This window comes from Pholcus phalangioides, unplaced genomic scaffold, assembly GCF_987345545.1.
Source record: "Pholcus phalangioides strain wild (caught in Gottingen) unplaced genomic scaffold, Ppha-v1.0 ptg000014l_1, whole genome shotgun sequence".
Classification (NCBI taxonomy): domain Eukaryota; kingdom Metazoa; phylum Arthropoda; class Arachnida; order Araneae; family Pholcidae; genus Pholcus; species Pholcus phalangioides.
In genome coordinates, this window is record NW_028301607.1 from 24441168 (window position 1) to 24513256 (window position 72089).

Sequence of the window (72089 nt, forward strand, 5' to 3'; positions counted from 1 at the left end):
AAAATCCTTGTTACGGCTCTTAATAATGTCTTAATCTTTGTAATGTCTTAATCCGTTCATGGTATTGATGTTGATTCATGTACGTGTGGAGTTGACTTTGCAATGGCCTTCCTTTAATGAAAGAAAATGCATGACGAAAAAAAAGTCCTTTCTTTCGGTTCTCGATGAATTTCTTTCAATTTCCGATCAGTTTCTTTCAGTTCTCGATCAATTCCTCTCAATTTTCAATCAGGTTCTTTCAGTTTGGCGTCATTCAAGTATTGCGTCAGCATCGAGGAGGGGAGGGGGTTTCGGATTTGCTGACTTTTGATGACGGGGGGGGGGGTTGAATGTTGTTTACGTCATCAATCACCCTTTTTGAAGATATGGCATATTCTAAGCTGCTAACGAAATTTTGCTGACGGGGGGGGGGGGGGGGGGTCAGTGCTTTGCTGACTTTTGCTGACAAGGGGGTGAGGGGGTCAAAAATGCCTAAAAAGGCTACAGTTTACGTAATACTTGAATGCCCCTTTCCGATCAGTTTCTTTCAGTTCTCAATCAGTTTCTTTCAGTTCTCAATCAGTTCCTTTCAGTTCTCAATCAGTTCCTTTCAGTTCTCAATCAGTTCCTTTCAGTTCTCAATCAGTTCCTTTCAGTTCTCAATCAGTTCCTTTCAGTTCTCAATCAGTTCCTTTCAGTTCCTTTCAGTTCTCAATCAGTTCCTTTCAGTTCTCAATCAGTTCCTTTCAGTTCTCAATCAGTTCCTTTCAGTTCTCAATCAGTTCCTTTCAGTTCTCAATCAGTTCCTTTCAGTTCTCAATCAGTTCCTTTCAGTTCTCAATCAGTTCCTTTCAGTTCTCAATCAGTTTCTTTCAGTTTCTCTCAGTTCTCGATCAGTTTCTTTCAGTTCCCAGCCAGTTCCTTTCAGTTCTCAATCAGTTTCTTTCAGTTTCCGATCCGTTTTTTTCAGTTCTCGGTTAATTTCTTTCAGTTCTCAATCAGTTTCTTTCAGTTTCCGATCAGTTTTTTTCAGTTCTCGGTCAATTTCTTTCAGTTCTCGGTCAGTTTCTTTCCGTTCTCGGTCAGTTTCTATCAGTTCTTGATCAGCTTCTTTCAATTGACCAGTTTCAAATTTCTTTTTTTTCCGAGAGACTTCCTCGAAGTGATGTATGAAACGTACTGAACTTAAAAATATATATCGTAATTCGTGTGATATACATTAGATAGTTTCATTCTAACGCCTCACAATAACTGAATAACAAAAGTGCAGGGTTTTAGCTTTTGAAGGGAAAAAAAGTCCCGTTTTATATGGAACAGAATAAAAAAATGGAATGTGACTAAAAAATTTGCAACCAATTATTTGGAAAAATAAAACCGGGTTGTCCTGTTTTACCGATACCCATCCAAACGGGATGACCAAAACATTTGACCAAACGGGATGTATGGTCACCATCCTTGCAAACTAGACTCTTCGATTATAATTATCATTCGTTATTGTTATCAGTAATACCGAGTCCCGATGTGATCAGATTGAGCGGCGTGGACTGTGTTTGACTTTTAAAAAATCACAAAGTCAACGATAAAATGTTAGTTTTTAAACAAAAACTAAACCACTCCTTAACGATTCCTAAAAGTGCTCTTTGAGCTGTAGAAAGCGTGGTTATTTATTATTATTTTTTTATAAAGCTAAAAATAACAGTTCTTAGAGATTTGAAACACTTTAATGCGATTTACACATTAAATAGGAGACGGAAAAAATAAAAATTACACTCGAAAATTGTTTTAAGTTAAATTTTTGTTATCTTGATAAGATTATATGAAACAAATCGGATTAATCGTAGAAGAGTTCTCTTTTTGCCGTTTAAATTCAAGACAAGCTAAAAGGTTTTTTTTTTTTTAATTATGAAGAAACGAGATTTTTTTTTACTCATGATATTTGCGGGAGAAGAGGGATTTTACACACTCCCAGAAGCTTTTATCGATCTTATTAGAGTATTTTCGAAACGTGTAGGTGGTGGAAGAAGTAAATATACACTCACGATAAGTAAAATCCAAATACTGAGAAGGACTTGAGTAAGATGAGTGGAAAAAATATATATTACTATCTATATATAAGATTTACCGATGACGCGCAATAATGTTACTGTTCGTAACCTCGAACTTTTCCAAGTGCTCATGTATTAAACAGTGTTCGAAATTATTGGTGGTCCGTTGGTCCGCGACCACTGATAAAATCAATCGGACCACCAAAGAAAACATTATGGTAGTCCATGGGCCTAGTAGCCGTAACTTTCTTTCCTTTCCACCCGCTTCCCTCCTCCCGCCCGTGGCGGTGATACATTGATTTAGGAAGAATTCTGTTATGAGAGAAATGGCTGTTCTGTGATTAAATCTGTGACGTCCTGCATATTGTTTCATTCTCTGCTCAATTAATGCAGCACATACATACTATATTATAGTATGCGTGCCAAGTGGTGCCTCAATCATTTAGCATCGATTTGATTAAGTTTTTTCTGACATCGACATGCCATCCTAATGCTTAATTATCTCGTAAATAAAACATAGCGTATATGTATATATTTTTTTTCAATTCAGATTGAATTTTGAACTGAATCTTGTCCGAAAAATGAAATTCGTACTTCACTCATTTCAGATATTCTTCATATGATGGACCATTACTTTCCCGATATCTGCGTGCAGTGGCGTAGGCAAGGGTGGGAGTGGAAATGAGAACCAAGTTCAGGGTGTTTTTGAGATGTAGACACCTAAACCCTTCACCCTGGGAATAAAAAAACGATGAAAAATTCCCCCTCCCCTTCAATAAGAAAATCCTGCGTAGGCATCTGTTTTGTGTATAAGACGAGCATCTTGCCACTGTGCCACCCAGGCGCTGTCCCTCATATTCACTGATCCATGAGACCAGTGGCTTGTATTTTTCAATTCTAACGCTGATTATTATAATAAAAACAGGTTTGAAAAATCATGATGACTTTTATTCCTTTTTACCTTTAAACTGCTCCCATCGTTTTTAGATTGATATACATTATATATTTGATCGAATTATATGATATAATTATATTTAAATACAAAATGCATGCATGTACGGGGTGATTATAAAAAAACTATCCCGACATATGGGCCCCTAACTATCATACCATTCACAGAAACTGAATGAAATTTTGGTATAAGGTATTTTGAGGTATGCGCTCAAGAATGATATGGAAAACAACAGTGTCACTCTAACAGTTACGGTTACAGTGAAAAAATTTCGAAAATATCAAATGGCAACACCAAGTTTTTGTATTGGAATGCGATCTCCATACTGAAAAATACTAAATAGCGTTGGAATGGCACCTGTAGCACGAAAATCCTCGGAGCTAGGCAAGGAAAAAGTAAAAAGGACTTTGCCGTGCACCAGAGCATTAATGTTCGTTTCATTCGTCACACCGTTTCTTCGGCTGAGATCCCATCCTGATTAGTCCTCCACAAGGTCATGTGGAAAACACAATAAAATGCTTTATTTTATGCTGCTTCTCTGTCCTTATTGGCTGTCCTCACTTTTAGCCTATCTACCGCCGGTGATTTTCATACTACTACAGTTGCCGTTCGAACGCTATTTAGGGTTTTTCACAATGGAGATCACATTCCAATACAAAAAACTTGGTGTTGCCATTTGATATTTTCGAAATTTTCTCACTGTAACCGTAACTGTTAGAGTGACACTATTTTTTTTCCAAATCATTCTTGAGCGCATACATCAAAATACCTTATGCCAAAATTTCATTCAGTTTCTGTGAATGGTATGATAGTTAGGGGCCCATATGTCGGGATAGTTTTTTTATAATCACCCTGTATTTATAAATGTATATAATTACAAATGTGTGTTCACTTATTATTATTATTTGTATAGTTTGATGTATGTTTTTTAACACATTTAGCATCTACTCATTCCTTTTACTTACAGCTTGATCATAAAAATTGTCTACGGTCGACTGTAACGGCTCCGTCCTCTTGACGACTAATAATATATAATACATTGTAATTTATGGCATACCTTGAACTGGAATAAAATTGAAATTTAAGGAAAAAAAATCGTTGGTTTTTTTGGATTTCTAGCTCTTTCTGGAAACATCACCAGATTCCCACACGCGTCCGACATTTCAAATGATTTTCGCAACGCTTAATTCCACATTCTGTTCTGAAATATAAAGGTTTTTGTTGGGGGGGGTGGGGGGAAAAACCATTAAAAACGTTGATGGAAAATCCAATTAACAAAATCGCATTCGAAAAAACCGGTGAATTTTAAATCCGCTTAATTGCAAAAAATAATAATAATTTACAAAGAAAAAACCATTTCATTCGCATAAACGTCTTCACGAGATCAAAGGAAAATGAGAAAAGAGGTAATATATAGTATTTAATTAAACATTGAAGATTCTGCACTTAAATCTCAATTTATTCGTAGATTAATATGGTTTTATAAATTCTATTATTTTCGATATAAAGATACTTATCCGAGGAGATGATGTCACTCTCTCCGCCATCCATGCAAAGGTTTTCTAACAGCTGGCTGATGGGAAGATATATTTTGGAAAGAGAGAAAAAATTCAACAGCCTTTGCGGGGAATCGATCGAACCCATGTCTTTTCACTTTCCGGGTGAACGTTCTAGACCACGAGAATACAGAGGCAACGAATCTCTCAATCTTTCCTTGGAGCACGTGTGCACTAAACGTGGAACTCAAAGGACGTGGGTTCAATTCCCGCAGGGGCAGTTCAATTTTCTCCCTTTCCAAAATATATCTTCGCATCAGCCAGCTGTTAAAAAACCTTTGTATGGATAGCGGAGAGTAATATCATCCTCGGATAATCTGGTGGTATTGTCAGAAATTGTGAGCTTCATCCTGAGTTAGGCCTGACCGTTGGGGACGGGCTCAACTAATTTACGGCCCGGTGCGAAAACAGCTGCTTTGCGGCCCTCCGAAATTATTTTTCCCGATCCTTGAGGTGGCAGAAATAAGACTCAGCCCCCCCCCCCCAAGTTCCGATGCCTATGTTATTCTTTGTCATAGGCATCGAACCCATTCTGCTGCAAAATGTGGGCGCCATCTCCACTACATCTGTACACAGCACATTACAATGGAAGCGCTGTCAGGGCTAGACGACGGATTATCTTAACTAAATACTCCTTCAGCTGTGACAAGCATGCATTTTGCCACAACTCTCAACCGAGTAGTTTTAAATAAGTACGTCATTAGAGTGAGAATTCAGCGCTCTTTCTAATCCAGTGCCCCTGAGCAAATAGGGCACGTGCCCGCAAATTTACAGGGCACAGAATTTGGCTGCTTTTTGCATTACAAGAAAATCCTTCTCAACGCCTCTGCCTCAAAGAAAACTGTACAAGAGCCGCCCAAAAACAGTATTTGCCCAGGGCACGAACTTATGAGATGCAGGCCGTGGGTTCGGGAGGGGGGGTTGTCAAAATCATAGATCTCGGGGGAAGATCTGCCCAGTCTTGGACGGAATTTTAAGATATTGCTTTAATAAGAACTCAAAATGTAACTCAATGTAATGAACGTATTTTTCTCAGTGTAAACAAAGTATTTTTAATTCGTTTTGCGGCCCCTAAAATGTGGCGGCCCGGTGCGGCTGCACCCTTTGCACCTGCCTAAGTCCGGCCCTGCTGACCGTCCATGTACGGTCTCGTTCAGTGCACACGAGCTCCAAGGAAAGATTGAGATATTCGTTGCCTCTGTCTATCGCAATCAGCCAGCTGTTAAAAAACCTTTTATAAAGGTTCTTGTCATCATTTTCCGGATGCACGTAAGCAGCTATTGTTATATGCATTTCACTGCTTTCCGGGTCTTGAACACATTTGACAATCCAAGAGTCGCTTTACATACAAGTTGATTGAAAATCATGATCATCATTAAATTTTATCCGGACGAGGAAAGGGTTAAGAGTAGGGTTACCAGACGTCCTCTTTTTTTATGTCATTTCAAACGTCCTCCTATGTTTTAGAAAATTTACCCTTTTGTCCTCCTTTTTAGGTTTCCGGAAACATTTTTCTTTTAATTTTGATCTTCATGTATCTCTTCATTGACATGAGTGTTTGTGCGTGTTTTTTTTTTTTTTCGACCACATGTTTACACGCTTCGACAAATCGCCGTCGAAATTCCCAGAATACAAGAACCCAAGTTGCCTGCCTCTGAACAGGGCTGGGTCCGTGTTGTATTGTTTTTACGAAGCGGTGGAACCGTATGCTGAATTATATTCATCAGGTATATTGTAGGAAAATAACATACTTTATTGTAACGAAAATTGAGGATTGGCAGAAAGAAAAATTAATATGAGAACCAATTTCTTGTGTATTGGCAAAAATAAATAAATGAAGAGACGAAATAATTTGCGGATTGGCAAAAAAGTATATAAATAAATAAAAATGAGAAAAAATAAACAGAAGTAATTCGTGGACCCCAGCAATAAATAAATAAGAAAATTATGCGTTCTTTGTGTTCGAGAAGTTCTGCCAAATGTCTTCCATATTGTAAGAGAAAGTGGCAGATGCCTGAATTTTCTTGTTTGTGTAATTGCTGTGTACTGCCAGCTCTCTTTGGGGAGCCTTTTCTGAGTAGGCCGACATCCTGACCAGAAAAAAAATCATGATCATCATCAAAATCTTTCACTGACATAAATCATGCCTCGTTTTCAACCCTCTCGTACGAAGCGTGTAAAGGAGGTAAGTACTAATCTACGCAATCTATAAAAATCTTCCATCTCTCTTCCACGCAAAGACGCCATAAACTTCTACCTATGCATCGTATAGTATTTTGGATGAATTTTCTTGGAATAAATTGGACTTTATTTCGTGACAATTTGTAAACTTGAAGCAGAAAAATCTCAAAAACATGAAAAAATTAATTCTAAAACCCTGAATGAAAAACATTAATGAAATTTTTTTTCTTTTAGAATTCCCTGAAATATCTATATTTCTGTGAGGATTTACTGTTCCTTTCATCCCACAAAACTCGTTAATCTCTTCAAAAGATGCTGGATAATCACATTCACATCAAAATTATTGACTACAATAACTCTTTCTTCAATGTTTTATATATTCCTTCTTCTTAAAAGAAGCTTTTATAAAATAAATTTCTAATCCCCATTGCCCCAGAAATATACAAGAACTTCCTATCATTTCTTTCTCCTCTGAGATCCTATTGTTCTCCATAAGGAGCGATTATTGATAAATCGATACCGTTTCATGCTCAGATTGATAAATCCTATCTTCATGTCACATTAATCTTCTCACTTTTTTTCCTTTCCACGTTATTAAGTATGCATTCAATTCACTTTTTGGAGCGGTAAAATTATGGAAATTAGTTTTAGGAAGCTTATAACCGTGAAATATCTGGCATTTGGAATCTATTAAAAACGCTATTTATGTGGAGTAATCGTTCATCTAATTCACGGCAACGCCAGAATATATTGAATAACATTGCCAAAGAGATTAAAACGTATTATTCAATCGGAAACGTTCAAGAGTAAGTTATGGTATTTAAATGTTTTGAAGCTAATCATATGTAAGTCGGAGGGTTTTCGAATAATACAGAAATACCATTTCAATACTTCCGTATAATTTCTATAAAATTATTATCATGAAAGGGTCATATGTGAACGCATTACGCTATGGCTGAAGTTTTGAAGTTTGTAGCAATAAGTAATATATGACAACATATCCTTCCATTCCTGTGTTCATTGCTTGGAACGTTCTGTTGAATGAATTAACGAATTAATATAGCGAATAAACGGAAGTTTGATCATTTTTGTCGCACCACGGTCATTTTCTGCACGCGAGGGCTAATTAGACCGGGGCCTACAATTTATTACCGATTCCGAACGGCAGGCTTGTTTCTTTTTACTCGTCGAGGGGGTTGGTGTGCTAACCTCTCGATGGGGGGACTCCCTGCGGTAGCAATTCTTTCTGCGGTCACGTCGCCGTTTCTGTTGTACCCCTGTGTCAGGAAAGTTTTCTGACAAGGACGAACTGGGTATATCGAACTCGCGATACCTCTAAACACCCTTTGGTACTTTAGGCGAGTATCTTATCGACCCCCCCCCCCGGGCTACCGTGCCCCTAAACGGAAATTATTCGCCATATATTAGGGGCCGTTAAAATATTACATAACCAAATTTTTTGCCATTTTTGACCCCCTCCCTTGTCAGTTTTTGCGCACCGAGTACGATGGCATAAGAATATTTCATATTTTCATAAATCGTGGTTGATGACGTAAGCATTATCCAAACCCCCCTCCCCCTTGTCATTAAAAGTCAGTAAATCGGAAAAAGTCATCATCACCCATCGATGATGACGTAATACTTGAACGGCCCCTTAGTATATATTTGGAATATATACATCGTATCCGAATATATTCGTCCTCCGTTCTACGAATTGTGAATTGTTTTCGCACAGGGTCTACAGTACGGGTGGCAGTGGCAAGTAATGGGTCCAAAGGTGTGTCATCCTCAAAAAATTAGGAAAAAAATTAAGTTCATTCTTCTCGCCCAGAAACATAACAACAAAAAATTAGCAGTATAATGCAATTATTAAAGACATAAAAAATTATGAAAAATGACAACAACTAGCTACTTATCACCTCTCGCGCTTCTCTCTTGGCGATATCTATAGAAACTTTTCCCTCTTTCCTCAGAACCGGCATGTTATTCTTTCCTGCAGCTGTTTTTCTTCAGAGAAACGCCCTCTTTTTCTCTCGTTATTTATCTTTTTTTCTTTCTATCACTGTCTGCGCTGTTTGAATGACGTCACTCATCGTAGGGTTGCGGGATTTTAAAATTTGAAACTTGCCGCTCTGTAAACGAGGTGCGGGATACGTATTCATTCCTAACTTGCAGCCACCGTGTTGGTGGCACAGCTCTTTTCATTGAAGATTACTGCTGCTTAATACTACGTGCACCTCGAACACATTCCTCTACAGAATTTCTAACGAAAGTGTAATGATTGAATAACGGTACGGTTATATAGACCTATTGCTCTCTGTGGCGAGACAACTTGACGGGAAGAACGACTCGCATTCGCGCCTCGAAGTTGGGAACCACAGAAAAACACCTTCAGCCGACCACCATTGTGGCGACTTTGGGTTTTCATTGAAGACTGCAACATAAAAGTGGATAGCTTGAAATTTCATTTAAAAAAAAAAGTTTCTACTGGTTTAATATTGGAAAATAATTCTACTTGATCTAATCTTTGAATAGTCGAAATAATCAATTATTATGATTATTAGTCATTATATAGAGTATTATTACTCAGCTTGTTTGGAATTTTTCGCGAATGAGATATAATGGCTCATAGAAAAATAAATGGCAACGTCCTGCGCTAAAGTCTGGACAAAGTAACAACATGAAGAAGCTTGGAAACATGATCTTCATTAACCCTTTATTTGGCCGGGTTTCTTTCAACCAACATGAGTATCTCTTCCAGTAAAGAAGTCGTATACTTTGAGCTCGTTTCGGCATTGAGGCTTCTCAGCAACTCCTGAACATTCGATTTTTTACTAGTGATTTGTTCATGAGAAGTTTCTATAATTACTAGCAGAATGGCTCAAAGGTACACGTCTCCTATTTCTTGACAAACCACGCAAAAACGATTTTTAACCCTTTCGTTTCGGAGGGAAATGCCATTGTGGAGACATACATTTTTAAACTATTCAAATCTATGTAAATCATATAAATACAGTTTGTTCCCTGAAGAGAAACATTCCGTATTTTTTAAATATTGATAATAATTTTTTTTTGTCACGTAATAGCATTCAGGGTATACCCCTCATTTGCTTAATATAACCCCTCAAAAACTTTCTCCTGTGGATATTTCAATACTTGTCAATTAAAGGATCGATACAAAGCTAAATTCAACCAAAAAGTAACCACCCTAATCTTAAAAAAAACTCAATTAAACTAAGATTATTTCTCATATAAGTGGTTGTTTTACCTAATTTTTCCCGCAGCAAATAGTTTGCATGTGTTGCCATTTCTTTCGTCCAGATCAATGAAAAAAAAACCCAATGAAAATTTACGAATATTCTCGTTATTTCCGAATCATTGTTTAAGTTACGTTAGAAATTTGCAACTGGAAAAAAAAAACAAATCAAAAGAATGGTTCAGTCAATTTCAGTCACAGCGTTCTACGGCGGATGTACTACTACTACTTAACCGAACATGCACCTCGTACACATTCCTCTACGGAATTTCTAACGAATCGGCACATGCCGGAATGTGTGTTTTGAATGTATGTGTGGCCCTAACGTATTTATGTTGTCGAGTTGCGCTTGTTTCGTGTTCATACTGCCATCTGGCTTCCATTTTCTGAAGTAAAGATGGAAATGCTTGGATTTCCCCCCCCCCCAAACCGAGCACAACTCAGGTCTATCGCCATAGGCAATTTACTACCTAGTGAGTTGTGTCGGAAGCGTAAGTGTGTGTATCTAACAGTCTGAGTGCGTATCTAGTGTTGTGTATGATTTTTCAGTGCTGCCATCTATATCTCAGAAGTGAAGTGAGTGATGTGTAGTGACTGAATATTTGTACTGTTTGTAGGACTGTTGCTCTCTGTGGCGAGACTTTTTAACGGGGAGATCGGCTCGCGTTTGCGCTTCGAAGTTGGGAACCACAGAAAACCAACTTTAGCCAACCACCACTTTTGCGACGGCGGGGCTCGAACCCAGATCACCACAGCGGCTGTGCCTCGAAGCTGCAAAACCGCAGAAAACCAACTTCAGCCGCCCACCACTGTGCTGTCAATCCGTAGTACTATGGCAGTACTACGGATGTACTGCCATGTTTTGAGCGCCGTTGAAAAAAAAACTTTGAATGTTTCCCTTATTTTTATGTCATCATCATCAACAACCATTTTCAATCCACTGCTGGATGTCGAGCATATTTCCATTTTAAACTCTAGCCTATTTCCGTTTAATTCTTTCCATGATATCATATACCTTTGTGTGGCTTCTTATCCAAGAGATTCGTTTTCTGGCTCTTCCGAATTACAGTTTTTGCACAAAGTACTCCATTAGATCCTGATCCGTCTGTTTATTTCATTAATGATTCCGTTTTCCATGATAACTTCTTGTCTCAGGTATACATAGTTTTCTACTTCTTCTATCTCTGTGTTGTTGAGCAAGATCGAGTTCTTATTTTTTTATGTATCACGGATTATACAGTATTATGTGTAATAGTATCGAAAATACAAATTTTTAAAATCGTGTCACTCATTTTATTTGTGCTCAAACCTTGTGCTTTAGATTTTCATTGGCTTTTTTTCATACTTTTTAACGCGTGGAAGAATTCTTATAAAAAAAAGGTATGGTGAGAATTCTCTCTAGCTTCAGCAGATGTCGCAGGACAAAAGGTGATTCAGACATCACCTTCAAAAAAAATGTTTTTGTTTTCCTTGTATCCGAACGAATTTTGCCTTTTTTTTTTTTTTTTTGGAAGACAAATTGCATCGTAACATGGGAAAGCAACTCTTAACTTTTTTTTTTTCCTTTTCCTGAATATTCTGAGCGGCTTTGAAAAAGTTTCTCAATATTTTTCTTTTGTAGGAAAATATTTCTTTTCTTCAGAAGATTCACAGACGCCAAAAAAAAAAAATGACGTTGACCCGCAATTGCTATAAAAAAATATTTCACTAAAAATATGAAAGAATAGAAGAAATCTTTTTTTGACACATAAGATCTAAAATTTCATTGTTTATGAGAAAAGATAACGTCAGATTTCTAAACTCTCTAAAGATAATGAACATCTTTTTAATAAAAAATATATATATTGGATTTATATGGTATTAAAATACTCTTTTGTGTGTATAGAATAAAAATACTGTTTTAATGTAGTTTAATCTTACTGTTTTTTTGAAGTAAAAACGGCTTAAAATCAAATCTTCCAAAATTGTTTTTTGAAAACATAAGCGCCACACGCTTCAAAATCGTTTTCGAAAACGAAAGCTCTTAAAATTATTCACACGAAAAAGGGTAAGTATTACAAACTTCTGGCATTGTTTTTGGAAATGAATTATTTTTTAATGTTTTTGAAAACATTTGAAAATTATTTTTGAAAACATTTGAAAATTATTTTTGAAAACATTTGAAAATTATTTTTGAAAACATTTGAAAATTATTTTTGAAAACATTTGAAAATTATTTTTGAAAACATTTGAAAATTATTTTTGAAAACATTTGAAAATTATTTTTGAAAACATTTGAAAATTATTTTTGAAAACATTTGAAAATTATTTTTGAAAACATTTGAAAATTATTTTTGAAAACATTTGAAAATTATTTTTGAAAACATTTGAAAATTATTTTTGAAAACATTTGAAAATTATTTTTGAAAATGAAAACCTCAAAAATTATGTTTTTGAAAATGAAAGCACCACACAAGCTTTCGAAATTTCGTTTTCGGACATAAGAGCCGCAAGCGTCTTAACTTTTGTTTTTTGAACACCAGAGCCGCACGCCTCTAAATCAGTGATTCCCAACGTCCCGCCCCCCCCCTTTGGGGGCAATGGAATGTTCCAGGGGGGCGGTAGAAGTTATGGGTATAGCATTAGATCCTATGGATTAGATTTTGTTGGAGGCGATGGGAGAAAAACATTTCTGAAGAAGGGGGCGATGGGACAGAAAAGGTTGGGAAACTATGATTTAGAGCAGCGGTTCTCAACCTTTTCTGACTCGTGGAGCTCTATTCAGTCAATTATTTCTCTGGCGGAGCCCTGTTTAACTCGAAGAGCCCTTTTTAGTGTATCATTTATATGGCGGTACCCTTTAGGCCTCTTTTTTTTGTTTGTTTATCGAATTTATTGATTTATTTTATTATTCTCGAGTAGCCGCGGAGCCCCTGGGAAGTGCACACGGAGCACCGGTTGAGAACTGCTGCTGCTTAGAATACTTTAAGACATTCATTTTTAAAAATATTGTTGGTACTTTGAAAATCGGAAGTGCCTTATGTGCTGATGACTAAGCTCATGTATAAAAAACTAAATTCTTCATTCAGCTTTGTTCCTTATAAACTGACCTGAAAGATCAACTTCCAGTTCAGTAATAACAAAGGACCTCCACACAAGCAGACGACAGGTAAGATCGTAAAAAATGAATTTTCCCACTCTACTTTATTGTAATGTGCTGCCATCTAATGTCAAATTTAAAAGTGACTCATGTGGTGATTATGAAGTTTAAAATAAAAAACTATATTCTTTATTCCGCTCAGTTCCTTATAAGCAAAGCCCATAAACTGAACTGGAAATTCAAACTGAAAGTTCGGTTATTTTATCTGAGCATAAGGAGACGTTCAAAATAAAGAGCCTCTTAATGAGCAGACGACTGAGAAGAAGTCGGTTCCCTAGGAGCTAAGCTCACAAACGGAACTGGAAGTTCGAACTGCCAGTTCAGTAATTTTTTCAGGACACAAGGAGACGCCCAAAACAAGTAACCTGGAGAGAAGCAGACGACAGGGATTCCGAGGCTTGCATCAAGCTTATATTACTGGAGGGAGCTTCCAGCCGCCGCGACTGCAGCGACATCAAATGCGAGGCGTGACTCGGCGAAAACAAAGTTCCCGCCTGGCAATTTGCACATAGAAATGTACAGTTCAGTCTCTAAATATTAGGTTTTAAAGATTAAAAAAAAAAGATGGAGAACTCATCTAAAGGTGAAAAAAGATTAAGTTATTTATTTCATTAATACTGGAATCATTTCTTTCATCAATTCTTGAATTTTCATTCATTATTTCTTGAATTTTCATTCATTATTTCTTGAATTTTCATTCATTATTTCTTGAATTTTCATTCATTATTTCTTGAATTTTCATTCATTATTTCTTGAATTGTTTCCTTTATTAATTATTATTTCTTTTATTACTTCTGGAGTAATTGCTTTCATCAATTCTGGATTTTTTTCTTTCATTAACGCTGAAATTATTTCTTTAATTAATGCTGGAATTATTTCTTTCATAGATTCTGAAATTATATCTCATAAATTCTGGAATTGTCTCTTTCATTAAATTTGGAATTATCTCTTTCATTAAATTTGGAATTATCTCTTTTTCATTAATTTTGGAATTATCTCTTTTTCATTAATTTTGGAATTATCTCTTTCCTTCATTCTGGAATTATCTTTCATTAATTTTGGAATTATCTCTTTCCTTCATTCTGGAATTATCTTTCATAAATTTTATTATTCATTAATTCTTTCATCAATTTTGGAATTATCACTTTTATCAATGCTGAAATTATCTCTTACATTAACTCTGGAATATTTTCTTTCATTACTGCTGAAATTATCTCTTTCATTAATTTTGGAATTATCTCATCGATGCTGAAATTATTTTTTCATTTATTTTTTTTAAAAAAATAAATGCTGAATTTATTCTTTCATGTTCTCAGCACTGCCAAGGCGGAGACCGCTGATGTCATACTCTCTCCAGTAATATAAGCTCGATGGAGGCTTGATTTATATACTGTTGGTGCTCCCATCTAATCTCGAAATTTCAGGCAACTCGTGCGATGATGAAAAGAGAGAGAGAGAGAGAAAGAGGGAGGAAGAGGGAGGGAGGGAGAGAGAGAGAGAGAGAGTTCTTTTTGTTATTTTTTGGCATAAAAATTTTTTATGAGACGAAAATTTCGGTAACACAAAATTCGTACATTTGCAACAATCGATTTTATGTAGAAAAAATAATTATTTCTTTCCACAAAAACATTCGGACAATACGGATGAAAGGTGAAAATACGGATTATGTGGTCTTTAGATAGGGTCACTAGATTCAAAACTGAAAAAGGAGGACGCCTGGTGTGAACTTAGGCAGTGCCGTCTTAACGCATGCTTCCCTCACCCCGCCGTGCTTCAAGAGAAGAGATGCCTCAGAAAAACGAGACGTAGTTGAATTTTTCAGGTAGGGCCTCGAAAAAATCCCTTCGCTCGGGGGGCCCATGATGCTCTTAAGGCGATCCTGCCTGTCAGCCACACCCTTGTGAGGGTCATGGAATTTCAGTACTTGATTCCTTTACTTCCATTAATTTACATTAATTAAACAAAAATAGCAATAAAAAAGTTCGAAAAATGATCAAAGTTATCGAATTGCAACGTATATTTGATAAAGAGATGATGAAGCGCTTTTAAAGTATGACAAAATTTATGCCTGTTCAATACGGTTCGAGCCACGATACGGCAGGTGGACCACGCTAATTATTTTTAATAATTTATGAATTTTGTAAAATTAATTTAAATGCCATTCCCTCTCAATGGACCGTGTTCGATTACGATCTAGATCAGCGGTTCTCAACCTTTTTTTGACTCGCGGAGCCCTTTTCAGTACATAATTTTTACATCGTAGATCTATTTGACTCGAGGAGCCTTTTCTGTAGATATTTTATGGTGGAACTCCGTAGGCCTCTTTTTTTATTTATCTGTCAAATTTACATATTTATTTTCCTTGAGTCGCCGCGGAGCCCCCTGGGAAGTGCACACGTAGCCCAAGGGCCCCGCGGAGCACCGGTTGAGAACCGCTGATTTAGAGCATAGTTTCCCACCTTTTTTGTCCCATCGACCCCTTCTTCAGAAATGTTTTTCTCCCATCGCCTCTAACACAATCTAACCCATAGGATTCTATATTAAACCCGTAGCTTCTAGCGCCCCCCCCCCTCTAGAACATTCCATCGCCCCCCAGGGGGCGTTAACATTCACGTTGGGAATCACTGCTCTAAATCAACGTTTCCAAAATTATCAACACTGCAAGGATTTTTAAATTATGTTTTATAAACATAACAGCTTGAAGCTTCTAAAAACATGTCTTTTTTTAAACATAAATTTAAAAAAAAATTTTATTAGAAAAAAACGAATGTGTGTGTGTGTTATTGTGTAAGTTTAGTTTTTTTATAGAAACGTTCAGCTTTTAGAGAAACCATATAACTTCTACATAAAAGTAGAAGCACTTAAAGACGAAATGTTTTACTCTCCTATTTTTAACGTTCATTCATAATATTCATGTATTGAGCAAAAATTAATTTCTTATAAAAAATTCTGGTAGCAAACACTGAAACCTTGAAAGCTGCAAATTATCTAACGAATTATTATGTTGCCTATAGAATATCTGCTGAAGTAGATACTTTAGATAAAAATAACCTCTAGTGGTTTTTTTTCATTGAAAATATGTCAGCAAATGAAAGGGTCAGAACAACGGAAGGATTTAAAACAGAATATTTATTGTTTTATTTGCTTGAAACTTATGCAAAATTGCATTTATCGAATTATAATCGTTCATGATTGAACTATAATTCGGAGATTCGAATATAGTTCATGTAAAAATTTCGCAATAAATTGGGAAAATTTCACCGTTTCCTAAACTGAAAGTAATTTTCTTATTTGGACGTTTCTATTTTGGAGAATCTCTCGCGACACCCCCCCCCCCAGTTATTTCACACTACTCCCCTGAGGTAGTGACGACCCACACTTTGGGAACCACTGCTATACATGATAATGCGCACATGTAGTGTATCATTATATTAGATTCCGACTACAGTCGAATCCGATTATAACGAACTCCAAGAGACCGGAGAAATCACTTCGTTATAACGAAATTTCGTTGTAAAGGACATCCAGGTTTTTTGCGTTGTTCCTATGTAGACTTTTCTGGGGGATCAGATAAATGTTTGTTCAAACGATATTTTCGCTATAACGGTATTCGTTAAAACGGGATTCGACCGTATATATTCAACACGCACACAGTAGACTCATTTGAAATTTTTTCTTATTTATGAAATTTACCAATGACACTTGGTTTTCATGCATAATCGCCCGTAAAAATGGTAATGTTTTTCAGTGTTTATCAAATTTACCAACGACGCTCTGGTATATTATGCATATTAGCCGGGTAAAAGTGATAAATTTATCAAACGTACCAAGACGATTGGTAAGTATTCATAAAAACCAGTTATTATGTATAACCCCCGATTTATCATCGCATTTACCGTAGCATATGTAATCCATTTATATGCATTTCACGAATGCATTAATTGATTGATATGCCACTCACAGAAAACTCACCCGGTCAGACCGACATGTGGAATACGATGATGATGATGATCCGAAGTTCAACATCTCACCGACATCGAACTCAAATTACTCCGAGTGATGTACGAAACTGAACTGAAAGCTAAAAGTTTGGTGCTTATAATTGCCCCTCAGCTAAAATTATGTCGAATGTGCCATTTCTTGGCTGGGAATTTCGACAATCGCCATCTTAATTCGGTTACCAGATTACTCGAGTACGGATGATAGCTCACGATAACTGCATTAGCGCCTCCCGAAGCTGTGTCTCTCGTAACTCGTCAACCATTAATAAGAGATGGATTGTACGAGAAACGTTTCGGCTTCGGAGACTTTCTATCTCTCTCAAATTACGGCGATAATCATTTCATTAACTGTCCTAACGAATCCGTCGCTCGCAAACACAAAACTTCGGTAAGTTGTTTAGTACATACATGTAAGCGTTCGTTGCCTTTGTCCAGCGGAGGATGAGAAAAAAAAACAGTTTGAGATTAATCGAAAGAATTTACTATCGCGCTTGGTTCGTGAAACGCGATCCTCATCAGTGTAATGCTTCAATATGATATTCGGGACAGTGAAGCTAGACAAAAATTCAATTATGCCTCCATCTATAATCCAACGATAATGTTTATATCACTTTCTGACGTTATTTTGCAACGTTTCATCGAGAATTTTTTGATAATTATTTCCAACTTTCTTTTTTCGAACCGAGCGCAACTCTGGTCTATAGCTATGGGCAACTTATTGTCTAGTAAGTTGTGTTTGGAAGTGTAAGTACCTAGTTGATTTTTTTAAAGTTTTATAAAATAACTTTCATAAACCTTTTAGAGTGAAATCCCATCCTTTTAGATTAGTCACTTCTGAAATATAAAATTTCATTTTTTTTTTCAGTTTGGGACCGTTCAAGTATTACGTCATCATCGACGGGGGGGGGGGGAGAAGTGGGATTCCGATTTGCTGACTTTTGATGACAGGGGGGGTTTGTATAATGCTTACGTCATCAACCACCCTTTATGAAAATATGAGTTAGGATTCAGAGGGGCAGAGCTGATGACGAAATTTTGCTGACACGGGGGGGGGGGGGGGGGGTCAGCGTTTTGCTGACTTTTGCTGACAGGGGGGGAGGGGGGTCAAAAATGACTAAAAATTTTCTTACTTGAACGGCCCTTTTACAGACTGAATATCGAGTAAAATATACTAGTAGGCCTTTTACAAGAATGACAGAACAAGACGGACACGAGATCATAAACAACAAATCCAATCCGTAATGATAGGATTTATTCTTTCTTCTGTGTAAATGAATCGATTCAGCGATCTCTTCTCTATACAATTCGATAGGAAAACTCTACGACGGTGTGTATGTTCTAATAGGATCTATTGATGGTTACATAGGCTCTCTCTTATTGTAAATATAATCCGCGTTCATTAATAATGATATACGTACTGGAATTAGAGGGAGAATACCGAAAAATTGTTCAATAAAAGAATCATGTTTTCTCGTGGGAATTTTGCTTGTTTCAAAATTCGGGTTCGTTATCTCGGAATTGATTCGTTCGCATTTTTCTGGTTTCATTACCAATTTTTTTTATAAATTTTTATTCGGCAAATTTTGTTATCTGTTCTGAAGTTACCGACCGAAATTAATAAAGGTTCTCAATGAAATATTCTGCTATGATTCAGCAACTGTTGTTCGGCTTTCTATGAGACTACCCCCTATAATCAAAACTCTTTTTTCTTTTCTTTTTTTTTGGTGGTCCGTAAATTACTTTTCCTGTGCATTTTTACCGCCCTCAAATTATTTCCTCTATTCGTGTATTTTTTGCCGTTCCACAAATTATTTATCATTTTCTCCTATTCATTCACTTCTCTGTGTTTGCCGTTCCTCAAGTTATTTCTCCTATATATTTTTGCCAACCTCAAACAATTTCTCACAGGCAAATTTGCCTCAAAATATTTTTCACATGCATTTTTTGTGGCTCTCAAATTACTTCTTCTCTATTTGAGTAATTTTTGTCGTGTTTCACAAATTTTTTTGCCGTTCCGCAAATCAATTCTCCTATGCATTTTTGCCACAGCTCAACTTGTTTTTCTTATGTATTTTTTTTTTTGTTAACCCCAAAATTATTTCGCTCAGACATTTTTACCGGCCCTCAAATTATTTCGCCTATTTTTGCATTTTTTTTTGCCGTTCCGCAGATTATTTATTATTTTTTCCCTATTTATCCCCTTTTTAGTTACTCATATTATTTCTCCTATGCACTTTGTGTGTGTCGGCACTCAAATTATTTCTCCAACACTTTTTCGCCGGTTCTCAGATTAATTATTTCAGCTATGCATTTTTTCCGGCTCTCAAAATGTTTCCTGTGTTTCCTGCTCTCCTGTGTTTTTTGCCGTTTTTGACTGAGAAAAAAAATGTCTTCTGTCGTCTCCTGGAGGACCTATTGTTGAATTCAAAGAGGACTACTACTATTACTACTTGACCGTACAGGCACCTCGTACATAAATGTTGAAGGAGACTGCAACTTCTCTACTCGGTGTTTCACACTACTGTGCGTATTCTAGGAAAAGATCATGTTCGAGCCTCCATGATACATCGGTTAGTTCACTTTCCCGGATAGCAAGAGGACCGGGGTTTGATTCCTATTGGAGACTATCATACAAAGTTTATTGCATATATAGTTTCAAATCTCTTCAAGTATCGAATTGCCCCTAAAGTGTTGAACCGGAGTTGTGAACGAGTAATAATCACAATAAATACGATCATGGAGTATACGTGGAGTCATTGGATTGAGACAAAAAAAAATCTCTCTTCACAATATTTCGTAGCCCCCATCACAAACATTAAAAATACGGTACTAAAGCGTTTGCCCATGTTTACCCTTTTCTCATCTAATTGTATGAAATAAATTCCTTCCATTACGCGATCGCTATATTAGATGGTATTACTTTTACCCGTACACAAAATTCCCATTTCCATGATGAAACGTGCTTAACTGGAGGGGGGAGGGGGGGGGGGAGGAAATAAAAACAAACAACATACAAACAACCTAAGGCGCAGATTTTGGAGAAATTCGGGTAAGTAGAGCCGTGTTTGTCGGAACAAATGGGAATTAAAAAGTAAACACAAGCAAAACCGGGGAAATTCGTAATTAAAAGTGTTAGGTTCCTTTGGAGGAAAATATCTCGCAGGCACAAGATTGTCTCGCGCTTAAGTATTTACCTACCGGAGGGGGGGGGGGAATTCTCTCATATCGTAAATTCCAGGATGTTTTTATTCCAAACATTTCTGGTCTTTGGAATGCGCAATTATTCACTCGTTATAATTTTTTTTATACCTAACGAAGGGAGAAAAAATTACTACCCACCATAAATGAAGTATAAGACAGAGAGCAGTATATCTATTACACACTGAGCAACGTGTTCTGTTAACATGTTGAGCGGTTGCATATTCAGGGTGATATGTAAGTAGGGGGGGGGCTGTATTCTCCTCAGTCCCTGCATCGCCTGTGGGAGACACTAGAACAGTTTCAACCGCGGACCGGTGCCAGTCCGTAGGAATTTCTTGCCGGTCCACGAAACGAGTCATGTACATTACATAATTTTTAGATTTAATAAATAAAATACAGAGAGTCTCTATACATGTTGATTTTGATTTCCAATTTGCAGTCGTCAGCAAGTTCGCGAATTATTTCTCCTATTTAAGTATTTTTTGCAGGTCCGTAAATTATTTCTGCTATTTATGTATTTTTTTTCCTGGTCTTCGAATTATTTAGTCTACGTATGCATTTTTGTCGGCCCTCAAATTGCATTTCCCGTAATGCATTTCTTGGCTGGTCCACAAATTATTTATCCTATTTTTGTAGTTTTTTCCGGTCCACAATTTTTTTCTTCCATTTATGCATTTTTTGCTGGTCCGCAAATACTTCCTGCTATTTATTTATTTATTAGCTGGTCCTTAAATTATTTCTCATTATCTATGTAGTTTTTGCCATATTATAATATGGCAAAAACTGCATTAGGAGATTATATTATATTCTCCTAATATTCTCATATCCTATATTCCTGAACAGCCTAATAACCACCAATGGTTCCGCGGAATAGCCTCATAACCATCGAGGGATCCGCGGAACAGGGGATCGAATTTTCATCAATTCAGAATTCCAACCTGAATGGGATCCACCTATGGTTCAGAATTTGCAACCTGAAACCATAGTATATCAATCGATTTTTCTTGGTAACCTATTTATCATTCAATATTCCGTTCACGCTTACTTTATGGTCTGCCACTCTAGGGAAGTGTGATTATGTGTGTGTAACCAATATTTTGTGTGTGCTCCCATTATTTCTTTACAAAAAAAAAGTTATTGGAATTTTAACATGCAGTTGCATTACTCCCACACAAATTAAATTTTTCTTCAATTAAACATCCTTCCTTTAAGACATCTATACTTTTTCCGATCCGCGGAAGGTGGGGAGGCCCCCCCCCCCTCCGCACTCCCGTATCTCCGCCCATGGTTCTGAGAATTTTTTATTTTAACTATAAGTATGGATCACAAAAAGTATAGATGTGTCTTAAAAGAAGGATGTTTAATTGAAGAAAAATTTCATTTGTGCGAGTGATGCAATTGCATGTTAAAATTCCAATAACTTTTTTTTTTGTAAAGAAATAATGGTAGCAATATTGGTTACAGTCAAAGATAGAGCCTACTGATCTAATGTATATGCGTACATATGAACTGACATTATCATCATGGTGTCTCTCCCCCCCCTCCCCGACTCTCATGTCAATCTCCGCCTGTGCTCTGAACTCGTCAAGAAACATCCGATGGACACAATTTTTTATACTCGATGCCTTTAGTTCATAAAACTATTCTCAAAAAACATTTTAGCTTTCTCATTCCCAAATGTTATACTGGCCTTCCAAATTATCTCCTACATATATATATATATATACAATCTCCCCCATTTTCAATTTTCAGAAAGTAGAAAAACCCCTAAACACTCGCTGCAAATGTTCATTATTAAAATTACTTTTGATTTCATCCTCAGATTCACAATCACTCCTCTATATTCGGTCTTCCCCCTCCCCCTTTTTTAATTGTTAATTAAAAATACCCTTCCTGTCAACTCTGCTCTGTCAATCCAATTCATACGTAATCTTATGTTGATTCACAGATTTTTTTATAATCACTAAAGCACCCCCCCCCCCCTGCTCATTGCATTATTATACAACGGCCGGGGGGGGGGGGTTTATACTGTATATACAGCGTGCATAGCAAACATGGGGTATGACAGTTTACTGGCGAAACGTTGATGCTAGAAGTATACTTCCAATTAGAAAAAGTTTCCAAATTACGTGTAGTACTCAGATATGTCATTCATATTCCAAGAAGTTTTGTGGAAATACAAAAAATTTTATTTTAATAACTAGTTATTAAAATAAAAATTAAAGACTTTTTATAAAGTCCCCCTCAGTAGCACGACGATATCGTTAGGATATCTTACCGATACCGGCACGACGTCGAAACATCGAATGAGTATCAAACGTTGGAAAATCGGTCGGTGTCCGATATCACACGATATAATTAAAATGTATTCACTCAATAAACTCCAAAATATCTTCATTTTTTTCCTCTAAAATAGTTTTACTCTCATTTATAGAACATTTCGTTTCGAAGGAGAATATCTTGTACGATAATTAGTCTCTTTTGAAATAATACAAATTTTTCTCTCCGGATAAGTCGAACTACGTCGACAAATATATGGCATTTCTACGTCGAACGATATCGGTAACGACGTCGAACGGTATCGAAGTATCTACGCCGTTCTATATTGGTGTTCTACTGATCCCCCGTGGGCCCAAAACCCAATTAGAAAGTTGTTGACCTGTCTCTCCTGATGTCAACAAAAAAATTCCACGTTTCTAAGGGCAATATCCACTGAGATATTCCAATTCAAAAAAGCGGAAGAAAGGTGGGGGGAAAAAACAGCATTAAATGCTGATAAAACGATTTTTCTACATTTAACGCTGTTCCTTTTTCTTTTGTAATCTGCCGCGTTTCTTCCATAAAATATAGTAGATTCACATTGGTCAGGGTTTGTGCTGCTATCTATTGATGATTTAAGGAACGATTATAGTTCAGTATATCATCAGAAGATGACAGTAGCTGTCCAGTAAGCAGAGAAATACCCTCTATTCTACCCCCCCCCCCCCCATATAGAATATGGTTAGCTCTGTTTTACACATGGTAAGACTTAGTGCTGCCATCTATTGATTCAATAATGAGGGATTCCAGTTCATTCACTCACCAGAAGATGGCAGTAGCTATCCAGTAAGAGGAGTTGATCGTGGATTCCGAAATTAAATGTCCCGATAAACAAACCGAAGTTTAGGCCGTGCCCAGGAATCTCGCTGCTGCTGCTGCTTCTCACCACCATCTTTATTTGCGTAGTTTTAATATAAAAGACAAATAGACCAAATAGGTAATTAAAATTTTTAAATCTAATTATGATTTATTATATCTTTTAATTCAATAAAAAAAATTAAATCGCCATTTTCCAGGTGGTTTATTTTGTGTACATCATAATTTTTTTTGCAAACACTTGGATTTCACTGGAGCATTTTTGTATTAGTTATGACGAGGGGGGGGGGGGGACCTGGACTGGGAAATACACTGAGGGGCCCCAACTAGCTGGGCAAGGTCATTGGAGGAGGCCTTTCTCTGACCAAAAAGGCTCCTGGGCCAGTCTGTGTGTTGAGGGTTATGACCATATGTGTAGAAACGAAGCCAGACATTGACATAGGGAGCCCAGGGCAAAGTGGAGTTTATTGGGACCCCTGTGACTGAAGTAAAAGATAATAATCTTTAATAAGTTCATACCTTTCGAACTGTTATACCGTTTTCTAGGCTTCTTTGAAGCAGACGTTTTGTCCACTACTGGGAGTCCACCACCACATGGGAGCCCAAACCTAGGGGCTGATGCCATTTGAGCCTCCTCTCCCACCCCAATAATTTCTGAATAAACAAAGCAATGCACCTTCATTCTCATGCGTACACGCTTGAGTCTGGTATATACAGGATGACCAGTAATTTTCAGCGCCCCCCTTCCCCAAATGTTTTCTTCAAGCCAGTGACTCTGTCTGAGTAAATGACATGTTGATGGGACGTGGTGACTTCTGATTAGGTGGGTGGGGATTAAAGTCTTCAAATTTAAATGGAGGGGGGGTCGGAGTTTAGAAGAGTTCTGTGAAGCAAATTTTTCTTCTGTTTTCCATTCAAATTTGAATATTCCAATCCCCACCCACCCAATCAGAAGCCACTGCGTCACACTGAGCCGTCGCAACAACAGGTTGATTCTTCCATATCTCCAGCAAAAGCGCAAGGGGATAACGGTCATCCAAGAAGGTTTTTTCATCTCCTTGCTTTTTTATAAACTGCGGCCATGAAAGCCTGCCTTCTTTTTTAAGTCAAATATGTTTGTGGTTTGTCAGAGAATGAGTGTGGTTTAAATTTTGGAAGCCCCAAAATCATGAGCCCATAGGCGATTTACGGTTTTGCCACCCAGTTTAGTTACCCTTGTGTCGAGATCTGACATAGGGGAAGTAAAAACCTTTTCTGTGACTCACCTGTTTTTTTCTCTATTTTTTTTTTATTTTCATCCTCTTTTCTTCACTGCCTAATAATAATCCAAGTTAGGATATATGCTGGAATAATCCGAAGGGCATCCATGTGCATGCTTTATACCCATGGAATTGAATGGACGGTACATTGGTACTACCCAATTCAAAATAAAATCCTGAAAATTGGAATTTACCGGCAAAATAAATTCCTCAGGGTTTGAAGTCGTTGCAAAGCCTTGGCTGAACATAAGCAGTTTAACACTGTATAAATAATGGAGAAAAAAACCTGCATTTAAACACGATTGCGAGCAGCAGCAATGCTGTTGTGATGAAAGCAAAGTGACACAAAATTCAACAATGCAACAGTGCATTAAACATTTCCTCCAATCCAGGGGCGTCTTGAGCTTAACTGCCACCCTGGTGCAAAGCCTCATGCGCTGGCCATTTTAGACTTGCAGGAGGCTGACAGTGCTTTACCATTGAGGAATCGTGTTAAAGCTACAGAGAGGAAAAATCCCACACAATAGTTCACTAAACAGGGCCGTCTTAAGAACATCATGTGCATAGGCGGAGATAGACTTGGAAGTCCGGTGGGGGCAAGATGTTTGGACAAGTTTTTGGGCACTCGGGAACTGTGGAAAAACTTAATTTTATTTTAATATCTCTATACAACCCCTTGAAACACATGAATGACAATCTGAGTACTACACGTTATTTGGAAACTTTCTAATTAGAAGTATACTTCTAGGATCAATGGTTCACCAGTAAAAATGTCATACACCTTCCTCCATTTGCTAAGCACCTTGTAGAGCATTGGTTCTCAACATTTGGAAGCACGCAGCCTGGTTAATTTATTTTTTGTGAGTGGAAGGTCCTGTCATCATAGGTGTATGTAAAATTTTCTCAGGGTTTACTTTTTTTCCTGCAAAATAACACTATGATCTTGGCTCAAGGGTGGTTAGAACCCTAAACCCCCCCCCCTTTGCGTACATCAATGCCATTCATACATATGCTTAATGGAAAATAAATGAGGAAAAAATGAGTGAATCATCACTCACGACCTGATTTGACTGGTGGTAGGGCCCAGTGGTTGAGAAACACTGCTGTAGAGGAGCTCGTGAAAAGTCTGGGCTTTCTGCCTGCTAAAGATCCTAGCCTTGGGGCTCTTTAGCAGGCAGCCAGACCACCCTGTGCCTGAGTGGCGCAGTGTAAGATACTTGTCTTCCACTATGTAAGTCACTGTCAAGGTCATAGGCGTACGCAGAATTTTCTCAAGGGGGAAGTTTTTAAATTCTTTTTTCTTCTGAAGGGGAGGGGGTTTATAATTTTCCCCTGCAAAATAACGCTAATCTCTCGGCTTGAGGGGGTAGAACTCAAAATTCCCCCCCCCCTTTTGCATACGCTAATAGTCAAGGTCCACAGGTTCAATTCTAGGCAAAGAACATCAGAAACAAGTTCTTTACCTACAAAGTCTGGGCCTACCACTGATAGATGGCACCTTTATTTCCCACCCAACTCCACTGGTTGGAAATTGCTGTATTGCGATACACAGAGTTGGTGTGCAGTAGCCTTGGGGCCCTGCTGCATAATCTGGCGAGGGGACGTTTTTAACTCCATAATGACTGTTCAGGATGCAAGCAAAGAAAGAGAATCTCACCAAGGGGTTGGTGTGCTAACCCCTCAGAGGCAGTGCTGTCTTAATACGTAGGCCCACCCATGCACAGTCGGGAAGCTTCAAGAACAGAGGGGCCTCAGAAGAACAAAGAGTAATTGCATTTTTCAAGAATTTACCCGGTAGGGCCTCAGAAAAATCCCTTAGCCCATGATGTTCTCATGACAGCCCTGCTCAGAGGGGGGCCGTTCAAGTATTACGGCAGCAAATTTTTTTGTCATTTTTGACCCCCCCTACTCCCGTCAGAAAATCTCATCAGCTCTGCCCCCCACCTCATAATGTATATTGGTGAAATCAGAGGCATGTGCGGGGGGGGGGGAGACCCCAAATGATCAAAAAAAAATTTTTAATTAAAATTTCAGAAGAAAAACCTTTGTGTTGTTATGATCAATTTCTGTTAATTTCAATGCTATTTGAAGGCTAAAAACTCAGAATGTCTTTTTAAGAAATTCATTGCGACTCGCCCTCCAAACCATGTATGGTAAACCCTTGGCCCGCAGACCAAATGTGGCCTGTACCTCTCAAACCCAATTTTGGTGAAGATGAACGAAGCGCCACATTTACAGAAGTCGCCTGTGGCAAGATTCCAGACCATTTAAGCAGCCCATGGCCAATGCCATCTTAACACACAGCCCGGGGACCTCAAGAAAAGAGGCCTCAGAAAAACAAGAAGTAGTTGAATTTTTCAAGAATTTTCCAGGCGGGCCTCAGAAAAATCACTTGGCCTGAGGGCCCATGATGTTCTTAGGGCAGTATTTACCGACATGGGTTAAACTATAGTCACAATTTTTTGATAAGGGATCAACACGGATTGGTTAAATTCAGGTTTTTAACAATCTATCTCTTATCCAAAAATTGTGACTACAATTTAAACCATGTCTGTGAATACAGCACATTTTCAGATTACTTAATTGACCTGAGACACAGTTTCAGAACACTTAAGCGATCCATGGCACATTTAGAGATCCCTTGTGTGACATGTGGTACAGTTTTATAGCACTGGTGCAGACGCAGTGCAGTTCTACATTACTCAAGTTACCTGCAACATATCTCCAGATTATTTGAGTGATACACGACATAATCACGGATATCACACTTTAAAGATCATTAAAGTGGCTCTGTAAGGAACTTATCAATAGAGGGAATGTTAGTTCAGGTGCCCACAAACTAGTGAAAGGTTTTCTTGTTTTTGGCATGCCAAGTATGATGTTATTAAGAATGTTTCATATTTTTATAAAGGGTGTGCTTGATGACTTAAGCATCATCCAAACCCCTCCCACCCCCTTGTCATCAAAATTCAGCAAATCAGAAACCCCTTCCTTCCCCCCCATCAATGCTTATGTAATACTTGAATTATTTTAATTGATTTCTTCTCAGCATATTTCTTTGTGTATAGCGCTGGTGTGTTTATCATGCTACAGGTATCATTCCAAGTCTATTTAAGCATGGGTTTTTTTCTGTGTTGACAACTTTGCAATGCATAAAAGTTAGTGTTGCCATTCGAATTTTGTGAACTTTCAGTTTTTTTTCCTCATTTTTGAGCACATACTCTGAAACACCACACCTATATCTCGAATTTCATTTGTATTCTTTGATTTTTACAGTTGCTAGGAGCTCATGTATTAGGGACCATTCAAGTATTACGTAAGCAGATTTTCAGCCATTTTTGACTCTTCCCCCCCCCCTCCCCGTCAGCAAAATTCCGTCAGCAGCTTAGAATATTTCATACCTTCAAAAAGGGGTGGTTGATGACGTAAGCAATCTTCAAACCCCTCTCCCCCCCCCCCGCCTTTTCATCAAAAGTCAGCCGAAACACCCCCCCCCCTCGATGCTGACGTAATACTTGAATGACCCCTTAGCAAAGTTATTTTATGACCACCGTGTACAATGGAAGAATCGCCCTCGACAATGTAGCCTATGCCTTCAAATTCTGTATATAAAAAAGACATCAGGCAACACTAGCACTTTGCTTTTGTCACCACCTCAGCATTCGGAAAATTCATATAAATATTGAACATTGCTCACCAGCTTGAAACTAAAAAAAAATCATATAAAATGTGCTAATTCTACCTAATCCACCGATTTTTCACTTAAAATAATTTCTTTTACAACAAATGTTAATTTTAATTAAAGATGGCGAATTAACTTCAAATATATGGTTGATTATCTATTTCTTGTCGATAAATAACAACCACTATTTGCAGGGTTTTTTTTTTATTTTAGCTTAGGAATCTCAGCATGTCTATGGTGACTAGGTCTCGAGACAGTGGAAGGTAAGTTTGATGGAAGAAAATTCTGATCTGTTTTTATGCTATCATAAATTTACAAAAACGGAGACGAAAAGAAAATCTCTTATACCAATGGTTATAGTTCTCAAAGAGCAATAAAATGTCAGTTATCGTAATAGATGTATGCATTTTTTTTTTCATTTATAGGGGTTTACTGCAAAAAAAAAAACCCACTAAAATCTCATCTCCCCTTCCATCCTTGCATACAACACCAGTGATTGTAACATCCATTCGTCACTGATGCAGGCGAGAAATTTCACGTGCATTGCTATGTAGCTAGTAGGTGCTGCTGGAACTTTGTTATACACTGCATGAGAGATTCAAGCTTGTGCAATTCCTGCAGGACAGTCCAGACAAAATCATGATCATGTGCGCGCGCCCCCGACCCTCTCCCACAAGAGTGTGGCTGACTGGGCTCTAGCCTTGTTGCCTGGGACGATAATAAATTTTTATTTTTTCATGCTGTGAATTCCTTACAGAAGGGGCCTGTGAAAGTCTGGTCTGGGGCCCACCAGCCTAGGGACCCTGCTCCATGATGTGGGGGGGGGGGGACACATCACAGCAGAGCCAAGACGCTCAGCCAGGCTGCAAGGAAGACACCAACAGTATGCTGGAGAATCATCTTCAGACTCGGACACACTTCACTGTGTTGCACATGTCCACTTTCCAAGCTGGGGCTCAAGCAAGCCAACAGGTTCTAAGTGGTGTACAGTTTAAAAAAAATGAGCCCCTATAAATATGTGCCCCTACACATTTGTAAATACAAATGCCACAACAAACAAAATGCCCAATGTGGTGGCTGAAAAAAGATTCCCATTAGAAATATGGATCTTGAATATATATTTAAACTCAGGCCCGTCATTTAGGGGGGGGGGACATGGGGGCCGTTGCCCCCCCCCCCGGCTTTTGAAAATACACTAAAAATGGTATATATATATAAATATATATATACATACATTGAGTACTCATCTCTTTGTTGCCGACAGGCCTATATATTCTCTTGCCAAGTGCATACCCAGGATCTGAACTAGAGTGGGGGGGGGGGGGGGGGGGCAACTCACATATACTAAATTGATACGTCTGCTGTGTACCAATTACTACACTTTAATTTCTCTTCTGGCTGCAGCTGCCCCCCTCTGTCCCTCGCTGGGTATACCCATGTCTCTTGCTCATACATATTTTCACTTTGACAGATCTGTGTCAAAATTGGCAAAAAAAGAACTGGTGTCACCTCTAAGCAGGGGAAAATGTTATTTTATCCCGCCTGCTGCACTGGCTAGTTTAAAAATTCACAGTCCAAAAAATCCAAAACTAACCATAATGAGTATAGCATTGTTGTAACTTCGCTAGTTGGAAATAATGTTATATTCGATAACACCACCTTGAGTGCTTTGAGACATGTTTCGTGAAATCATAACATTCTATCACACGCTTTAGGTGCTTGCCAATGGTTTAGTTTTTTTTATTGATGAAACTAACTTTATGAGCTGCGAGTGACATTTCTATGGAAAACATGAAAACTGTATCTATGTTAATTTTTCTCTTACTCTAGCAACACATCGTCGTCATCAAGTATGGGAGATATATCACCACTCGTCGAAGAAGCAGTGGCATCTAGTAGCCAGGAGCGATTGGGTACTACCAGGGTCAACAGCAATTTCCAAGCAGTTCGTCTCAGACCAGGTAGGTGAAAATATTTATTTTTGCCAGAATTAGTATGGAATTGGATTGAAGTGACCTTCGTTGGGAAATTAACTCCTGTGAATTTCAGGAACAAAAGATGATGATATGTCTTAATACCTTTCAATTACACTACGCAATACAAATTTCTTCTTGGTTAGCAGACCGCATTTCCCAATGGTTTACGAGTAAAAAAAGACTGAATAAAGAGATTTTATGCTTTAAACTTTCGTTTTGTGATGAGGGAATCCATGAATTGAATTGTCATTGGGTGACTGGAATTGTGAAATTGGCAAAAAAGAACTTTTGCACTGATAATAGTTTTCAAAACTGTAAATAAGTTTTAGAATACAAGTCACATATATATGTGGACGTTTAACAGAAAACAAAATTTGTGTTGAAGTAAGATTTTAAATTTAAAAAATAATGAAAATTTTTTTCTGTCTGTGTTCCCATATACAATTCATCGTCATTTTTTAGCTCCCAAAAGTAATTGCCATGATGTTTTCAATGTGCTCTTCCTTTTCAGGGTGTTGTCTTGAAGTGGCAGAAAACTCAGAGGGGTGATATTAGGCATCAAGAGAAACAAAAATTGCCACAGAACATGGTATTACAAACTACATTTAGTCAGTGTGAAAATCACAAAAATAGACAGCAGACATCACCGGCATACCCTGTAATTGGTACTTTGTCGCTTTCAATTGTGCAATCCCCGTTCGCTGCTGCAACTCTGAATACCTCTTATAATCATTTCTCCTCCTCTACTTTCCTACATTAAACTGTGCTGCACAGGCTGTATTGTAATCATGCTATGAAGTAAATGTTTTTTTCTTCCTAATTTTGGCCTTTTTACCCCACTTGACGTCACACCCTTCATAAGTATTTTTTCAATTTTCACTGACTGAATCTGGTTTGCAATGCCATGTTCTATGGCAATTTTTGTTTCTCTTGATGCCTAATATCACTCCCTCTTAGTTTTTCGCCACTTCAAGCCAACACCCTATATAGATGCTCCAAGTCCAGTGTCATCTTAACGCATACGCCCACCCGGACACGGCATGGGGTTCAGGGTTATCTTAAGAGCATTATGAGCCCCCTGGGCCAACAGATTTTTCTGTGGCTCTACCAGATAAATTTTTGATAATTTCAACCAGATCTCATTTTGGTGTGACCCTTTTTCTCTGAGGCCCCAGGCCACGCTTGGGTGGGCCCATACCTTAAGACGGCACTGATAGGGGGGCTGCAAGAGATGACGGGGCCTCACAAAAATGAGATCTGGATAAAATTTTCTATAATTTACCGGGGGGGGGGTCTGAGAAAAACCATTTGGCTTGGGGCCTCATGATACTCTTAAGACAGCCCTGCCCAAGTCAAGAATTCTTTGGTGAAAATGCTCTTTTGGCAGGGACACCGGAAGTCAAAAATGATTGGTGTTGCTCAAAGTATGAGTCACCTCTGTACAGGCCAGGCCATGATATTTACATATATTTTCCCCTGACCATACGTCCTTTTTTTGAAGTAGTGTCCCGTTTTTTTGTTTCGAATCTATTTGATTTCAGCGATAACCCGTTCTTCAACCTACTTTCGCAGTAGTGGTAAGATTTTTACCACAGTAAAATGTAACAAACCTATGCATGAGGGGGTATAGAGGTACCATGTCTGCCCCAAGAAGACCAGTGCCGTCTTAACACATGGGCCCACCGGGGCACCTCACAAAAATGAGACCCATTTAAAATTTTCGAGAATTTGCCAGGTGGGATCTCAGAAAAATTACTTGGCTGGGGGGCCATGACGCTCTAAAGACAGCCCTGCCCAAGAGAATCAAAAATTAAAATTATTTTTTTTCAATAAATTAAAATATTGAAAGAAAATACCTTTATATATGCTATATTTTTCAATTTCTGTTAATTTAAAATGTCTCTGGGACAGAGGCCCTGTGCCCAGAGCCGTCTTAAGAGCATCATGGGCCCCTGGATCAAGTGATTTTTCTGAGGCCCTACCAAACAAATTTTCGAAAATTTCAACCATATCTCATTTTTGTGAGGCTCTTTTTCTCCTGAGGCCCCCAGGCCGCACCCGGGTGAACCCATGCCTTAACTGCCTGTGCCCCTTCATAATATTCACATAAAACTGTGAAATTCTATTACAAACCGATAAAGCGGTGGAAAATGGGTTTTAATCATCAATCAAGAAGACCAGTGTCATCATTAATTTAATTCCATCATTAAATTAATTAAATCCATTGGCTAACAGAGCCGTCTTAAGAGCATCATAGGGCCCCCGGGCCAAGTGGTTTTTCTGAGGACCTACCAGGTAAATTACAGAAAATTTCAACCAAATCTAATTTTTGTGAGGCTCCTGGGCCGTGCCCGGGTAGGCCCATGCGTTAAGACGGCACTGCATGCTAATGCGTATTCTGAAATCGAATAATTCTATCATATGTATTTTAGTTTTTTTGGATTGGATTTTTGAGGATTAAGTTGGATTCGCGTTTCAAGTTCTCCGATAATTTAAATTGACAACCATCACCACACAGTAATGTTGCTGGTCATTTGAGTATAGTGTTTCATTTGAGTATATTGGGGGAAGCTTACATTGAAAACAGAAAATACAAAATGCAGGGGTTCTCGAACTGTGTGCCACGGCACCCTGCAAAGGTTTTTCGAAGAGACTCTTTGTTAAACTGCTCTGTGGGGAGCCGCGGATAAGCGTGAGACCAAGGTTGAGAGGTGCTTGGCTAGTCAGTGAATATCTGTTGTTTAAATTTTGTTGGCTGGGCTATGCCCTCATATCCCGTAGGCTGGGATTTCTGGCGGGTCCAAGTAGGCAAGTAGGAGGTGGATTTAAGGACGGAAGCACAAGGCGCACACCCTGGGCCGCATAAAACCCAAACATTACACTTTTTTTCTAATTTAAGGGATCCAGTATTTACTTTTGTCACATCTGCCCTCCCCCCAAGCAAAACTTTTCACAGGCTCTTCTGTACTTAATTTACAGCTTGAAAAACCCCAAAAAATTATGGTAATTGTTCCAGGTCCTTTCCCATGTCAGCCCTTCCCTTGTGGGGTCAAATGCCGAACTTGGAAATTGGTTAATGATGTCTGCACAACAACTTTACCGAATTTAAGAGAAGAGTTTAACTACTCCAAATTATTGGCAACATTCCCAGTTTATACGACAGCGGATGGTTTTTCTACAGTTAATTACACACAAAAAATGCCATTTAGATAAAAGCAAACTTACGTGGGGTAGAATCTAGTTCATCAATATGTCACTATGAAATCCTTTGAACTTTGAAAAAAAACAGATCTTAAACATTTTTTTTAGGAGCGTTTCAGTATTCCACAATAGTAGAGCAAATTTGTGATTATTACTATCTGACATAGTTCAATCTTACATGAACGGCAAGGAATGGTTCAATTCTCTACATGTAGCTGGTCATCCGACAGATGAGCGGGAAAAAAATTACACACCATAGGAAGTCTAGCAGTTTAACAGAAAGGTTTTTTCCCCCCTTCATATGGTAGGTATACTACATATCTATTCAAGGAACAGCCAGGCTGCACACTAATTGTATGCTATCAGCGGCTCTCTTTTCGCTGAGTAGTAAAAAGGCCGACAGCTAAAATATTGTTAATTGAACGCGTGTGTTGAATGGGTCTGCAAAACGATTTTTTCTTCTCCCTATAGAAATATTTGGTTCCGAGGAAAAAAAGAAGCTATATCCTTTTGCAACTGTTATTTCCCCGTGGGGCCCACGGGCATAGATGCCGGCTTTGATTTTGAACAACACAACGCAAATCACACGGGTATATGAATACAAGAAATGTGGGAAGAAAATGACAACGACATTTGGTTAATGGTGTCCTTTTTTAAGCAAAATTCTGTTTTGTCAACCCTAGGGGATAATGAGCAAGCAAGACGTCTGGAAAAGTGTGCAGACTTCTTAAACATGAATTCATTGGTAACTTATGACCCGAAATAGGGCCAGGCATCACCTTAAAATGCTGATTCTGGTTCTATGAATTCATGGGTTTTGCGTGGGTGAGGGGGGGGGGATAAGGTGGCTTTTACCGTTGGCAGTATGGAAAGTAATGAAGTAATGAAAAAAAAACATGCAAATTAAAATAAATATTGTCATTTAGCTAAAATACTTTTTTCAATTACTTAAAAAAATGTCCTTCACTTTTCCATTGTACAACATAATGTATAATTTGTGTATGTGTGTATGTCCAGAAAAGAGATGCACTAGACATTTTTGTCTCAATTTTCATGGCGCATGCAAGTGTGTGATCTCGTTTATCGAATCATTTTTTCTTTCATGCACAAGAATCATTGTTGAGATTTGCCTCCCGTAAATATAGAATGCTGAAATGATTATTCACATGCGTTCTGAAAGTAGTAGCGGAGGGGGTTTCCTGGTGTTTTCGACGATAACTTCATGGTCATTGGCGTACGCGGGCGGGGGGGGGGGTTCTAACCCTCTTGAGCCAAAATTGTAGTGTTATTTTTCAGGAAAAAACTTAAACCCCGCCCCCCCCCCCAGAAGGGAAAAAAAATCTGAATCCCCTCTCGAGAAAATTTTGCGTACGCCTATGTTCATGGTGATAATCAAAACGTTTTGTATCTTTTCTTTTTATTTGCTGTCATTTATGTATTTTTTTCTTCACAAATTCTCCCTCACACTGTCAGAAGTCATGAAAAATAGAAAAACAAACGTCGAACCATTTCTCCTTCGTCTCTGAATCTCAATACATATACAGCATCTCATTTTACTAGGATGTTTTTTTAAATACATGTTTCTGTGTCTGTGTATATTTGTTTATTAATACTTATGTTGAGCTTTGAATTTTAATTTTGGTAATAGCTCTGGAATAAATGATTCTGTGGAATGATTTTTTTTTCTTTTGTGGTATAAACTTCAGATAACAAAGCTATGTCATTATTACATTTATTATTTTTTGTTTATTCTCTCAGCGACTTTTTTTTTTTTAACTACATTGATGAGACTATTGATTGATGTTTTTATCCCTTTACACGGCATAATAGCTTCCTTATGATTTTCAGCAGTAAATGTGTATAAATTAATGAAAAAGTAATGGGTATAGAGCATGGGCGGTGATACGGGATGGCAATGCCCCCCCCCCCACCCACCCAGCGTTAAAGGTGGAGTCGACTATATATATAATATGTATATATATATATATATATAATCTAATGTATATATTTATATAGGAATTGACATCATTATGACTGTACCCCCCCCCCCCAGACTTCCAAGTCTATCTCCGCCTATGGTATAGAGCAGTGTGCGTTGCTGTTTCCAGGGGCATCGCAAACCTTTATGTGAGGTGTCACGTCGAGCTTGAGATATTGATTTGTGCGCCTATTTATGCTTTGAAGAAGTTACGGGAAATATCTATTAATCTATCCTGAAGAACCGCTGATGAATCATGAATTAGGCAAGGGAGCAGTGGTCAACAAAAGTTTGTGAACCATTGGAATAGATTGGGAAAGTGTTCCTCTGAGAAGGATTAACTTTACAAAATATTTGGGCTTGTCAATGCTAAAATAAGAAGGCGAGATATCTTGTTAATGCCACTCAAAGGATTGAGATCCATCTGAAATCAGCGATGAAATGTACTGTCTCAAGTCTATTGCTGTGACTACCGTTGTGGTATTCAGATTCTATGACGCTCATTTTATTATCATGCTTAATGAATATACAGGGTGTATGAGAAAGTCCCTTGGACCTGAAATGACTTGCAAACAGAAAAAGCTACAGCTATGCAACTCCTCACATGGAAAGGGTATTTCTTCAAAAAATTTAATTTTAGAAAAAAAGCTCTTTCAGTGCAATATTTGAGCTATGTTCAAATGGTGATTGGTATTGCTGAGCAATACCATTCAAATGATTGGTATTGCTTTAGCAACACAAGCAAATATGTTCCAGCGTTTCTGTCTTTTGGGTAAGCACCCATAATTTCTTTGATTGTCAAGATGAGCGGGAGATATATGATGTGTCATATGTACTGTAATTACAGTAAAGAATGTGTAATACGAATAACTTCCCAAAAATGTCAAATACTCATAAAGAAGCTTGAGATATATCTGTTCACATGCTTAATGGCTAACATGCCATCTTAATGTCTAACATGCTTAATGGTGATTGGCTGATGAGGTCATTTCCGCTTTCATCTGGTGCACATCTGGGCTCTCTACGCCGCTAAAGTAAAATGGGACCCAAGTTGAATGCACCTTCATTGTCTCCTTTTGATTTATGTTGTGGTGCTTGAATATTTCAATAGCTTACATATTAAAGTGCACTGCTATGCTCACCTTCATAGAGAAGCTATTGAAATATTTAAACACTACGACATAAATCGAAAGGAGGAGACAATGCAAAATTTGGGGGGGGGGGGGTCATTTATACATGGGTTCTAAATTTTGTGGTTTTTTTGGTGATTCCTAACAATAGGAAGAGTTCTAATTAAATTGAGCAAAATTACAGATCTCAACGATTTTTATTTATTTTTCCAGTTGGCACCACACAGAGAATCACAAGAGAGCAGCGCCTGCAGGATATCTTGACTGCTGTTTTGGAAGAGCGAATCAACCGGGGTAAGAATTACTACTTCATGCGGTATGTATGTGAATCCATGAAGGATTTTTCGGACGAAGATGAAGCCGAAGACTTGAGATATCAGGTTCACAAAGCATTACATGAAGCCAAAGTGCGCCGGAAGAACAGGAAAATGAAACAGCAGCAACAACAACAGCTGCAAAACAACTCATAAGTTATCTCTATCTGAACTTATATATAATCACGCCCCATTGATATTGGTGGTTTCCCTTTGTCATTTGTCTCTTGGGTTTGCAGTGTTGGATTTGTCTTGTTTCTCGTCGAGGCTTTAATAACGAGGTATTCGTGCAATATGTGAAGGGAAAATGTTTAGCTATGCTTAATTTTAAAAAAATGTGTTAATCAGCAGTACTATTCAACTTCTGATTGTGAGGATCTGGGTTTGAATTCTATTGACGGCACAGTGGAAGTAGACTGAAAGTAATTTTCTACAGTTTTCCAACTTTGAAGCATGAATGCGAGCTGGTCTCCTATTTATGAAAAAGTCTCTTCGCAGACCTTTAACATGATACTTACATAACTTGCAAATTCAAGCATTTACCATCTTAAGTTCAAAATATTAACACAGATTGCAGCCCCAGCAAGACATGAAACAAGCACAATGCTAACAACATAAATACATTAGGGCCATGTATACACATACACTCACATAACATGTTTGGACATGTACCGATTCATTAGAAATTCCACAGAGGAATGTTTACGGTTAAGTAGTAGTAATACTATTCACTGCTATGGTGGTCGAGTGGTCATAGTGACGGACTCGAATTGCGAAGACCCGGGTTCAAACCCCACCGTCGCCAGAGTGGTGGTCAGCTGAAGTTGGTTTTCTGTAGTTCCCAACTTCAAGGCATGAATGCGAGCCGATCTCCCATTAAAAAGTCTCGCCACAGAGAGCGACAGACCTACAAACAGCACAAATGTAATTCAATCATAACACATCACTCACTTCCCTTCTGAAATATATATGGCAGCACTGAAAAAATCAAACACAACACTACATATGCACTCAGACTGTTAGGTACACACACAGTTACACCTCCGGCACAACTCACTAGGTAGTAAATCGCCCATAAATGGTGATAGACCTGAGTTGTGCGCGTTTGAACAAAAGAAAAAAAAAGTAATACTATTCCCAACCCAAATCATAGAAATACGCAGAATTTTCTCGAGTAGGGGGTTACATTTTCTCATGCCAAATAACATTATAATCTCGGCTTGAGGGGGGAGGATTAGAACCCCCAAAAACACCCCCCAAGACCCAAATGCTTAATTTTAAATATTTGTGATTTTCAACTTTATAGTCACCTCGGAGCAAGGCCGTAACGAGAAGGGGGAGAAGAGCTGGTGTGCCCTTTTTTTTCAAATGTAAGAAAATGAATGATATATATATAGAGGGTTCATAGCAAACGGGGATATGACATTTTACTGGCGAACTCTTAATCTTAAGTGTATATTGCCAATTAGAAAAAAGTTTCTGAATAGCATGATGTGCTCAGATATGTCATTCACGATTCAAGGGGTTGTATAGTTATCAAAATAAGAAAATTAACTTTTTATACAGTCCTCGTGTGCCCCAAAACTGAATTAGAAAGTTTTTGCCCTGTCTCTCCTAATGCCAAAAAAATTCCATGGTTTCTGAATGCAATATTCATTGAGATATTCAAGTTCAAAAATCAGAGGAAATTTGGGAAATAACAGCTCTAAATGCAGAAAAACTGTTTTACCCGCATTTAGAGTTTTTTTTTTCCAAATTTCCTTCATTTTTCCAATTTGAATATCTCAGGAGATATTCAATCATGAGAGACGAGACAACAACTTTGGGTTTTGGGTCACACGGAAACTTAATTTTTTTACGTCAATAACTATACAACTCCTTGAAACATGAATAAGATATTTGAATACTACAGACTATTCGGAAACTTTTTTCTAATTAAAAGTATACCTTTAGTATCAGCGGTTCGCTAGTAAAATGTCGTATGTCGTACCCTCTGTTTTGCTATGCACCCTGTATGTATATATACTCAAGGGCGTAGCCAGGGGGGGGGGGACTTGGGGGTCTGGTCCCCCCCCCCCCCCGAAATGTGAGAAAATGACCGAAAAAAGGGAAAAAGATGGCCAAATCCATTGTTCTGTCACTTTGGTCCCCCCCCCGAAATGAAAGTGGTCCCCCCCCCTAACGAAATTTCTGGCTACGCCCCTGTATATACTGTATATACTCGTGTATAAGCCGGCCCAAAAAAATCCATGCATTTCAGAGAAAAAAATTCTTATATTTTCGTGCAAAATGAATAGCTTACGGAAATTTACAATGGAAAAGGATTCAAACTTTTTAATCTGTTTCTTCTGAGTCTCCAAGCTCATCGTAATCCATCAGATCATCATAGGGGTGTGGCATCTTTGTTTTTATCTTCATCTGGGCTGTCTCATCGTCATTGTGACTTTCAAAGAGGATATCTTCAGTTCCATCCATCGCATTGCTGATGCAACACTTATATATACTCAAGGGCGTAGCCAGGGGGGGGGGACTTGGGGGTCTGGTTCCCCCCCCCCCCCCCGAAATGTGAGAAAATGACCGAAAAAAGGGAAAAAGATGGCCAAATCCATTGTTCTGTCACTTTGGTCCCCCCCCCGAAATGAAAGTGGTCCCCCCCCCGAACGAAATTTCTGGCTACGCCCCTGTATATACTGTATATACTCGTGTATAAGCCGGCCCAAAAAAATCCATGCATTTCAGAGAAAAAAATTCTTATATTTTCGTGCAAAATGAATAGCTTACGGAAATTTACAATGGAAAAGGATTCAAACTTTTTAATCTGTTTCTTCTGAGTCTCCAAGCTCATCATAATCCATCAGATCATCATAGGGGTGTGGCATCTTTGTTTTTATCTTCATCTGGGCTGTCTCATCGCCATTGTGACTTTCAAAGAGGATATCTTCAGTTCCATCCATCGCATTGCTGATGCAACACTTTTTGAAGGATTGGATGATAATTTTAGTGGAAACAGAATTCCACGCCTCATGTATTGGCACACTATGCCAATGTCAGGTTTCGTTAAGGCACTACATTTGTGGTTTCTTTATCATCGGAACTCATCCATTCAATCCACAAATCCCTCAAATAGTCTTTGAAAGGCTTGTTGATGCTCACATCTAAAGGCTATATAATCTATGTTAGCCCACCTGGTATCAAAGCCAATGATGTTTTCGATTTCTTTGCCTCTGCTTTGACATTATCGGTTCTGTCGGGTTTGAACATATCCCATACCAATAATGCTGGTTTCTCGAACACTGTGACAAAAATGACTACTGATTGTGGGGTCAATATTTTCTCATCAGAAACTGACCCGGGTATAAGCCCCACTTCCCCCCCCCCCCATTTGAGGAACGAATTTTCCAGAAAAAAACTCAGCTTGTACACAAGTATATACGGTATGTATATATATTACTGCCAAAGCTGAAAGTGTGGCCAATTCACAACAAGACCAGCCACTTTGTGAATTGACCAAGAGTCTTGGCCAAAGTCTGAATTGTAGAAATGATTCAGACTTTGGCCGGCCATTTTGAAAAGTGACTGGAGATCCCTGGCCAAAGCTTAATGTGCTGATGTAAGGTGGCGCAGCAGGTGCCAAATCCATTTTTTTAAATTGCCACCATGATACATGTTTATATATATAGCAGCTGTATTCAATTAGTTCCATGTGATGAGAAAAAAAAGTGTGAACTTTAAGAGAAAAAAAATAAAAACACTTAATGTAAAAAAATTTCCCCCTGCCAATTCACAATTATCATGGAAAAATATGCCAACTTGACAATGATCCCAAATCATGTCTTTTGTTATCAGACTTTCGCCAGGAATCGCCGGCCACTTCGGGAACTGGCTAGGTCAATATTTAACTAAATTGGCCAATGTCTTTCTTTGGCAGCAACATATATATTGAATTCAGGAAATTTCCACATCAGTAAATCTTCTGACAAAGACGAATCGGGTACTGAACTCACACCTCTTAAAATCCTTTGGCACTGGAGGGGAGTATATTATCAACTAGGGCTTCTGTGTGTGTGTGTGTGCTCGCGCGCCTACTGTATAATTAAGAAAAGTTGTAATTTTGTTCAGACTTCTCGATTGGATTTCGCTTGAATGAATTTTTTTTGTGGAAAAATTATGTAAACACATATTCTTGTCAGTATGTCAATCTCAAAAAATTTTATGCATGTGTGCACGTGTATGTGAGTAGCACAATATAGAGGGCGTTTACATGTGAGTGATCAAAAATCTTGATTTTTCCTCGAAAATTAATGATGTCGCCCTTATTTAATGTTTTGAGACTTGAAAAGTTTCATTAGTTATTGAATATTTCTTCGTCAGAAAGAGAAAAAATATATCATCTTCAATCCACATTCTTGCTAATGCAATTTCACAACACACAAACCAAATTTTCTGTAACAGGTGATGTTTTGCTTTTCACGGGATAACTTATCAAAAATTTTTTTTGCGTGTTGCTTCTATTTTTTTTTCTTTCAAAATTTGAAGTCAAAGTCATTTCCAAACATGTGTGAACCCTCTGTTATATGGTATCCCTTCTGCCAGAGTCATGAATGTGCGGATTTTCCACTTTTTGTGAATCAGCTGGTGAGATAACTTATTCTGCTAATTTTTGCAAGAAAAGCAAATGTGTATAATCCTCTGTTGAAACACGTGTTAGAAAACATTTTAGAGAAACAACTCCTATATAGAGTAACATAAGTAGAGTGAGCATTCAAATATTCAAATGCCATTTCCCGATTTTTTTTTTAAATTCACACATTCCTCGTTCTTGCATAAGGGGGGGGGGGGGGAGTACGATATAAAAATTTAATTGTCTTTTTCGATGAATCTTTTGAGTGGCCAACAAAATTTATGAAAAATTTTTCATGTAACTGATCGTTTGTGTATATTCTTTGTAGGTATATTGTGTTGTTAATACATTCTGTGTGTATAATTATTCAAATAAAGTATATATCTGTTATGTGTAATGAGTGTTGCCGATAGACTTTTTTGATTGAGCTTCTCTATATGCGCTCAATTTTGTATTTCTAGGAGAGTTATTTATGTTTATGATGGTAGTAAGAGAGAGAGCACATGATACTACAGTAGTCTCAAAAATTTGAGTTTCCGGATAATCCAAGGCAATGAAAATTTTTGAATTTCCTTCTTTGAGACCTCCCCCCACTTCTTTCTTTTCCCCTTCAAGAAAACCAGATCTTTCCCCAGCCAGAAATACTACGTAGTATGTGCGAGCATATTGCATGGTAATTTCAGTATCAAAACGAGTAAGCAGCTTTCAGCCCTACAATGGGTAACTGGTGTAATAAAATATTAGACTCCCTTGAATTAACGTAGACCATTTTAACTTTTGGGGGGGGGGGGGGTCTTTGAGGAAGAGGAACAAGTTTGACCGTTTTCTTGGTATTGGTCATTTTTCTCGCACCACTGTCATTTTCTGCACACAAGGGCTAATTTTAGACCGGGACCTACAATTTAATGCTGATTCCGAACGGCAGGCTTGTTTTTTATACTCATCGAGAGGTTAGTGCGCTAACCCCTCGACTCCCTGCGGTAGCAATTTTCTCTGCGGTCGCGTCGCCGTTTTTTTTGTACCTCTGTCAGGAAAGTTTTCTGACAAGGACGAACCGGGTATCGAACTCGCGACACCTCTAAACATCCTTTGGTACTCTAGGCGAGTATCTTATCGACCTGGGCTACTGCGCCCTCTTGGTATTGGTGGAGAATGACATTGTCCCCTAATTGCTTGCGTGAAATCATTGGAAAGTCAGTTGAAAGCTGGCAGTGTCTCATTGTAAATCCCATTCTCTCCCCCCCCCCCACACACACACACACACACTCTTCTCAATCACTCTCTCATCTTCGCGTTCTTTTCACATTCTTCATTTTTTGAAACACGTCCTATGGTATCATATATATATATATATATTAAGAATAAAAATACAGTAAGTATGCTAGTAAGTGCTTTTGCTTGTCTTCTTTTTCAAAGCAAAACCATCATTTGAAGCACTTTTTTATTGTTTTTGTAATTAGTTTTTGTGATAATCCGAGGTGGCCTCTGTCACGACCTCCTAAATTACATATTCTAGGTAGTCGTGTCTGTCCCATCCATCTCGGATTATCGAGACTCTACTGCAATAGTTTTCGACAAGTTTTTTACTTGAAGGGTTTTTTTTTTCTTTTGTTTGTAAGGCCTCCGCCCAAAAACAGAAGCGTATTTCTGGGGGCTTAGAGGGTGCCATATCCCAGTGTCTGGCCCCGGAACAATTTTTTTTTTCTTGAATAAATTCGCTGTAGAATGGCCCGTGAAAAGTCTTGCTTGGAGCCCGAAGAAGATCTCTGCCTACTTGGGGGGCACCATGCCCAGGCAGGGCCGCAACTAGATGTTTGGTCACCCGGGGCAAGTGTGCACTTTTGGCGCCCCCTTGTAATGTTGGAGAGGTTTGAGAATGAAAATGATTCCCCCCCCCCTGGTTCACGAGACCCGCCTGCTCCCCCCTAGTTGCGGCCCTGCGCCCAGCACGGCAAATTTGAGGACTGATTGGTCTATTACTAAACGGGCAGCAAATTTCATGTATCCCACAGGCAGCAAAACCATAAATCCGCCTGTGTATAGAGAGCGAGGGACTATGCCAGTTAAATGACTAAAAAAGTGACCTATAGAGAGTTCGCCAGCATATAAGTGATCAAATGAGCTATTGGAAAGTTCGCAAGCATGTGAATGACCAAAAGAGTAACCTACAGAGTGAGAAATCGGGTCAGTGAGCGACCTTAAGAGTGATCTACAGAATTTGCAAGCATTTGCGAGTGATTAAAAATGTGATCTACAGAGCAAGCGACCATGTCGATGAACAGGTCCGTAACTAGGCTGGGGCAACCGGCGCAAAACCCATGGGCCCCGATCCGAATAGGAACCACAAACCCTCTTTTTTTTAGCATAACCCTTTCAAGGGGGGCCCCCAAGAAAAAAGTCTGCCCTCAGGGCCTTCGAGAGATACGCTACGGCCGTCTCGTGAATAACTAGCAGCGACCACAGAGTAAAAATAATTATATCTTTAGTCTATGTCAGCGACCGAGAGAGTTTTCAAGCAGGACAGATTCAGTTCCTTATATTCTCGAGCTCTTCGGTGGGGGAAGGTGTGAGCCAGGGGATAATTTTTCACAATTACCACCCCGCTTTGTTTTTTGCATTTATGCAGTTTTTCAGCAAAAACGTAACATGTTGGAGCGATTACCTTTTACTGAATGTCTCTCGGGATGTGATCCATGAGGGAAGGGATTTGTAATCAAATAAATGGGTCTCGAGATGCAGGCGCAGATTCTGGGGGGAGGGGGTATGTATGATGATAGGGGTCCCCTCCCTAGAGCCTGTGGGAAAAATTGGTTTCTCCCGTAAAATACAGGATGATCCAAAGCGAACTTGCACAATAAATCGCCCCTCCCAATTAACATTAGCCTGGATACGCAAAATATTTCTCTCATCGCCCACCAACTCAAGTGAACCCATAAATCCGAAGCTTCTACTGCCCCCCGGACCATTGCATTGTTCACTGGGGGGGGGGGCGATATTACCCACTTTGGGAAACACTGGTCTAAAACATTTCCGAAGCCTCTGCCCTCATGCTTTTTTTGCTGTACGTATAGGCGTAAATAACTTTTATTGGACCCGGGCCCTCTCAATGTTTACCACCATCTGCATTATACCCATATTATCTTCCCCTCCTCGGCCTTGCCGCTTTCGGTGAGCCTGCGGGCTGGAGCTCTGTCAACCTTCCCCTATGTAAGGGTCATGCTCATACCATGATTCGTTTCTTAAACTCCAAAGCAATATAAGGGCACAGTTCCTGTTTTATTATGTACCAATTTATTGCTTTTCAAGATACCTTCCAGCATGGGAACACACCTGCTTTTTATATCTTGTACAGCTCAAGGCGCTCTCTAGTTGAAGGGCCGTTTCGAACAGATTCTTGTCTTTGTTTCTTATTCCATGGTTTATGTATTTTGGATTAATGGTTTTTTTAGGCTATAAATCTATTCTACAAAGGGATGCGGATCCAGAGAAGGGTGATCGCCCCTCCTAAGAGCTGGGATCAATTTGTCTGTCCCGCAAAATACGGGATGGTCCAATGCACCTACACATAAATGTATCATCGCTTTCTATGATACGTTGCCCGCCTGGATCCACCTGCCTCCACTCCATTCGCAGCTGAATTTACTGCTGAATCTACTTTTCGACCTCATTTGCAGCTGAAGATGCCTACTTCCATTTTTCATTTGCAGCTGAAAATAGCTGCCTCCTCTCAATTTGCAGCTAAAGAGGTATGCTTTCTCTCAGGCGTGGATCCAAAGGGGCAGGGGAGCGATGGCAGTTACCACTCCTCTCAAAAGCAGAATAATGTGGAAAAATTTTTGGTCCCGTTAAATACGGGACGATCAAACGAATTTACAATTCGCCCCCTTCCCGAAACATCGTCGTGGAACTGAACCTGGTTGTACGCATAGGCGTAAATAACTTTTATTGGACCCTGGCCCTCTCTATGTTTACCACCATCTGCATTATACCTATATTATACCGCCGCTTTCGGTCAACCTTCTCCCTATGTAAGGGTCATGCTCATACCATGATTCGTTTCTTAATCTCCAAAGCAATATATGGGTACATCTCCTGTTTTATTACATCCTAATTTATTGCTTTTCAAGATACCCTCTAGCATCGAACACACCTGCTTTTTACATCTTGTACGGCTCAAGGCACTCTCTAGTCAGGGCCGCAACTATTTACTTTATCACCTGGGGCAAGCATGAACTTTTGCGCCCAAGAGTTGGACTGTCTTAAGAGCATCATCGCCCCTCCCCACCAAAGCCGCTTGAAAGGTGAAACTCTTAATGCAGCTTTGTCCCACTCAGCAGAGTGATTTCTTCCGGGGGGGGGGGGGGCTTACGAAGCTAGAAAAATACCCTTTTCCTAACAACTTACATATTTACTCTTAAAAATTGTTGCTAAATTTCATTATCACGAGGCCCCTCCTGTACTTTAGGCCCCCTGGGCCGTGCTCGGGTTGGGGGTCCATACGTTAGGACGGCACTGGTATGGAGTAGAGACGATAGAAACCATCATTCTTTGATCATCGCGATCGATTAACAACAAACAATAATTAAATTTTCAAAAAAAGACAATTTTTCCCCTGAAAGCTAAAAAATATAATTTCAATATCCGTTTCGAATAAAAATACTATTTACTGTAGCCAACGAAAAAACAAAAAAAGCCAATTTTTGCCTGAAGGCTCGCCAATATTTTGTTAGAAACTATCGTTTCCATTATTATCATTGCCTCAAAGCGTTATTTACTCGCTAAAAATGTTTTGAATAATTATTTCTCTTAAGTTTTAAAATTTACATTCAGGTGGGAGTAGTGGGGGGGGGGGGGAGAGCCCTAATTGAAAATTCCTCATGGGGTCGCCCCCCTCTCCCCTTATGTATCTATCTAAGTTGATGGGAAAAACACTCAGAGAGAGATCGGAGCAGCTTGTGTGTGTTTTTCCACCACCCACTTTTGAGTTTCCGCCAATTTTTCGGTTTTTCCCCGAAAAATGCTGCTTTTACGTTTTCGTGTATTATAATGTACAGTGTGTATACTCTGTAGGGCTGGCTTTCGCTTCTCTTTTTTTTTTTCCACGTTTTTCCCTTGAATTTTTACCCCCGCGGGAAAAACTTGGGAGTTCTCATAATACGTTTCTACAAAACGAGAGGAAAAACGAATAGTTCTGTGTACGCAACGCTAGGGGGAAACACAGCGCTCTTCTCTCTCTCTCTCTCTCTCTTTCTTTAGGGTTGCCGATACGAAACATAAAGGAAAGAGGTCTGAAAACTCGCCAAATTGGCGACCAAATGAATTATGGATACGTAGGTTTTCTCCGTAAGGATGAGTGATTATTATTATTTTGTTTTTGGCCTTACGTGGGCGATATTGCCCTAATGGGGTGCTGGAACGGATCATAGGGGTGGTAGAAGAAAAGATATATGGGATTCTGTGGGTTGGGTTTGTGGTTTAGATCAGGAGTTCTTATGGGTGGCAGGGGCTTCTGAAATGGGTCGTTCAAATCCAAGGTTTGTAAAATATATAATGTATGGTTCAAATCCACTTTCAGCCAGGGATTCTTGAGCTATGGGTCCCAACCAGAGGCGGATTTACGGCGCGTTCCCAGGACCTTGACTTCTGAAGGGCCCTCAAAAAACCCAAAAAATTTACCCTTTTTTCTAATTTAAGGAGGCCTGAACCGACTAAAATCCGCTTCAGGTCCCGACCCAAATTTGATTCGCAGGGGCTTCCGAAAAGGGTCGTATGAATCCAGTTACAGACAAGGGTTGTTTTTAATTACGGTAAAACCTGTCGGCGGTCACCGGCAGGACGAAAACATTCGTCCGTAAAAGAGGGGTGGCCGTTAATCAGGGGATTGAAAAGCATACTTTCACTATAAAAGGGGAAATTATTATTTGGCCGTAAAAGAGGAGTCTGCATCTGAGGGGGGGGTGTCCGTTAAGAGGGGTTTTTGATCTGTAGTACAAATTCATTTACAGTCCTGTTATAAATGCAGTTATTGTGTCAGTGGTTGATGAAGGGGGCGGTAGAACACAGGTTGCACCATGAGAAGGCCTGCCACATTACAATACACTGCAGATTGGTCGCGATCATTGGTGTACACAAGATCGACCTTTCAAGGAGCACAAGTAATCTCTCTCTCCCAGAGAAATTTTGATTTACTAACCTTCAAAAGGAATTTTAAATTATCAGAATCGGAGAGAGATAAAGGTATTTTCTTTCGATATTTTAATTTTTTATTACAATATTGTAAAATATTTTTAATATTTGATCGTCTGTGGGAAGGGCACGGCTTCTCTTCTGCGTGCTATGCCTCTGGTCACAAACGTATGAACGAAATGTATAGGGATGCTATTTCGCAAACCTTTCGTAGCACCGTACAAATAAAAAGGTAGGGAAAACTGATCTCATTATATGCTACGCAACATAACACGGAGAATCAGGATTTTAAAAACTGGGAAATGAGGAGAGCGATTCTTGGATTTTCGATTTAAAAAAATTTGTCTCGCTTCAAATTAATAAATCAATTTATTAATTTTCATGCTTTCCCATATATATATATAAAAGGGCGCAAAATCACTTTTGTGATACTTGATTGAATAAGATTTTTGTTCAAATTATTTTTAGCAAATTTTATGCAGAATTTTAATGCGTTATGTGATATATACGTATATTAGCCGCCGTATATTGTCGTACGTATATTGTCGAGTGGTTGGGGAACTAGCCTCTCACTGTGCAGGTCTGGGTTCGGATCCCGGTTCGGGCTCGGATGTCTGCCAACACTAATAACAAATTCCCTGGACGGATCGTGCTGATCCCTTAGAAATACGAGAGGGTCGCGTTGTTATTTAAAAATAAAATAAAAAATAGCTCAATCCTTTGAAGGGCAGACATTTTTGAAAACCCCATAAAAAATGTAAACAGGTACGCCTACTATGGGACCACCTCTCCTTCAAAGAAGATATGCGATGTATTTACTCTCACATCAGAGGATGTTTTCATTTAGGAAATTCTCTTGCGACATCTTAAATCAAAGTCGGGCCCCTGTGAATAAAGTTGATCTCCGGAACCCCCTGGGGTAGAGTTCAGAGCTCTACTTTGTGGGGGTTCCATTAAGACAGTAATGAGTGTATGTGTGGGCAGTGCCGTCTTAACACATGGGCCCACCCGGGGATGGCCCGGGGCCACAAGAGGAGAGGGGCCTCAGAAAAATTAGAGTTGGTTGAAATTTTCTAGAATTTACCTGGTAGGGCCTTAGAAAAATACTTGGCCCAGGGTGCTCTTAAGACGGCCCTGTGTGGGGGGGGGGGGAAATTAGAGCTGTCTTAAAAGCACCACGGGCCCCCAAACCAAGTGATGTCCTGTCTTGAGGGGCCCCCTTCCCGCCTACCGATTTCCACACTCCCGAAAATCGTAATACCAAATCTCATTATGACTAGGCCTCTGATGCACTGTTACTCTTTTACTCACGTACTCGCAAACGCTCCAGGTCATTATTTTAGTCACTCACTACCCTTATTGTCTCGGCAGAGGAGGGTTTATTGTGGTTTATAAAAATTTTGCCGTGTCTTCCTCCCATTTTATTAACTGTCTTGGCCACTTATTCCTCAAATTTTCCCGCTAAGCTCCCCCCCACCACTTTAATACGCCACTGTACCCGATTCATCCTTGTTAAAACTTTTCCTGACGCGGCGGTACAACCGAAACAGCGACAACATGACATAGGCGGAGATTGACTTGGAAGTCTGGGGGGGGGGGGCACGATGATGATGATGTCAGTTCGTATATACATATATACATTAGATCAGTCGACTCCACCTTTGACGCTGGGGGGGGGGCATGCCCCCCGTATCTCCGCCCATGCAGAAGGAGAGATTAAAGTATTAAATTTGCAACTTTTGTCCTGCGCCAGAGGCACCAGAACCGCCTGCTCCCCTCCCCCTCGCCCAATTGTGGACTTTCTCATGGATTCTATGGCTTGAGAATGCCTTGGTTCTGTGGACAGCTCTGCTGGATTCTGAAAATATATACAGGGCCGTAACTCATGGCCTAACTCATAGGGGGGGGGGCTGACAGGGCCCGGGACGGTTATCATCATTTGTTTTTCTTTTTCACGTTATAAATTAACTACTGAAGGGGCCCGTTAAAAATCTGACCGAGGGCCCGCAAAAGATCCTAGCCTAGGGGCCATGCCACAACTAGATACTTTGTCACCCGGGGTAAACCGGCATTTTGGTGCCTCTGTTGCCTTGTAGAAGAAGCGGTTAAAGGGTGAATTTAGCGCCTCTTCTCGTATAGCGCCCGGGACACCCTGCGCTCCCCCTCTAAGTATATACACACACATTTTTTCTTCCCACGTTTCACTGAAAGCTTTATTTCTTTACAGCACTCTGCGGCCAACTTTCATCTGCTTTTTCCACCCGGGGTCCCGTTGTAATATCCCAGAACCGTGAGGACTCCTTAAGGCCCTAGATCATAGTTTTCCAACCTTTTTTATCTCATCGCCCCCTTCTTCAGAAATTTTTTTCTCCCATCGCAATCTAACCCATAGGATCCTATATTAAACCCGTAGCTTCTACCGCCCCCTCGGAACATTCCATCGCACCCCAAGGGGCGTTAACGCCCACGTTGGGAATCACTGCCTTAGATCGAGAACCACCATCTTAGGATCCAAAACACACACAAAAACAAATTCAGCCAAATCGTCGATAAAGAGCCTAACTCGGCAACTCATCGAAAGGGTGGGAAAAGAGAGGCGCTCACATGTTATTGCGCTTAGACATGGAAAGAGAAGAGAGTTGGGAATTTTCCATTGGCTGCTGTTTCTATGCGGGTTTTCAAAGCGGAGCCAGCCACACAGACGCTCTCTCTCTATACAAAAAAAGCCACATAGAAATGCGCTGCGGGCGGTTTTTTTTTTATATATTTGCCTCTCTCTCTCTCCGGCTAGAATATTTCGTGACCTAGCGTTACGACTTGCTCCACCGGCTGCAAACAGCCCAGCCATGAGAAGAAAGAGCTGCTGCTGCAGCAGCTTCCGCTGACTTTGGTGTAACCGGTTTTTCTACGAAATATACAATGGTTGGTTCGTTCGTTCGTGGCTGTTTTATCATCGCTGTCGAGGAAAAAATCGTTTCGCAGCAGCAATCTCTCTCTCTCTCTTTCTTTCCTTCTCGTCATGATGACGATGACTTTGGTTGGCTACGAAACAACAACAACAGAAAAAAAAGAACCTTTTCGTGTTTGGTTGGTTGTTGCGAGGAAAGGAAAGGGGGAAAAGAAACGCAGCTGTGGTGTGGTTTTGTCTATGACGGTGGAGAAAATGCACTGTGTTGAAATTGGCTTCAACAGTATTATGATGATGATGATAATGATAAGCTGAGAAAGGAAATTTTTTAGTTGGGGGTTGGATACGTTATGTTGGTTGTGTATGTGTTTCCGTCGAATTTCACAGGCTAGTGGGCATGCTGTTTTTGTTTCGTGGTCAGTGGACAGGATATGCCCTACTATAGTGGTGGGTTCTCGACCTAGGACCAAGTGACCCCCCCCCCACCTCTTGTGGTCCTGATATATTCTAAGGATAAGGTGCTCGGACTTTCGAAGACTGCGGGCCTTATATTCACTGGTCTGAAAACGTGTCACGGGCCACAGAAGTGATCTGGGGAATGTTCCGCGGATCAGTTAAGTGGCCTAAGAATGTGTTGAGGGTCAGTAAAGTCATCTGAAACCGGGCCCCGGGTCGCTTGAGTGATCAGTAAATGTCTTGCGGGTCGCTTAAGTGGTCTGGAAATGTGTTGCTGGTTAGTCGAGGAACCTGGGTATGAGCTGCTTAGTTCATTTTCCCAAAATTAAGCTTGAGACAACTGGCCACATCAGATGACACCGAGGGTCATATTTGGCCGGTGAGTTATGGGTTGAGTATGTATGTTCTATAAGGGGTCGATGGGTGAAAATCGGATGAAAGAGGAGCCACGACAAATATTGGAGGGGGGGGGGGCACAGAGAGCTGAGAAGAAATGAAGCTTTCGAGTGTTGCGAAAAAAAATGCGGTTACTTTCAGAAAATTTAGAAAAGCTGTCCATAGATCTCGGGGCCCATATCAACTCATGTTGGCAGGACCAGCTTCTCGAGAATTCTGGTCTTGGGCAAATATAAATTTTTGAAGCTTCCCTTATATATACGTGTTCTTTGAGGAGGGAGGGTTGGGACCCGTGCCTGCACAAAACGTAGTCAGTTTTAAACCCTAAAAATTTGTTTACCCTAGCCCATTTGACCATGCGAGAGACGAGCTTTACATGTTGCTTGCATGGGCCCTCATGTCTATAGGGGCCTACATGATGATACCTGGTACCATAATTTTAAAGCGTAAGTATTTAAATATGTAAGCTGTTACTTCCAACTAAGTATGGTTCTCCAAAACATCACTTTGCCACATAGGTGTGAACTTGTATCCGGCCCACGGGCCCGTGTTCACAGAATAGATAAGGTCTATTAGGGAATAAGCGAACAAAGGGTAAATTATTTCTTTAGCAAGGATGCCACGAGGGCAGGACCGCAACTAGGGGTGAGCAGACGGGTCTGGTGCTCCGGGCGTCAGACCAGAGTATCGCAAATTCTACCCTTTAACCCCTCCTTCAACATTACAAGGGGGCCGCCAAAACCCGTGATTGCCCCGACTAACCAAGCATCTAATTGTGGACCTGCACGAGAGGGATCCTGAAGTTTAATATCCACAAATCTAACATTCATAGACTCCCCCATACTTACGTTCTATTCTCGGATGAGATTACAATTTGAGGTATCTCTCGTCATCCCGCTGGATTTTCAGGACACATAAGTTATAATTAGCGACACCAATCGGGAATGCCAGCTACGTCTAACGAACTTTTATCCAGAAAAATATCTCTCGGGGGGCATTCCCATGGCCCCCACAAGGGGTGGGCCGACAAGGCTCCAGCACTGGGGCCTGGGGTGATTTTAATCTTTTTTTTTTGTTTTTCACGCTATAAATTCATCATAAAGGGGCCTCGTGAAAGTCTGGTCGGGGGGGCCGGTAAAGGTTCCCAGCCTAGGGGCCCTGCTTCAGGATGTGGGGGCCATGGGCATTCCTGACCGATCTCACGGGTCGCACATCCCAGGATGCCACGAAAGCATTTTCTATCGGAAGGGGAAGACCGTCTCCCGTTGGGGAAAAGGACGAGAGACCGAAAATGATGTTTCTCGAATGGCGGTGTATAATATTAATGATATAACCAAGAGTTGGTGTGTGTGTGGCAAAGCCGCTTGAAAGACTCTTAATGCAGCTTTGTGGTGTGTGGCTTCTTTTTTTCTTTTCTCTCGCTCGCATTCCCCAAAGTTGCCGCTAGATGACAGCATGGACCCTTTCCGAACATACTGACATACTTCAGCGGATAAGTGGCGCGATTATTAAAAAAATAAAAACATGTTTTGGATCTTGCATATCCCGCGAGTCAAAAATTTCCATGTTCACTGTCGCGGGCCACTTAAGTGCTATGGAAATGTGCCGGATGTTACTCAAGTGATCTGTGAATACAGTAAAACCTCTCTTTTGCGGACACCGGTGGGACAAAAAAAATTTGTCCGTAAAAGAGAGTCTGAAATGTTTTTTGTTATTACACGGGGAAAATTATAATTTGGCCGTAAAAGAGGGGAGGGGGGGTTGACCGCATCTGAGGGTAGTCCGTTAAGACGGGTTTTACTGTATGTCGTGGGTCACTTGATCGATCCGGAACCGTCCACGAGCCGCTTAAGCACTCTGTGAACGTGCCACGGGTCATTCGAGTGCTCTGGAACTGTCGACAGGTCACTTAAGTCATCTGTAAATGTCCCACTTGGTTCGTTTTTGGAAAATTTAGTTTGAGGTCACGGGTCACATCAAATGAGTCGGAGAGCCACATTTGGCTCCGTTAAACATGGGTTTTAAAACTCTGCTTAAAAACAACTCCTCAAAGAAAACTAGGACGGCTTTCATTACGACCCTCAAAGAAATAATTTAGCTTTTATACGGCCCTACAAAGAAGTTGTGCAGTTTTCTTAACGACCCTTAAAATGCTGGGCAGCTTTCTTACCACCCTTCCGAAAGTCCAAGAAGTTATTCGGCTGTTACCAGGGCCATCTTAAGAGCATCATGGGCCCCCGGGCCAAGTGACGTTTTTGAGACCTTATCTGAAAAATTCTCGAAAATTTTAACCATTTCTCATTTTTTTGAGGCCCCCCTCTCCTCTTGAAGCCCCGGGCCGGGCCCGGATGGAACCATGCGTTAAGACGGCGCTGGCTGTAGCGATTTTTGCAGAAATAATTCAGCTTTTATTGGGACTTTCAACTTCTATATGGCCCCCCGAAGAAATAATTAAGCTTTCTTTATAGACCCTCCTATATATTATACAGTGCAGCTTCACTAAAACCTTTCAAAAAGTTGTGTAGCTTTTATTACTTTCGAAGAAATTGTTCAGCTTTTATATAGCCAAGGAATTATTCAGCTTTCAAACCCCCCCCCCTTCTCCAGCCAATACTTTTAGGGGGATTAGGATCATTTCTTTTCTTTGCCTTATCATCCTTTACCATTGTGAAGGCGCCATACAGACAGGTTATGATGTCGAAGGGCCGCTAAAATTGCTTCCCGTACTGGGCAGCAAAATGCCCATGCCCAAGACGCGCTACTGTGTGTGCATCCGCTGATCAAATCTCAATCTCTTTCAAGAGCCTTTTAAATACAGTCCTCCTGAAATTCTCTCTCACACAGGTTATTACAGCCGGTTTGTTGTTATCTCTGTTATTAATTGCCGCGGCAGGAGCGACCTCTACGTTTGTTATTTACATCAGCTGACAGCTGCACAATTGGTGGAACTAACTAAAATAGAGCTGGCGTCAGGCGGTCTGTGAGCACGACAAAATGATAATAATAATAATAGTAATGATAATAATAAAAAGAAGAACGCGATTTCTCGCCGGTTCTGATTGATTGCGATAGGAAAACAAAACATTGGGACTTGTTGAAAACGAATTTGATTTATTGTTCGAGTGAAATTCGTCGAGATCAACACGAAAAAAGGATTTTTCGAGCGCGATAACATAACGGGAAGAACAAAATCAGTCGTCATTTCAGAGATTTCAAACAAAACACACCAGCCATATCACCAGATGTCTCTTGTTTCCGATAGTGAGGAGCTGATTAAAACTCTCAGTTTGAAATGCGGTCAAACTCGGTTGGTTATAACTAGGGCTGGGGATCGAAAATCCAAATCTTTTTTTACTCATTGTCAATCGGAAAAATTTAATCGATTCATCGAATTTTAATCGAATATTTTCCGTAGCCACACATATAATATAAATCCTGTAGATTTACACAAATATGGGAATACGCAGGGCCGGATTTAGGAAGGTGCCATTGCACCGGGCAGCAAAAAAACCCAGTGTAAAAAACTGAACGTTTTGAAACTATAACTTGTTTAAAATGTCAAAACTTGAAGTTCTGTCGATCTATTGATGAAAAATATGTCGATTTACTAAGGGGTCATTCAAGTATTGCGTCAGCATTGGGTGGGGGGGGGGGGATTTGAAGGTTCTTATGTCATCAACCACCCCTTTTTGAAGATATGAAATATTCTAAGCTGCTGACGAAATTTTGCTGACAAGGGGGGGAAGGGGGTCAAAAATGGCTAAAAAAATCTGCTTACGTAATACTTGAATGGCCCCTAACAGACACACAAACAGATCCTATCACAATGAATCCGTGTGGCCCCTATATCATCCTGGAATGGGGGCCTTGATTGTTTACATTCCCCAGACTTTCAGCTGCTTTTCATAATCAGGGCTGTAACTAGGCTGGGGTAAACGGGGAACTGCCCCGAGGCCCTGAGCCGAATGAGGGACCTCACAAATAGTGTACATTTATTTTGCATGATTTTTCCCCTTTTGGGGGGGGGGGGGGTGTCTCAAAAAAATGTCTGCCCCGGGGCTCCGAGAAAGCACGCTACGGCCCTGCTTATAGTTATTGATTTTTGAGAGAATTTAGAGTTTTAAATATTGGAAAAATATAAAACCAATACCCCCCCCGAGATCTCGGAGCAGTGTCGGCTTAACGTATGAGCCCAAATGGCCGCCGCCGGGGCTTCAAGAGAGCAGAAGGGTCTCACAAAACTTCAATCTGGTTAAAATTTTTGAGATTAAGAATGTAAATTGGTAGGCAGACACACACACATTTTAATCGAGTAGAAGGGCCTCAAAAAAATCGCTTTGCTTGGGGGGGGGGGCCCATAATGGTCTTGAGATGGCTCTGGGGCAGGGCCGTCAATACCCCAAATTGCCCACCGTCCGTCTCTCCAATTTTGTTAACATGATTGTCCCTATCCACTTGGATAGCCCATGCGTTAAGACAGCCCTACATTCCGGAACCTCCTCGGGAAGGTTCTTTGACTGATCCGAATTCTGAGTCTTTTAAAGGGCCCCATAAATTGACTTTCGGTGAAATGTGTAGTGCAAAAATTAGTTAATCTCTAAACCTTCTCCCTATCAGATCTCTCGTAGGAGGAGGAAAGCGGCATGTATGTAATAAGAGGGCGGCAAAACTGTTCTCGCACCGGTCCGCAAAATAACTAGGTCCCACCCTGGGAATACGTAGAATTAAGAAATTAAGGCTGCCCGCTTGAAGAAATTTAAAGTTACGAAAAATATTCGATTAAAATTCGATCAAAAAACTTTGCTTTGATTAACCAGTTAAAAATTTTAATCGATTCGCATTCTTTAATAAGAATGTCCGTTCAGAATCGGCTTAAGATGCTGATCATGTGTCAAAATCGGAAATTTCTTCACTTGGATCTGGTCGTTTTTATTTATTTTTTTTATTTCAGGCAGATCCGCCCTTAAGGGTGTGCGACAGGCATGGCCTCCCCCCAAGGGGTGGGCTGACAAGGCTTCAGCCCAGGGGCCCGGGATGATTTTCATTATTTTTTGTTTTTCACACCATAAATCCACCATAAAGGGGCCCGTGGAAGTCTGGTCAGGGGGCCCGCAAAAGTTCCCAGTCTAGGGGCCCTACTCCAAGATGTGGGGGCCATGGCGACAGGTGCTGTCGTACCAGGTCTCGCATTTTTGGGGGGCAAACTTACGGTAATAATTTCTTTCATAAATTCTGAATTTTCACAGATTTCTGGAATTATTTCTTTAATTTATTCTGAATCTTTATGTGTGGTGAAATTCTGTCAATTATTTTCTTATTTTCGATTAATCGATTTTGAATTTAAATTAACTCAGATAATTTCTTTCACTAGGTCCTAATTTTAATTGGTTTTGGGAATATTATTTCTTTCATCAATTTAAAATTTTCCTCAGATCGAAATTTTCATTATTTTTTTGTGTTAGTGTACATTTAATTTCGTCTATATTTTTCGTACGGATATTTCTCAGCATTTTTGGACATTTTGTGATAGTAGTGGATACTTTTGGATGCGATTTCCCCCTCTCTCACAGAATATATAAAATTTGGCTAAAGCCCCCCCCCCCCCCGTTATGCAAATTATGTTCATCTGTGATTTTAGTAAGGATTATGAAACCATCAAAATTCAGAATAAATCAAAGAAATAATTTCACAATTGATGGAAATTTAGATCAAATGAAAAAAAAAATAATTTTAGAATAAATAGAAATTTTTTTAGAATAAAGGGAAAAAATAATTTTGGAATAAATAAAATAATAATAATTTCAAAATACAGTCGAATTCCGTTTTAACGAATAGGGGCCGTTCAAGTAATACGTCATCATCGATGGGGGGGGGGGGGTTCCGATTTGCTGACTTTTGATGACAAGGGGGGAGGGGGGGTTTGGATAATGCTTACGTCATCAACCACCCTTTATGAAAATATGAGTTGGATTCAGAGGGGCAGAGCTGATGACGAAATTTTGCTGACAAGGGGGATGGGGGGGGCAGCGTTTTGCTGACTTTTGCTGACGGGGGGGGGGATCAAAAATGGCTAAAAATTTGCTTATGTAATACTTGACCGCCCCATACCGTTATAGCGAAAATCTTTAACGAACACATTTCTTATCCCCCATATAAGTTGACATAGGAACAATGCAAAAACCCGGAATTCCTTTTTAGCGAAATTTCGTGATTTCTCCGATCACCTGGAGTTCGTTATAACGGGATTCGACTGTAAATAAAATAATAATAATTTCAGAATAATAAAAATAATAATTTCAGAATAATAAAAATAACAATTTCAGAATAATAAAAATAACAATTTCAGAATAATAAAAATAACAATTTCAGAATAATAAAAATAACAATTTCAGAATAAAGGGAAAAAATAATTTTAGAATATAAGTGAAAGAAGTAATTTAAATATTTCAAAAAATAATGGAAATTTAGAATTCCAGAATTGATGAGAATTTAGAATTCCAGAATTGATGAGAATTTAGAATTCCAGAATTGATGAAAATTTAGAATTCCAGAATTGATGAAAATTTAGAATTCCAGAATTGATGAAAATTTAGAATTCCAGAATTGATGAAAATTCAGAATTTATCAAAGAAATTATTGTTACCGTAAGTGCCGGGCCTCTCGAAGCGCGGGCCCGGCGCAGCCGCACCTGTCCCACACCCCTAAGGACGGCTCTGACGAAAATATGTATTATCAAATTCCAAATCTTAGTTTTATTATCAAGTGTTTGTAGTGTATTGTTGAAGTGTTTTAAGAGAATTATATTCATATCTGGTAGCAACCAATCCTGTTTTGGGGTGTGTTTTTCGCAAAAATAATCGATATTTATCTGATAAATCGAAAAAATATTCGAGAAATGCTTTATAAAATATTAAAATCTTTACCTTATATAATAATAATAATAGCGATAGTGAGTGTCCTTACACCGATTTCACGCACTGTCAAGAGGCTTATTTTATTCCGCATGTGTTTGGCGGGTGGATAATAACATACGGGGAAAAAAAAGGAGAGAAAGAAGCCTTATATCTCGTTGATGCTAATGCTGGCAGATTGCATTGCCGTTGAGCCGCCCTTGCAATGTCAGGCAGCTGTGAGTGCGCGGCTCATTCTCGTCAGTCATAATGGAGAGCAGCTGCTGCGCCCTACTGCACGCGCTCACGTCCAAATTCTATCATCGTAGAGACACGTGAATGAACGGACGGATTCTGTTGCCGAATCCGATCCCCACCGCTCAGTATCAATTTTTATGCTACAGGCAACTGGAACCCGAGAGAATCCAGTCCGTGCCATTTTTACCATGGGATCGTGAAAAAACAGCAGCTATGGAAAATATTATTATTATTATTATTATTATTATTATAGGTCTATACGAATCATGCTGAAGTCTCAACGAGTTCTGGGGCCCGTGGCTGAACATTTTTTTGGACAGCCTTGATTTCCCCATGTTTTGAATGGGGGAGGGGGATGAACAATGACGTCGTAAAAGCATCATGGGGCCCCTACACCAAGTGATTTTTCTGAGGCCCTACCAGACAAATTTACATACTTTCTCTACGAAATTTCAACAAAATCTCAATTTTGTGAGGGACTCATGCGTTGGGGCAGCATGGGTGGGAAAAAAAAGATTCATAATTAATGAAAGAGAAAATTCAAGAATTAATGAAAGAGAAAATTCAAGAATTAATGAAAGAGAAAATTCAAGAATTAATGAAAGAGAAAATTCAAGAATTAATGAAAGAGAAAATTCAAGAATAAATGAAAGAGAAAATTCAAGAGCTAATGAAAGAAATGAGTTAGATCTAATGAAAAAATTAATTTAAGAACTAATGAAAACTCAAAACTAATGAAAGAAAAACTCAAAAATAATGAAAGAAAAACTCAAAAATAATGAAAGACAAACTCAAAAATAATGAAAGACAAACTCAAAAATTAATGAAAAAACCAATATTACATTTAATGGAAGAAAGAACTTAGAAACTAATGAAACGAAAATTCATGGAAGAAAAAATTTATAACACACAAGAACATAAAACTCGGTATTTTAAAAAACTTATTCTTTAATGAAATGCAATTAATTCGATACTAAGAAGTATCATTAATCATCATTATCGTAGAACTGCAAATTTATATTCATTTAATTTATTTATTCATTTCATATCTCTAAAATTCGCATAAAATAAAAGAAAAATCGATTTAAATCGTGAAGTTTTCCCATTTATTTAAGAGAAATACAAATGCTTATTTTTTTTTAAATTATCAATTAATAAGAATATTATAATTATTATAAAAATAATTCATGAAATCATAAACAAAAAAAAATAAATATTTTTAAAATTAATCGACATAAATAAACTTTTACTCATATTTTCGATTACAAGAAATCCATTTCATACTAAAATCATACATTTTAAAACTGCAATCAGGGACCGTATTTAATAACAATACACAATTTTAATATAACTCTGAATATTTCTTCTGAACTACGAAATACATCGAAGAATATTTCAATAATTGCGACAAACAAGAAAATAAATGCAAAATAATTCAATTATAATGAAACACATTTCGAGAGAATTCCACGATAAAAGAAATCCTAAAATTTTATTTTCAAATTTGTATATATATTTTCTTCACTTGTAATTTTTTAAGATTTTAATGTAATATTTATATGCACATATTTTAAATATGCGCAGATAAATAAAAGTATACGCGAGTATTTAGGATTCGAAATATTTGTTGAAATATTTATTTGACTGATATTTGTTTAATAGCAAAGAAAATATATAAGAAAACATTCTAAAAAAGTATTTTTTTAATCTCTGTTGTCTTCCCTATTGTGTATTATTTGTACTTAAATAATGCTCTATTAAATTTATTCGTTTCTTTATTCTTTTTCTTTTATGCAAATTATTTAGTATTTTTTCCTCTCCTTCGAATTTGAAAAGGCCTCACTATTCATTGCTATAATATTCCTTTTCTAGGTTTTTGTAGTATTTCTTTTATTTCGATCATCTTCCTGAAGAAATAAGTTATTTTAAAACTGTAATCAGAGATCATGCATAATATCAATACACAACTGTGATATCTCTCTGAATATTTCTTCTTAACTACAGAATATATCCAAGAATATTTCGGTAATTATACCGAAAAATAAAATCAATCCAAAAAAATCCAATTACAATAAAATACGTTTCGAGAGAATTCCGCAATAAAATAAATCCTAAAAATGTCCAAAATTTTTTCGTTTTATATTTCCATATATATTTTCTTCAATTCTAATTGTCTAAGATTTTAATGTAAAAAAAATTACGTATGTACATATTTTAAATACGCGTAAATAAATAAATGTATGTGCGTTTATTTAGGAATCGAAATATTTGTAGAAATATTTATTTAACCTCTATTTGTTTAATAGCAAAGAAAATGTATGAGAAAAAAATTCGAAAAATTATAATTAAAACGGTATTTTTTCTCTCCCTACTGTCGTCACTATTGTGTATTATTTGTGTATTTACTCGTTTTTTTTAAATTCTTTAATGCAAATTATTTGTTCTCTCTCCTCGAATTTGAAAAAAATATCTCTCCCTCTCTCTCTTCATTACTTTGATATTTCTTTTCCTGCTTTTCTTTCAGTGTTTCTTTTATTGTTAATCGTGTTCCAGAAGAAATAAGTTAACGTATTTTAAAATTATATTCAGAGATCATGTATAAAAGCAATGAACAATTTATTGTGATATTTCCCTGAATATTTCTTTTTAACTACAAAACACATCGAAGAATATTTCAATAATTATACCGAAAATGAAAATAAATAAATAAAAAAACCGATTATAATGGAATACATTTCGAAAGAATTTCACAATCATATTTGATATGATTTTTTTAAAAAAAATCATAAAATACTCTAAAATTTTATTTTCGAATTTCTATGCACAGGTTTTCTTCACTTCTAATTTTTCAAGATTTTAATTTTAAAAAACTATATGTGGTCATATCTTAAATACGTGTAAAAAAATAAAAGTGCAAGCGTGTATTTCGGATTCGAAATATTTATAGAAATATTTATTTGACTCTCATATTTGTTTAATAGTAAAAGAAAAGAAATATATATACATTTCTCTCTCTCTCTCTTGTGTATTACATGTGTATTACTCGTATTTTTTCTTTTTCATGCAAATTATTTGGTATTTTTTCCTCTCCTTCGAATTTGAAAAGATCTCTTTCTCTCTCTCTTCATTGCTTCAACATTTCTTTTCCTGTTTTTTCTCTTATTTTAATTGTATTCCGGAAGATATAAAGTTGTATTCAGAGATCATGTAGCAATGCACTCAATTGTGATATCTCTCCCAGAATATTTCTTCTTAACTACAAAAGGCATCGAAGAATACTTCAATAATTATAGCAAAGAATGAAATAAATCCAAAAAAAATCCAATTATAATGAAATACATTTCAAGAGAATTACAACAATAAAAAAAACTCATAAAAACAACCTAAAATTTGTTCTATTTCCATATAGATTTTCTTCAATTCTAATTTTTTAAGATTTTAATCCAAAAAAAAATTATATGCGCACATATTTTAGATACGCGTAGGTAAATAATTGTATATGTTTGTATTTAGGAATCGAAATACTTGTAGAAATATTTATTTGATATATATGCGTTTGAAAAAAAAAATTATTGCATGCAAAAAACATCCGAAAAATTACATTAATGCAGTATTTTTATTTTTTTCTCTTTCTTGTCTTCGCTATTGTGTATTATTTGTGTATTTACTCGTTTTTTTCCTCTTTTTTTATACAAATTATTTGGTATTTTTTCCTCTCCTTCGAATTTGAAAAGATCTCTCTCTCTCTCTCTCTCTTCATTGCTTTAATATTTCTTTTCCTGTTTTTTTTTAGGGTTTCTTTTATTTTTAATCATCTTCCGGAAGAAATACTACGTATGGGTAGAGTGAATGATGGCTCTCGAGTTCGCTCCGGGACCGAAAATACCGGGAAAAAACGGGAAAAGGATATTTATATGTATGGGGGAAAAAACTCCCCCTTTAGAAAGAGATGAAAAAAGTGTCTATTTGTATTCGAAAGATAAAGGGAATTTTTAATTTCTTCCGTTCCTTTTTTTGCATTTTTTCCTCTTTTTTTTTCCTTTTTGTATTTTTTTTTATTTTTTTTACGTTGGAACCTCGTTTATACGACGTTCAAGAGGCCGTATAAAAACGGATAAAAACGTCGTATAAATACGTAAGTCGCACAACTGAGCCTTTTTAAAAACAAAATGACCCCCCCATTAGGGCTGGAAGTCGATTAAAATTTTGAATCGACTTCTAAAAAAAAATTTTAAATCGATTAATCATCTGATTAATCGAATATTTTTTAAAAGCTAACCAGTCATAACAATCTTGTTTTTTTTTAAATAGGTCCTTTTCGGTTTGTCACTGATTTCGAAACTGCTTTCGATATGTTTCGTACTGTTGTTTATTTCCCTTAGCTCGGCATTACACTATAAAAATTTTGTAAAAGATCTTCTATAAAAGAATTTTTATCGAACTTTTGTAATGTAATTCCGGCCTTAGAAAATTATGAAAATATGTAAGAAGGGGGGAAGGGGGCCTTCTAATATGGTACTGGTGTTGGGGGGAATGCTTCCGGATGCCAAAATTGCTGTTCACGATATATTTTGGTCGTGTTTTCTGGAGCTACCATCGAACTCAGTTTGAAACTGAAATCATCACCAGTTTTTGTTGAACTGACTTGCATTTCAACAATCAGTTCTGATCTTATTGCCAGAGACTTCAATTTCTGGGTTTACACTCACTGGAATGGCGTAGAATCGCTGCAGATCTGAAGATGTGCTACAAACTAGTCCACCAAATTGTTTATCTACCATCGAGAGAGCCTTTCTTTGAGATCATAGACAGGCGAGTTAACCTACGTAGGCATCGCTTCCAAATAAGAATACCAATTGCTAGAAGAGATTGCTTTTTCCACGGATATAGATGCCGTGTGGCAAGAATATGGAACAGTCTTCCATCAGAACTTGTATGTGTCTCCTACGCAAGATTTGCTTCCACTATTGGGGATTTCGACCTGGCTCCGTATGCGAAGTGCTTCCCGTACTGACTATTATTATTATTTTTTTCTTCCAGTATAAGTGCATTTCATGCCTTCTGGGGTTATTGTAAATAAATAAATAAATTTCCCCCCCATGCCGAAAAGTTTGATCAAAATATTGATTCAAGTATTTTTTAAGTATGATCACTCTTTTCTATTCAAAATATTATAGATTGGAACAATTATTTTAAGACATCTAATCGGTTTCGTCAAATAAATGAAGTTAATTTACAAACTTTTAATGAAAATTTTAATCGAATTTCAATCACATTGATTCAGTCGACTCAACTCAAATTTTTAACTGCAATCAACAATTGATCGATTAATATCGACCCAGTCCCATATCTACAAAATATTATAAAATTAAACATGTTTAGTTACATCTCTGATTTCTATATTCATCTCCTCTCTGTCTCAATCAAAATCATTTCGATCATACCTGAGAGGGGAAAAAACAAAAAAAAAATCGAATTTCAAAATTTTTTATTCAAATTGCCTAGAGAAATGAGTCTTTGCTTAGGTAAGGCGATGTTTTCCGTCATGCACTGGTTTTTTTTAGCAGCAGATGATTTGCAACCGGCAGCTTGTGAGGTCTTTGATTTTACTTCTCTGCTTTGCAAACGTTTTCAAAGTTGACACGGGGATATTCAATTGTTCGGCAAGATCAACTTCCGTCATTAATTTAAAATTCTTGTCGAATTTTTCCAAAAAATTTTTAGTTCATCTTTAACAGAAAGCGGCTTTCTCGTTTTCTCGACATTACGATCGACATTACGGATTAGAAACAGCCAGCAATGCCAGCAATCTCAACGAAAGAAAATTCCACTGGGAAAGTGATCGAAATGTCTGTTATTGGCAAGTGTACTAACTTGGTTATTTTCCAATTGGATCTGGTCTGGATTTTTATGGGCATCTTTTTATCAGCCACCCCGTTGGGCATTTTGTCTGTTGTGGCGTTGTATTTGTATTTGTATTTATTTGTATTTTTTTCGGCTAATTAGTTGGAGAAATACCCATTTAGTTACCAGTTGTTTTTTTCTGGTCTTTTTCAAAAAAAATTTCTACGTTAGTCTTTTTCAGTTTTGTTTTTAATTGCGAGAAAATACGGGAATTTTCAGGGGGGAGGAAATGGGACGCATGGTCATAGTAATAATGACTAATTCTGGTTGTTTTAAGACCCGTTTCTAGTTGTTTTTGATGAAAAACCTAGTTGGAAATTTTTAACTGTTGACAACACTGCAAACCTATACCCTCGGAATGTATAAAATGGACTTTCCACCCTCTGGGGGATAACGCTGAAAACATTGGAAGGAAAAAAATTCTGAAAGGACATATGGCCGTGTTTCAAACAATTAAACCCCGTTTCTTTGGGGCTCGTCGCGTCTGTGTATTCAGAAACAAGCAAAAAACAAATCACTTGTGTCCACTTTAAATGATCGTTAGCCAGCTCTACGACAATTTTCGTATACGTCAGCAATCACAATAAAATTTATGGCTGTGAAAATATATACAAGAAGAATCACAGAGCAAGAAATTCAACGCATTGATTGATAAATCGGCTATTATGCATAATCGCCAATCGTTTTGGTAAGTTTGATAAATTTATCACTTTTATCGATTATTATGCATAATACCCAAGCGTCGTTGATAAATTTGAAAGAAAAAAATATCACTTTTTTACCGACGATAACACTCAAGCCTCGTTGGTTATAGTTTAGTTGAAATTGACGTTGTCGAATGAGGCATGCCGTCATACACACACACATTATATCTGGGTACAATCGTAAAATTTGTTAAATAGGAGTTAATTGTATCGGGTTCTGATTGTAGAGTTCGTTAAATAGGAGTTTGTTATATTAGGGTCTGATTGTAAACGCACGAAAACATGTAAAAATCCGATTAATCAAGGAATTTGTAGTTTATTATATCGGGGTACGACTGTAAAATTTTTTGAACGGCGTTCGTCATACGGAAGTCGGATTTCAAAATTCTCGAAACAGGATTTAAATTTTAGGAGTTATTTCGGGATTGTTCGATAAAATTCGTTAAATCAGATTTCATTATATCCGGTTCCGACTCTAAATAACAAATCTTATCATTTAGAGTAGTGGGACAAATTTATCATATTTACCAATACGAAATAGTGATTATGCATAATAACCAGCAAATATGACGAATTTCGTACGATTTATCATATTCACCAACGACGCTTGGGCATTATGCATAATCGCCGGTATAAGTGATAAATTTAGGGACATTTATCACAAACTTACCAAAATGGTCGACGATTATGCATAACAGCCGGATTCATCACATTTACCGTAACAGATATAAATAACGTCGAATGATTAAGGTTTTGAGTAGAGTAAATGAAATTATTTTAGCCATTATATAAAATGTACCGAAGCCAATTGGGGGTCATTCAAGTATTACGTCAGCATCGGGGGGGTTTCGGATTTGCTGACTGACAAGGGGGGGGGGTTTGAAGGTTGCTTACGTCATCAACCACTCCTTTTTGAAGATATGAAATATTCTAAGCTGCTGACGAAATTTAGCTGACGGGGCGGGGGGGGGGGGGGAGGAAGGGGGTCAGTGTTTCGTTGACTTTTGCTGACAAGGGGGGGGGGGTCAAAAATGGCTGAAAATCTGCTTACGTAATACTTGAATGGCCCCTTGTGAACGAATGCAAACGTCGTATAAACGTGAAAGTCGTGTAACTGAGCGACGTATAAATGCGGTTCTCGCTGAATTTTTTTGTGCGCTAATCAGAAATGGCGAGAGTTGCTGCTGCTGCATTTCGATTATTAAACCGTGTATCCCCCCCACCATCTCTTTCCTCTTTTGTTGCCATTTCTAATCTATCGAATGCTTTTGCTCTAAAGAAAATTTTCTATATCGGGATTTCCTTTAGAATTTTCTTTGAGAGAAATGAATTCCTTTTCCTTTGACTTTTTTTTTTAACATTAGTATCGATTACGAACTTCTTATTTGTGAAATAAACAACTCTCGTGTGTGTGATACTCGTTATCATTATTATAATTGGTATTCGTTTTTGTTTTATTAATTCGAAAAGATTTCGATGTGAGGATCGATAATAATAATTAGTAGATTGATGGTGGTTGTTGTCGATTCGTGAGGTGAGCCTACTTGAGCTGTTTCTCAGGTAGGAAGTACGTATACTCGGTTTTTTTTCCTCAAGCACTGCCCTCACAGCGATGTATGGGGGTGTGGGGGGGGGGGGGGGAGAAAGTTCAGGTGTTAGAAGCTCTACGTCACAAGGGGCGCTCAATCCTTGTTACTACGCCTGTATCTTTAAGTCACTCTTTTGGTAACTCACATGCTTGCATGACCCCCTACATACTGGAGCAGTGCCCTAGGTTGGGATTTTAGGCGAGCCCCTGCTTACTGTTTTGAGCTCTCGCATGCCCCCCCCCCTCCCCACAAGAGCGGGGTTTTGACAGGGCTTCAGCCATGGAGCACCGGACAATTATCATCTTGTTTTGTTGTTTTGTCATTCAATAAATACTACTGCCCATGAAAGGTTCGGCTAGGGTACCCGTCAAAGATCCCAGCCTAGGGGCACTTTTCCAGGATGTGGGGGGCCATGGCACTCATATGCCTTCATGAGTCACTCTTTTGTACCTATAACTAACCTGGTCCCTCGCTCTCCACGTCACTCTTTTGATCATTCACGTGCAACACACACTCTGGGTTACTCTTTTGGTCTTTCACTGACCTGGTCCCTTGCCCTCCAGGTCACTCTTTCGCCTCATGTTTGCACATGCTGTAGGTCACTCAGGGGCGTTGCGGGGGGGGGGGACTTGGGAGGTCTGGTCTCCCCGAAATGTGAGAAAATGATCGAAAAAAGGGAAAAAGAGGACCAAATCTATTGTTTCATCACTTTGGTTCCCCCCCCACTCCCGAACGAAATCTCTGGCTACGCCCCTGAGGTCACACTCACTGACGTGGCTCCTCGGTCTCTAGGTAACTCTTTTATATCTGGTCATTCACATGCTTACACACGCTCCAAGTCGCTTTTTTTGTCATTCCCATGCTTACACACGCCCTAGGTCACTCTTTTGGTCACTCCCTGACCTAGTCCGTCGCTCTTCACCCAGAGATGGATTTAAAGTTTTACTGCCTTACAAATTTCGCCGCCGCGCCTCCGAATTTTCCGCCCTGGGCTATTTAAGCCCACTAACACCACCCCCCCCCCGGTAAATACACCACTGCATCTGGCCCGCAGACCGTACTCTGCTCATCACTACCTTAGGGTAACGGCGCCGACTCGCACTAATGTTCGTACAATATTGTGTCGTATAAATGAAACTGATTTTTGTGAAGAGAAATGCAACTGTGAAGAGAAATGCAAAAGTTCCTCGAAGAGAATCATCATTAACTTTCTCTTTATCGGATGTCGCTAACGGGTAAAATCGATTAGTTCTAGTCTGATATACAGTCGAATCCCGTTATAACGAACGCTAAGAGACCGGAGGAATCACTTCGTTAAAACGAAATTTCGTTATAAAGGAATTCCACAGGTTACCTAGCATTGTTCCCATGTAAACTTATTTGGAGGATTAAAAAGGTGTTCGTTAAAACGGGATTTTCGCTGTAACGGTATTCGTTAAAACGGGATTCGACTGTATATTATCAGTTCTACATACACATACATCCCCGCACTGCAACCGAAACCCTTGCCCAGCGTTTAACGTACTCTGGGCCAGTGGTTCCTTGATCTTCTTATCTCGAATTTCGAGTAGCATCGTAACATAATGAAACTTTATGAAATTATTCGATCCATAAGAACGATTAGAATATTTAATTAGCATATTAAGGGTCTCAAAAAAAAGAGGGAAATTATTCTTACATGAAATGAAAAAAAGAAAGAACTAAATTATATCCGATTGATGCGTGACTGGGAAATTGAGGATTAATTAATTAATTAATTAATCCAATAATAATTACATTCCGTTAATTACGAGGTTAAAAAAAATGTAGCAAAAAAAAAGTACATAATTAAATGAAATCATGGTTTTGAGGGTGATTTTTTTTATGGCACTCACACGCGGGAAATATTTTCTAATTGGTTATAATACACTGTATTCCAGGCTCGGACGATTATTAGATGTGGGGTCCAGTGCGAAAATAACTTTGGGGCACCTTAGCCCCAGATTTTATGTATTGTTATTTCACTATTTCGAAACTAATGAAAATTAGGACTTGATGATCTGAGAACTTATAGAGATTTAGAATTGATGCATCGAATATGTGAAAAATAATTGGAATGTAATGATTCCAGTACCGATGATAATCCAGAATAAATCAAAGAGAAAATTTCAAAATTGATGAAAATTCAAAATTAACGGAAGGAAAAAAAATCCCTTAATTAATGAATATTCGCAAATAATGAAACCCACAAAAAATTTCAGAATTGATGAAAATTCAGAATTTATTCCAGAATTGATGAAAATTCAGAATTTATTCCAGAATTGATGAAAATTCAGAATTTATTCCAGAACTGAGGGAAATTCAGAATTTATTCCAGAATTGATGAAAATTCAGAATTTATTCCAGAATTGATGGAAATTCAGAATTTATTCCAGAACTGAGGGAAATTCAGAATTTATTCCAGAATTGATGAAAATTCAGAATTTATTCCAGAATTGATGAAAATTCAGAATTTATTCCAGAACTGAGGGAAATTCAGAATTTATTCCAGAATTGATGAAAATTCAGAATTTATTCCAGAACTGAGGGAAATTCAGAATTTATTCCAGAACTGAGGGAAATTCAGAATTTATTCCAGAATTGATGAAAATTCAGAATTTATTCCAGAACTGAGGGAAATTCAGAATTTATTCCAGAATTGATAAAAATTCAGAATTTATTCCAGAATTGATGAAAATTCAGAATTTATTCCAGAACTGAGGGAAATTCAGAATTTATTCCAGAATTGATGAAAATTCAGAATTTATTCCAGAACTGAGGGAAATTCAGAATTTATTCCAGAATTGATGAAAATTCAGAATTTATTTCAGAATTGATGAAAATTCAGAATTTATTCCAGAACTGAGGGAAATTCAGAATTTATTCCAGAATTGATGAAAATTCAGAATTTATTCCAGAATTGATGAAAATTCAGAATTTATTCCAGAACTGAGGGAAATTCAAAATTAGTGAAAGAAAAAAATGCCAGCTACTGAAAATTCGGAATTAATGAAAGAAAAAAATCTCAGAATCGATGGAAATTCGGAATTAATAATGAGAAATAATTTCAGAATTCATGGAAATTCGGAATTACAGTGCAACCTCCATAAAGGACACTCCCCGTTGGCAGACACCTCCCATTAACGGACACTTTTGAAGTCTGTGAAATAGGGCCTCAAAGTGTTTCGTTATATACAGTAAAACCCCTCTTAACAGACCCTCAGATGCGGTCACCCCTCTTTTACGGGTAAATAATGATTTCCAGTTGTGTAATAAAAGTATGCATTTCAAAACCTCTGATTAACGGTCATTCCCCCCCCCCCACTTTACGGACGAATTTTTTTGCCCTGTCGGTGTCCGCAAAAGAGAGGTTTCGCTGTATTAACGGACACCCTTCTCCCCGTTGACGGACAAAAATTCGGTTCATTCGGTATATGTTACCATGAGGTTCCACTGTAATGGGAGAATTAATTCCAGAATTCATGGAAATTCAGAATTAATGAGAAAATTCTAAAATTAATGATGAGATAATTTCAGAATTAATATAAATTCAGAATTAATGAGTAAATTCTAAAATTAATGATGAGATAATTTCAGAATTAATGATGAGATAATTTCAGAATTAATGATGGGATAATTTCAGAATTAATGATGAGATAATTTCAGAATTAATGATGAGATAATTTCAGAATTAATGATGAGAGTATTCCAGAATTAATGATGAGCGTATTTCAGAATAAATGGGAGAATTCCAGAATTAATGAGAGAATTCCCGAATTAATGAGGGAATTCCATAATTAATGAGAGAATTCCATAATTAATGGAAATTCAGAATTAATGAGGGGATTCCAGAATTAATGAGAGAATTCCAGAATAAATGCGTGAAGTAATTCCAGAATTGATGGGTATTCAGAATTAATGCAAAAAATAATTCCAGAATTCCTGATAATCAAGAATTAAGGAGTGAAATAATTCCAGAATCAAATCAGTTGAAGCCTTATTTACGACAAAAAAATATACAGCACTTAATATACGTATATTTTTAATCTCCCAGTGTTCAGTGCAACCACACCTGTCCCACACCCTAAAGGGCGTCTCTACTGTTTTTCTTACAGTTTTTTAGCACATACTGTTTGATTTTATGATTCCTCTTCACTCTCTCCGACACCCCGTGTATAACTTCTATTTATGGTCATTCACGGAAAAAGACTTGCCGTATCTTATCCTTGTGACTCTCGTTATGGTATTTCTCTCGACGAGGCCACATCCGTGTATAACGTGTATGCGCTTAAGAGAGTGAGTTAGTGAGTGAGTGCTATGGTTGGTAAAACATCTAAATATACGTATAATGAAAGTACGTATATATACGTGAGCGACCAACTTCCTTGAGTGTTTGTTTTGCAACACCGTGCAGAACTGCTTATTGGAGCGTGTGGCGAGCGAGCCTAAGCAGCCATGAGATCATTATGATGACTCCGTGCTGTGCGGAGCTCTCGTGCTATTTCGGCTTGACTCTCAGCTCTCTCTCTACTTACGTATCTCTCACGTTTACACTGCACACAACAGTTTGCATGCGAGAAAACAACTACCACTTGCTGCTGTTCTCGACTGTCCGGTGTGACTGCGTATCCTTTTAGAAACACTATTTAATGCAAATTAATGTGGGTGAGACAATCTGATGTGGCCCCACGACCTCGAACTTAATTTTATAAAAATGAACCGAGTGGCGCATTTCCAGATCACTTGAGCTAGCTTCGGCATATATACAGATCTTTTGAGTGAACCGTGGAACATATACATGTCACTTGAATGACCCACGGCACAGTTCTAGAGTACCTTAAGCATTCCACGGCATATTTCTAAATTATTCAAGCGGCCTGACACACACTTCTACATCACTCAGGTGGCCCACGACACATTTTCAGAACACTTAAGTGACCCATGGTGCAGTTCCACATCACTCGAGTGACTTGCGGCTCATTCCCAAATCATTTAAATGACCCGCAGCATGTTTAAAGATCTTTTGAGTGAAACACGGTAGTTCTAGAGCATTTAATTGACCTACGGCACAGTTCTAGAGCACTTCAAACATCTCGCACCACATTTCCAGGTCACTTAAGTGAGCTGCGGCATAGTTCCAGATCACTCAAGTGGCCTGCGACATATTCCCAGTA

General features: G+C 38.5%; 1 protein-coding gene across 3 annotated transcripts; it reads left to right on the forward strand.

Moving 5' to 3' along the window:
* Positions 1-23434: 23434 nt before the first annotated feature.
* On the forward strand, positions 23435-38093 carry LOC149078312 (uncharacterized). Of its 3 annotated transcripts, none has more exons than XM_089241957.1 (4): positions 23435-23566; positions 28600-28649; positions 30217-30347; positions 36885-38093. In XM_089241957.1, exons 2-4 carry the CDS (start codon positions 28615-28617, stop codon positions 37139-37141), a joined length of 423 nt encoding a protein of 140 aa, XP_089098083.1. In that variant the 5' UTR covers positions 23435-23566; positions 28600-28614; the 3' UTR covers positions 37142-38093. The 3 variants fall into 3 exon arrangements, with proteins under 3 accessions (XP_089098083.1, XP_089098084.1, XP_089098085.1); XM_089241958.1 differs by having other exon boundaries at positions 23442-23566; positions 28581-28649; XM_089241959.1 differs by lacking the exon at positions 28600-28649 and having other exon boundaries at positions 23485-23566; positions 36885-37275.
* The last annotated feature ends 33996 nt before the right edge of the window (positions 38094-72089 follow it).

Coding starts and splice junctions, on each gene's coding strand:
- LOC149078312 (XM_089241957.1), top strand. CDS start 28,615: ATGTCTATGGTGACTAGGTCTCGAGACAGTGGAAG. Junction 28,650..30,216: donor AGGTCTCGAGACAGTGGAAG/GTAAGTTTGATG, acceptor CTCTTACTCTAG/CAACACATCGTCGTCATCAA. Junction 30,348..36,884: donor AGCAGTTCGTCTCAGACCAG/GTAGGTGAAAAT, acceptor TTATTTTTCCAG/TTGGCACCACACAGAGAATC.